The 72,089-nt window shown below is 38.0% G+C and overlaps 3 protein-coding genes across 3 annotated transcripts; 1 reads left to right on the forward strand and 2 right to left on the reverse strand.

Annotated features, from left to right (window-relative positions):
• Positions 1 to 11,746: 11,746 nt before the first annotated feature.
• LOC145130756 (secreted RxLR effector protein 161-like) lies at positions 11,747 to 12,199 on the reverse strand. Its single transcript, XM_079065526.1, has one exon. The coding sequence runs from the start codon at positions 12,197 to 12,199 to the stop codon at positions 11,747 to 11,749; it is 453 nt and encodes a 150-aa protein (XP_078921652.1).
• Positions 12,200 to 17,240: 5,041 nt separating this feature from the next.
• Positions 17,241 to 17,972, reverse strand: LOC145130757 (uncharacterized). Its single transcript, XM_079065527.1, has one exon. It carries the CDS (start codon positions 17,970 to 17,972, stop codon positions 17,241 to 17,243), a length of 732 nt encoding a protein of 243 aa, XP_078921653.1.
• A 9,051-nt stretch (positions 17,973 to 27,023) lies between these two features.
• LOC145133323 (UPF0481 protein At3g47200-like) lies at positions 27,024 to 31,328 on the forward strand. The gene is made up of 2 exons (XM_079068264.1): positions 27,024 to 27,058; positions 29,681 to 31,328. The coding sequence occupies exons 1-2, from the start codon at positions 27,036 to 27,038 to the stop codon at positions 31,182 to 31,184; spliced, it is 1,527 nt and encodes a 508-aa protein (XP_078924390.1). The 5' UTR covers positions 27,024 to 27,035; the 3' UTR covers positions 31,185 to 31,328.
• Positions 31,329 to 72,089: the final 40,761 nt, after the last annotated feature.

A 72,089-nucleotide genomic window follows, 5' to 3' on the forward strand; every position in this document is an offset into this window, starting at 1 on the left:
AGAGCTACGCAGACAGGAGGCGCAAGCCTTTGGAGTTTCAGGTTGGCGACCGAGTACTGTTAAAAGTATCGACATGGAAAGGGATGATATGTTTTGGCAAACGAGGTAAAATCAATCCACGATATGTAGGACCTTTCGAAATCCTTACAAGGATAGGTCCTGTAGCCTACAAGATCCGACTACCACACGAGCTCAACAATGTACACCCACCTTCCACATATCAAACCTCAAGAAATGTTTACCCGATGAAGACCTATCATTCCATTAGACGAGATTGAGGTTAATGAAAACTTATCTTTCATCGGAGAACCGGTCGAAATCATGGATAGGGAGGTCAAACAAACGAAACAAAGTCGCATTCCAATAGTGAATGTCTGCTAGAACGCTAAGCGGGGACCTAAGTACACTTGGGAGCGTGAGGATCAAATGAAGCAAAGTATCCCCAACTTTTCCCAAATCCCTAGGAACCCGATATCTAAGACTAATTTCGAGACGAAATTCCTTTCAACGGGGGGACGATATGACATCCGTCAAATTTGGTCAACAAAAGTCAACAAGGGTCAACAAAAGTCAATTGTACGTATATTAGGTCAAAAAGGCTAAATGTGATTTTCGTAACATCCTTAATGTATTATCGAATATTATAATGCTACGCACACTATTTTAAAATCCATTATCGAATAAACGCTTTTATTGCAATCAGTAAACTACGGTAATGTAGTAATTCGATAACACACACCAATATTACCGTGAATTGGGTAATGTTCATAACACGAGGTTTACTTGTTCACAAATCCATAAACACGTTTTAAACATCATATGACATAGTATTTAGTTGATAATCCAGTGGTTATTATGGAAAAAGGTCATACATAAAAAAAATGAAATGTTATCACGGTTAACGCTCACATTTTATACAATGAATTTAAGAAAACCAATTTAATTATAAGGTGTTAATATTATTGTTAATAATATTAAATAACAATATTTTTATTAGTTATTAAACCTTACCAATTTCTCAAACCCCACAATACTTTTATAAAAATGACAAACTTTTATAAAAAGGGCTAGGTTTTTATAAAAACTATATGAGACAAATTATGTCTCTTCTTTCCCAACATATCTCCTCATATCCAACATCATCATATCATTTATATAATAAAGAAATCAAGAAACCATACCATGAATATAATAATCCAAATGCCTAACTTGATTATTTTAATCAAAGGACCTTACATGAATAAAAAAAATGGAGAAACTTACCCTAGATTAAATATTCACAACACTTTACCTCTTCCCTTCCCCATGCAAACCATCACCACTCTTCTCTCTCCCCCTCCTTCTATAAATTCAGCCAGGAGACCTCCCTCCCCACCATTTCATCTTCAATCTCACTTCTATACTCTCTAAACTCTCCAAGAATTCTCTAGTTGATTCAAGGCTTTTGACAAGTGTTTTTGCAAGTCTTTTGGTAAGTGTTCCTCCTAATTTTCGAGATTCACCACCATCCATCATCATCTTTTGGTTATTTTTACTCATAATCTTGAATAAAAAATACTAGGCAAGATCTTGAAGTTCAAGGAGGTGTTGTCTTCCAAAGCTTGATTCCTACTTCATCTTTCTCATCATTTCTTGCTATCTTCTAGGGAAAGCACAAAAGGTGAGTTCATACCCTATTTTCTACAAGTTTTCACTCATTTTACACTTTCGGGGACATGCCATGCAAACAAAATACATTTTGGACAATAACTTTACACAAAGGTCATAGATCTAATATACTCTGGACAAAACATTTAACCTTTGGGTAATGCTATATCATGCATGTTTATGTTCTATTCATGAAAATATATGCATATACACTTATTTTCAAAGAAAGCACACAAGTCTGGTTCCCTTATATGCACAAGTTTCTAGTATTAGATCTATTGTATGATGGATAATACATTTATTTATTGGATAATATTATTACACATTGGATAAGCACAAACTAACATTTTTACCAAAAGTCTAGTTTTGAAAGATTAAAACTTTGTGTTTACACATTGGATAAAACCATTACCCTTTGGATAATACCATTATCCATTGGGTAATACTATTATACATTATATTAATACTATGGAAAAGTGATATTTACACATGCAAGGGTTTTCATTACACCAACACGTAAACTTGTTGAAACAATTATGTGAGACAAAGTCTTCACCGTACCTACCAGAGTACACACTGAAGTCCTGAATCATAACCAGATCCTCGGTAAGAGAGGTTGATACTTGTGTATAGATCTATACGGGATTGACAATCCCGAACCTAAGCTTCTAGCTACAGCTAGACAGCTAGGTCTGGGGTGACAAATGTCTAACATTACGACGCCTGAAGAACGTCGTGGCAGTCCAACTTTGGTTTTAGCATGGTTGTAATAACTCACATGAGAAATCAACGATACATTTAGTTTACGGGGTAACATGCGTTCAAATGGTTTTATATAAGAATAAAAATATGTAATACTACTTTAAGTATAGAAATACTTATACATTTTTGGTCTTAGGATTTTTAAGACTACAACTCATTTTAAAGGAAATATTGGATTTTTTGGGAACAAACACTATATTTTTACGTATGGTTATTTACTTATACACTACATTTATAAGTAACGTTATTTACTTATACACTACATTTATAAGTATGGTGAGTTACTTATACACTACATTTATGAGTATGGTTATTTACTTATACGCAACATTATAAGTATGGTTATTTACTTATACACAATATTCATGAGTATAGTTTTTTACTTATATACTACATTTATTAGTATGGTTATTTACTTATACACTCGATTTTTAGATAATAAAAATCACATGACAAGTCACACTTTTTATAAGTTTAGAAGTTAGGGGAACTTTTATTTTATAAATGCTTTTGGATACATACTACACACATACATTCTTCTTTTATGTTGAAGGCGTACAAATACAAAACATTTTACAAGACGGAGATATGATTTTCATCTAAGGAAAAATATCGGATTTTTCTACAACTGAACTCTTATGAACTCACCAACTTTATGTTGACTTTTAAAACGGCATGTAATCTCAGGAAACAATTAAGCTCGGATCAGTTGAGCTACTTTTGAAGACAAGACACCAAATATCGTTACGAGAACTACTTTATTTGATAACATGCAAATCATGTAATGTATTTTGATACTAAGTAACATTTGGGTCATGTAACTAATATAATCATATGATATGATGGTTGTTTATGTACTTGGGTTTCAATGTATACAATTATTGTGATACTGTGGTCATCGTTCCACCCATAGACGTTTCTGCCATCCGGTTTGAGGGTGTGGCATTGTTAAATTAAACTGTGAATGTGCAAAATAAGTTGTGAATACGAGCGTGTATCAAACTGTGAAAGAGTGTATAAATAGATATATTAGACTGTGAAAAATAATGATTTTTTCATTTCATAAAAAAAGGGATTTTAACCCGTTTAATTTGTATAAACGATTTAATAACTTTTAAATGGAGAGTTGCTAAAGTAACTAACCTTTTAGAGTTTATATATATATATATATATATATATATATATATATATATATATATATATATATATATATATATATATATACACATATATACATGGTTGTAGAACTCGCTACTCGGTACCTACTCGGCCGACTACCGAGTAGCGAGTACTCGGGAGTACTCGGGAATACTCGGGGAGTACTCAGATTCGGTAATTCATATAGAAATATTTTTAGGGAAATTATATATGTCAAAATAATAAGTTAAAACCATAAGTTGAATGAAATATATAACAAAATTAGATACATGTGAATACACAAAAACTAAAAAAACACACAATGGTCCCACTTCGTGAATAATTATTGAAAATTTAAGATATATATGTAGTAATAATCACATATGTGTGTGTTAAATAATAAATCATTAAGTATACTATACATATTAATCATCGAGTTGGCTGAGTTTTACAACAGTGTTCGCTTCAACAAGGGGCCGATCGGGGAGTACTCGGATTTTGTAACTCACCTCGGTAAGGGGCCGAGTAGCGAGTACTCGGATGAGTACTCGGCCAACTCGGCGAGTTTTACAACACTGTATATATATATATATATATATATATATATATATATATATATATATATATATATATATATAAGAGAGAGAGAGAGAGAGAGAGAGAGAGAGAGAGGTGAAGAATTGAAAAAATGGTTCCTATTGTTGTCAAAAATATGTGGTTTTGATCCAAAAACGTTTAGTGGTGCATTAGTGGTCCAATTTTAGATACCTTGTTATTGGAAATAGTATCCAAGGTCATCAACTGTTTTGATAATATTTCTAATAATAAGAGGGTTCTGTTGTGTTGGCCTTATGACCTAAATATCATAAGGAATTAGGGATAGATAAGATGTTACTTTATTAAGGAATTACAAAATTAATTAGAAATTATTTTGGTAATTAATTAAAAGGCTTCAATATTAATTAATCAAAAGGATTAATTGGAATATTCTAGAAGCCTTTGCATAGCTATAAGGCTGATTTGAATCAGATAAGGATAAACCCTAGTGTTTGATTCTTTTTAGTATTCTATCTGCAGCTTATAAATAGACTTCTAGGGATAAACCCTAGAGTTGTTTATTCCCTCATAAAATTATCCCTACTATGCCTCACTCACTCACTCACTCGCTCTCTCTCTCTCTCTCTCTGGACGAAAATCAAAACCTCTCTCCTAGGGTTGGTGATTTTTGAACAACCCCTATCTTTTGAGTTTCTTCGTTTTCTTTTGGTGTTGTGGGTTTGATTCCATTAGAGGGGTGCTACGTTGAATCCTTCATCCTTGCAATGAGCTGGCACATACAAGATCACAAATAAACAATCCCATGGTTAGTACGTCTTTATTTTGTTAGATTATTAAAGTATGTTGCTATAACTAGTAAAACCTAGATTCTAGGATGCATGTGAACTTATGTAACACCCGCTTCCCCAAGAAGGTTGGCCAAGACTTAAGGAATCAAATAAGGTTTTTGGAACAAACCCTCAGCCACGACGTGGGGCATGGATGTCGACGACGTTGTGTGAAATTTAGTGAAACAAATGTTTTAGAGGGCTGCCACAGCGTGGTAATGGATGGCCATGGTGTGGCAACTGTAGCAGCCGAAGCCCATGTATTTTTAGGGTTTCTCCCATAGTTAAGCACCTTAACTCCCATTCTAGGTCATATCTTTCAGCCTCCATCTCCCCATTTCGAAAACCTAGCCTTATTTTCTTAATTTTGAGCTTGGTGGCTCTATCTTGAGGTTGTTTGCTTCATTTGGTGAAGTTGGAGAAGAAGTTAGTTCATTTTGGTGCAAGGAAGCAAGGAGAAAGCTTAGATCCAAGATCCTCTTCACATTTCTAAGTTGTTGGAGGTATAAAGTTCATACCTCGACCATTGTTCTTCTTGCTTCAAGTATGAGCCCATTTTTGGATGTTTTGGTCCCATTCTTGGGTGCTCTTGGAGTTTGAGGAACTCCAGAGCTTGATGTGGTGCTCATTTGGTCATGAACTTTTGAGCTAGTGAGAAAACGATCTTAGCTTGAGTGTTCTTAGCCCCATGTTTGAGTTTTGGTCATATTAATGACTTAATGAACTTAGGGTTTAAGATATTGTCTTATGGTGAGGTCCTAATGGATAAAATTGGAGTGTGAAACTTTATCCATTAAGTCAGTGTGGAGAAGTAGATATGGAAGTATGAGCTTAGATCTAAAAGGATTAAGCTGTTAACGAGAAAAATGGTAATTTTCGAGTGGCCACAGTGTGGTGAAGACAAAAATCGCGATTGTCCTGTCCTGGCATGGTCACGACATGGCGTTGGCTTTGACCAAGTTTGACCGTTAACTTTCTGACCGAGTTTGACTTTGGGTCAAACTTGAGGTTCTTGGGCTATTGATTAAGATTATACCCGGTTTTCATATTAGTGGATTTGCGGGAGCAAGCAATACAGAAAAAGGAGTGCGTCGTAGTGTTTCTGGGTTCTTTGATTCAGGTGAGTTTTTCCTCACTGTACCCGTGGGTCGAAGGCACCAATTCCGGACCACTAGTTTTGGTTATCGTCTAGTGGAGTGCCATATGGACTGTATGTAGTCATGTAGGATATCCTAAGAACTTTTGATCTAGGATTTCTTGCCTGTTCTTTGTTTGGTTATGACTCTAGAGTAGGATCATCTGTTCGGGTGGCTATCTCACCTCTGATTACTTATGGTTATGCATTCATTGTATTGTTGGTTATGTATCCTTGTGTATAGGATGTTTTTGAGCCATAGTGATCTGCTTGATTTATGTATATATCATTGTATGATAGGATGCAACAATACTTGTATGCTGATTAGAGTACGAGTAGGTTGATTATCGTCTAGTGGAGTGTCATAGGGGTTATATGTAGTCATGTAGGATAGCTTGAGAACTTTTGATCTAGGATTTCTTTCCTATTCCTTGTTTGGTTGTGGCTCTAGATTAGGATCATCTGTTCGGGTGGCTATCACACCTCTGTTTACTTATGGTTACGCATTTCATAGAGGTTAGCTAATAGCAGAGCAGTGTGCTATGAGAGGAATAGTGTGAGGTAATGAGCTGTATGATTGATAATTACATCTATTTTATGCCTACTTGATCATTGATTATTTATATGTCAACATATGGTGGTGGGATAGGTTGAGGCGGTCATGTTGTGTGTTGTAGGCCAAGATACTTGGTGCAGGCCGGCTGTAAGCCTTAGGCATGGAGGCTCAAGAAGAGTGGTTGGGTTGAGGTGACATGCTAACAAACCTTGGGTATTCCAGTCTAATGACTGATTGGACTCGTTGTATGTTGGCATTCCAATCTGATGATTGTGGGCCCGTTATGCATGCTACTGCGTTTGTTGTATGGGGTATTTTGGGGGAAACTCACTAAGCTTTGTGCTTACCCAGTTGTTTATGTTTTCAAGTTCTAAGATGATCGTAGGAAGGAAAAGGCAGGACTGTACACACTCATCAACAGTATTGAGGATTCCGCATTTCTTATATTACTCTGATTTTCGATATATGTATTTTGGAATAAAAGGTTTTTCTTGGATTTATAAGTAGGAAGTTTTACCTTATTTAAAATGAAAATTTTTGGTTGTGAAAATGGGATGTTTTAAGTTGGTATCAGAGCCCTGTTTTGAGCGAATTGGAAGAGGAACACTTGTGTGAATCCAAACTCAAACTAGGATCCGAGAATTTTCACAAAGCGTTTTTGAAAAATAATATATAATAAAAGGGTTGGGTTAGGGATATGTGCTCGTTGTTTTGTCATGTTCTTGTTTGATTTTTGGCTTGGGATCGGGAACGTGGGCCTTGAAATAACTTTGGTTTTACAGGAGGATGCGGTGTCTACAGTCAACCAAAGCTCTAACAGGAGTGTGGTTCCCAAAATACTCGTACTTGTTATTTGTGCTGAATTTGAATTTTATCGATATGTGAATTGTTAGAAAAGCATGCTAGCGGATAAGCTAAGGTTATTTTAGGAACTGTTAGATAGTAATGCCTGATTTATGTGATGCCTTATGGTATAGGGAATTGCTTGTTATATGCTACTTGTTTGTGTAATTGCTACGTGTATTTTGTATAGTTGTATATGGTCAAGATTAAATAGCCTTAGAATGATTGACTTAGCCGTATTTCCTGTTCCTTGTTTGGTTGTGGACTTGGGGTAGAGTTAATTATCTAACATTCTATCTGACCCCGTATTGTGTACAACAAGCATGCACAAAATCAACTAGTGTTGTGGGAGCGAGGATAATCCTAGGAAGAGTGCCTAGGAAGTTAGTTGTAGCTCGTAAGAGAAGTAGGTGTTTTCACACCTAGGAGTGGTCTAGTATAGTGACTAAAGACCTTAGGATGCATTCTGAATCGACTACGGATAGGTGTGAAAGGTATTATGGGCCCGTACTACTTAAAGCACATGATCCGTATGAGATTTAGGAGGAACCTCGAGGCTACTAAGGAACTAATAAGAGGGTAGCCTGGTGTGTTGAGCACTGTGCTTTGATATCTGATCTTTGTTGGGTTTTAGTTCAAAAATAGTTTCAAAAACTCAAAAATATGGCAAACGGAAGACTTAAAATTTTGAACAGGATAAACATTTTACAACCCACCAAGGATCATCTTACAAGTTATTGAAAGATATAAGCACAACCATAGAAGAAAGAAGCAACAACAACCTTTGATGAACTTTGAATCCTCTAGGGAGGCAAGGAAGTTTATGGAGAGAGGTTGAACCCTTGAGAGACCAACAATGATCCAACTTGATTAGAATGCTAGTTCTTATGTTAACTCTTAAGTTTAGAAGAAAAGACCCAAGTACATGTTCCAAGAGAGAAAAACAAGTAACAACTTCTTCAAAGTTCAAGACTAGAGAATAGATGGATATGGGAGCAAAGAGCTCTCGGCTTTTTTTGGTTAGAAAGAATGATGTAACGTCCCAAAAATATGATCCAAAAATTTCATTTTTAATTTAATAAAGCAGTGTACCAAAACATATTCCATACAACTCAAAAGAGAATAATTGTATCAAACATCATATCAAATTAGAGAAATATCTCTAAGGCGGAAACCATGTGGTGTGTGCGATGCAGTCATCCCGAGTTCTTCCCCTTGGAACCGGAAGTACCTGAAACATAAACTGAAAACCGTAAGCACGAAGCTTAGTGAGGTCCCCAAGATACTGCATACCATACATAATCACATAACGGGCCCCGCCCTAACTCGCATAACGGTCCCCGCCCAATGAGTATAACGGGTCTCCCCTAACTCGCATAACGGGCCCCGCCCACATATAATGCATATCTCATAACAAATAATAGCATACATGATAATTATCGGGCCCCGCCCAGAAAGCATTCATACACATATACATACTAGTGTCAAACAGACAATGAGTATTCTAACATATTAAATCCTGGGTCGGCATTTGGTGCCTTCAACCCAATAACATGGCGAGGAAACTCATCTCCAAAACTGAACGATAGCTGAATAAGTCTCGGCTCCGAATATCAGCTCTCCCGACACCTAAACAGTAACAATTCCTTAGATAAAACTCAAAATACCTCCACACCCCCTGTTAGGTCAAACTTGGTCAAAGACGAAAGTCAAATGTCAAGGTAAACGGCCCATGTTGATCCAACATGCCGTGGTTCCCTTTGACCACGCCGTGTTTCCCCTTTATCCTCATAGGCGGGAAAATCCCAGCCAACACGTCGTGTTTCCTCGAGTTCCAACAGCTTACATTAAGCTGTTTCCTTCGACTCCAAGAGTTCCCCAAGCTCAGATCTAAGCCTAGTTGAGACTTAGAAGGGTAAAGTTTCCCACTTTACCCATAGGGACTACCAAAAAGGGTCCAAAACTCAAATCCTAAGGCTTAATAGCACAAGGCTTAACCAATAAGCAATTAACTCATGAGTCAAAGCCTCAAAACATAGATCTGACCTCCTTGAGCTAGAAAACCACGTAAAGTTGCCAACTTTACGTTTATGCATGCCTAAATGAAGCTCTTAAGCTTAAAAAGGAACTTAATGCATGCATGGGACTAATTCTTCTCAAAAAAACTTGCATCTTTAAGCTCAAGGGGTCCAAAAACACAACAAAACGACTTCTCACACTCTTCAACCCAAAAAAGGTCCAAAAACACAATAAAACATAAAATGAGGAGATCTAAACATCTACAAGTCAAGGTATGAACTTGATACCTCAAAGAGACTGCAACAAGTGAAAATAGTTTGGATCTATGACCTTCCTTCCAAACTAAGCACCTTCAATCTTCAAAGCTTCCTTTAGAAATGAGCAAAATAACCACAAGAATCCACTCAAGGCTCAAGAACGCCACCAAGAAAGCTTGAAGGACAAATTAGGGTTTTAGTGACAATGGAGGCTGGTAAGAAGACCAGCCTTTGGGGACATAAGGAGATTATATAGGGTGCAACACCCTAAAATTAGGATTTCCTTCCCAGCCGCCAACACACTGTGTTGAGACACCACAACACGCCGTGTTGGTCCATTAAACTCCGCGATCCAAAATCATATCGCCACGCCGTGTTGATGCTTTAACACATCGTGTTCAAGGATAAATCATGAAAAAAATGGAAATAATATCATACCTGAAATCGTGCGTTACAAATGATCCAAAATGCAAGAATGTAATCCATTTAAAGCTTACACTTAATTTAAAAGGTCTTTATCCAATAAGCACTTTAAATAAGCTTGTCCCATGCTTGATTTCTTTTGATTAAACTAAAGGGAAAGCCATGCCTCTCTTCTTTATCTCTAAAACCGGCCATGGCTTTAAAAAAGAGAAGAATGAGCTTATATTTTATAAACTCAAAGTTTATAAGATATAAACTTTGTCTTTTGCCAAAAGACAAAAAGCTTACCTATTCCAAAATGTTGTACATGACTTATTAATTCATTCCTTATGAAATAATGTGTTACCTGTATTGTAAAAATAATTATTTACTTGAAGTAAATATTTTCCCAATTTATTATAAGAGTTTATGATTATTTATTAATATCAATTCCTAATAAATAATCAATTGTATCAAGTTATTGTTAGTGTAACCCTTAGGATCGTATCTTATTTAGTAATATCATTTTAATATGACTCTTGAGCATACTAGATCTTTCAATCTCCCACTTGTGTAAGACTCATAATAGATTGAGATAGATAGTGGTGAATGTCTAGCAACATTTCACTGCCCTCAACAACATACGACTTTGTGCCATTCCATCAACGCCCAAGGCTACAATTGGTGTGTAAGGTAAGTTTATCAGTTAACCCTTTGCTACAGACATCATGTTGAACATGAGATATAGATCGCAGTCAATCTCACATAAGTGGTCAAATTTACATCAGGCCTTAGATTTCTAACTCTCAACAATTACAAGGAACAAATCCCATCTTGACTACATACGCCTCTTGCATTGTTCACATCATACCCGATAATAGCTTTCATAATTGTCTGTTTAAAGAACAACATTTGACTACATCAAAGCATACAATTCTCCACACTTAAGTCCCGTATATGTATCTCAGGTGTTAAGGATATACATATATTACCTTTATCAAGTATCATTCATGACAGCGATCCACGAAATGATCTTGAACAGGTCAATCCAATACATGCTCTCTAGTAAGTACCTATGAAATTGTTTACAACGCTTTGTCAACCATTCTAATTCATATTAGTCTTACTTTATTACTGTTCCCATAATAGTAACCGACTATGGATTTTAGAGTGAATAAATTTACTCATGGATTAAACATGTAAATAAATAACACAACAAATATTTATTGAAAAGATCATATGCCATATATATATATATATATATATATATATATATATATATATATATATATATATATATCATATTCATTATAATAGATGATGTTATAATGTTCTAATACTCAATACTAATTCATAGATCAAAGCTAATCACTAGAATAGCAAAGTCCTATTCCTCGAGCATTACCTTCAAAATTGGCTTGAGGAAGGAGCTTTGTGAAAGGGTTTGCCAAATTTGGATCAGTGTGAACTTTGCGAATACTAATTTCACCTTCTTCAACTTTATACTGGATGAAGTTGAATTTCGGCTAATATGCCAGGTCTTCTTGTGTGATCTGGGTTCTTTTTCCAAGTCAATAACACCCTCATTTTCACTAGAAAACGTCTAGGGGGTCCTGAATGGTAGGGACTCGCCTAGATCCCCAATGAATTTCTTCATCCAAGCAGCCTCTTGTGCAATTTCAGAAGCAACAATGTATTCTGACTCTATAGTGGATTGTGCAACAACACTTTGCTTGGAGTATTCCAAGATACTGCACCCCCATTGATAATGAACATATAATACTGATTGCGATTTGCAATCATCTCGATCAGTTGTGAAGGAAGCATCAGTGTAGCACTTTACACTTAAGCTTTCTTCCACACTTCTATAGACGAGAAACATATCCTTAGTTCTTCGTAAGTACTTGAGAATGTTCTTCACAACTATCCAATGACTTTCCCCTGAATTTTGTTGGAATTTTCTTACCATGCTCATCGCATAAGCAAGACCAGGTCTTGTACGGTTGATGGCGTACATGATGGATCTAATTGTAGAAGCATATGGAACATCCTTCATCTTGTCTAGCTCAGCCTTTGTGCTAGATCATTGAGATGAACTTAGTATAGTGTCATGCGTCATAGGTACAAATCCTCTCTTAGAGTTTTCCATATTGAACCGTTTCAACACTTTCTCAATATATATATATACCTTGGCTTAAACCTATTAATCATTTTGATCTATCTCTATAGATTTTGATTCCAAGAATGTATTGTGCCTCACCTAGGTCCTTCATTGAGAAGCACTTTCCAAGCCAAGTCTTTACACCTTGTAAAGTTTGAATGTGATTTCCCATGATTAATATGTCATCCACATATTGGACCAAGAATGTCACCGAGCTCCCACTAGTTTTCATGTAAACAAAAAGATTCCTGTTTATTTCTAATAAACCCACACTTTGTGATTTCATCATCGAAACGATGATTCCAGTTACGAGATGCTTTTTTTAATCCATAAATGCATCTCTTGAGCTTACACATTTTATTATGATGCTTTTGGTCGAAAAAACCTTCGGGCTGAACCATAGAAGTATCTTCTTCCAAGTGCCCATTTAGAAAAGCGGTTTTGACATCCATTTGAAATATCTCATAGTCATAATATGCAGCTATGGCAAGTAGTATTCTAATAGATTTAATCATAGCGACTGGTGAAAAGGTTTCATCATAATCAACCCCATGGTTTTGAATGAATCCTTAAGCAACAAGTCTTGCTTTAAATGTGTGTAGGTTGCCATCTATGTCAATCTTCTTCTTGAAGACCCACTTACTCCCTACAGTCTTACATTGGGGAGGAAGTTCAACCAAATCCTAGACTTGGTTTTCTCTCATGGATTGCATCTTTGGGTTCATGGCTTCAAGACATTTTTCAGATTCAGGATCCGCCATTGAATTTCGGTAGGTGACTGGCTCGTCAGCATTCATCAATGAGAAATCCTTTTCTCTCAGGCTCTTGCCGTATTTTACCAGATCTACGAACGCCTTGTGTTTCCACAGGTTGATGAGTAATGATCCCTTAATCTTCAACAACCTCTTTTTTAGTACTAGTGCAAACTTGAGTTGCATCAGGCTATGGTTCTTGATCTTCTTCAAGTTCTACACACCTCCCACTTGCTTCATCTATTATAAACTTGCTTTCCAAGAATTCATCCTTTCGTGAGATAAAGATCTTATTCTCACTAGGGATATAGAAGTAATATCCTAAACAATCATTGGGATATCCTACAAAGATGCATTTGGTAGACCTAGGCTCAATTTTGTTGGAAGCTTCTTGTCTAACATAGGCTTCACAACCCCAAACTTTCATATAAGATAGGGATGGAGTTTTTCCATAACATATCTCATAAGATGTCTTGTCTAACTTCTTATTTGGTGCTATATTCAAGATACAGGCTGCGGTGAGTAAGGCATAATTCCAAAATGATAAAGGGAGAGTACTTATGCTCATCATGGATCGAACCATATCAAGTAAGGTTCGATGGCTCCTTTCAGACACACCATTAAGTTGTGGTGTTCTGGGTGGAGTAAGTTGTGAAATAATCCCACAACTCCTAAGATGATCTTGAAACTCTTGGCTCAAGTACTCGCCATCTCTATCCAAATGAAGGATTTTGATTGTTGTATCGAGTTTATTTGTAACACCCCATTTTGAAAAGTACTTTGGTTGTCGTCTAGGAGACCCAGGGTATAGGTGATTCGGTCGTTTATGGGTCTCGGGTTCTATTCTAAAGGTTTTAAGGCTTGGGTATGTAGTTAGGAGTGTAGGGCTTCTCGCCACCTTTTCGTGGATATAAAGTTCGTCGGAAACGGACTTAGAATGAAGGAGTTATAGCACTTTGAAGTTATCGGCAATATTGGTCCTTAATGGAGAAAGATGGCAAGAAAGGACCATGCATGCAAGGTGGCCAGTGCAAGAGTACACCCAACATAGAAAGGATAAGTGGTCGCAGATGCTGAATACGTATGCCCAGCGTACGCTCAGAGACCTAAAACCCTAATTTTAGGGTCAAGCACTATATAAGGAACATTACGTCTCAAACCCTAACCCCTTATCAGCCTCCCCAACCTCAGAAAAACCCTAGAACGTCTCATCCCTTCATTCTTGTGTGATTTTGATCTTGAGAAGCCCATCTTGGTGGTTTTAAGCTTGGAAGAAGAAAGAAGAAGTTGGCAAAGAAGGACTTGGGTAGCTTGAGCTCATAGATCCGGGATAGCATCATCATTTGGGACTCTTTGGAGGTATAAAGTTCATAACTTTCCTCAAGTATGATTAGATCTAGTGTAGTGTGGTTTTGAAGTCATTTTGGTCCCAAGAATAGAACTTTATGGTTCAAATCCGATTTCTGGACTTAGAGTTGCCACTCTCAGTTCTAAATGAGTCCCTAAGGCATAAAGTTGCCATCTTGAATGTCTTATTAGGATCATACACGAGTTAAGATCATTTTTATGGGAATGGAATGCTATTTTGAGGTTTGGGCTTATTAGGGTCATGTAAAGTCACCAAGTCAGTGACTTTATGGATTAAGACGTTGAAAAGGACTTGGATCTGTGATTGTAGCTTCTGGAATAGAGTATTAAGCACTTAATGGGAAAGTGGCTTAACAGGGGAGTACACTGAGCGTACATGCAGGTAGGCCCAGCGTACACACCATTTAGCTTGTACGCTTAGCGTACATATGAGTACGCCCAACGTACTCATCAGTTATGGGCTTGATGTGTTTTGGGCCTCGGGTTGGGCCAAGCAATGGACTTTAGGTCTTTGGGCCTTAGTGGGCCATCAGAAGTCAAATTTTTTGGGCCAAGTATATGTTTGGGCTTAGGGTAAGGCCTATTAAAGGGATTGGGCCCAATTTAGCAAATTGGGCCATTAGTGGGACACTAGTGGGCTTGGGAAGCCTACCTAGTGTTGGGCCTTTTATATTATGGTTTTTGGCCTTAGATATAGACCAAGTTGGACTAGGGGTAAAATGGTCATTTTACCCTAGGAGGATTATTGGTTTTTGGGCTAAGCGTTATTTTGGTACTGATAGCTCGAGGAGCCAAAGGAGCAGCAGTTCGGGGAATTGCCAGTTAGCAGCCAGAGGTTTATCTGCGGGATTTCAGCAGTGCGAGGTGAGTCTCCTCATTGTGTGCATGGGTCTACGGCCACAATGTTGCCCCATTATGTTTGTGTATAGTAGGAAGACCCAGGGGTTAGCCCTAGGCATTTTTTTGATATATGTTCTGGATTATGATCTGATGTCGGGCGAGGCTCGAGGTATGTTAGTATGCTAGAGGTCTTTGTGATTCTTGCATGTGTCGGTAATATGTTTCCGGACTAGGGTCCGATGCTGGGGTAAGCCCAGTGTTATATGTTGCATAGTAGAATATACTTGTTATCTTTGTGATACATGTATGTGCCTGGTAGGGAGGTGAGTGTGGGCGAGGTCCCGTATCCCACCACTAGCTGAGTACGGACGGGGGGTTCCGTATCTCATTATTAGCAGAACAGGGGCGGGGCCCGGGATAGGATAGAGGTGAGTATGGGCGGGGGCCCGTATCTCACCATTAGCAGGAGCGTGGACGAGGTTCCATCACTCTTCAGTAGCAGGACAGGGGCAGGGCCCAAGATAGGCGGAGCCTTAGAATAGGAATTCAGTAGTGTATGTTGCTTTATGTGCTAGTATGTTTAAGTGATTGTATATATATATAGTGGGAGGGGTCCGGAGATAGGCGAGGCCTAAGAGAAACAGATCTGTATACCGAGCGGGGCTCGATGCCAGGCGGAGCCTGATGCCGGGCGGGGCCCGATGCCGGGCAAGTCCCGATGCAGCGGGCGGGGGCCCAGTCTGTGGTTATGTGTATGGTATGTGGTAAGTTGGGGAACTCACTAAGCTTCGTGCTTACGGTTTTCAATTTTGGTTTCAGGTACTTTCGGTAGCAGAGGGAAGAGCTCGAGATGACTGCATCGCACATACCATGATGTTTAGACTGGGATGTTTTACTCTGATTTTTGATATGGAACTCTGATGACAATGTTTTGATGAATTGTTTTGATAACTTATGGTTTTATTAATGAATTAAAATGAAATTTTCGGTCATAATTTTTGGGATGTTACATTATTCTCAACTTCACTTTCAAACAATTTGAACTTTTCATATGCTTCATGTTTATTTTTCATCAAATACACATAACTAAATTGACTAAAGTCGTCAGTGAAGGTGATATAATATCTTTCACCATATCATGACATTGTTTTGAAAGGACCAAATTACATCTATGTGAATGATGCCTAATAAAACACTTGCTGTCTCACTACTGCCAGAGAAAGGGGACTTTGTCATCTTGCCACATAAACAAGATTCACATATGTCAAATGAATCAGTGTCATTTGATCCCAAAAGTCTACTCTTTTGGAGTTGTGATATACACTTCTTGTTTATGTGCCCAAGACGACAATGCCATAGATATGTTTGGTTCAAACCTTGTTTGATCCTTTTGTTTATGTGCCCAAGACGACAATGCCATAAATATGTCATTTGATCCCAAAAATGGTAAAGGGACTTATTGTTTGAAGTGTCATCTAGATTCAATTCATAAATTCCATTTATTGGTCTAGCCTCAAAATAGAATATTCCATCCAAGAAGGAATGAATATTATCATCAACAAATTGAAAATTAAACCATATTTTCTTAAACGGGAAACAAATACAATATTTCTAGTAATAGAGGTGATCAAACACACATTGTTTAATGTTAAGTACAGACCAGATGGTAAATGTAAATCAAAATGTCCTATTGCTTGGACTGCAACCCGTGCTCCATTGCCCACATGCAATACCATCTCATCTGTCTTTAGTTCCATACTCTTTCTGAATCCCTGCAATGAATTACAAATATGAGTTCCACAACTAGTATCAAATACCCAAGCGTTAGATGAAAAAGTAAATAGTCCCATTTCAATCATGAAAATGGATATACCTGAAGGGCCTTCCCCGACCTTCTTTTTCTTCAACCCAACAAGGTATTTAGGACAGTTCCTTTTCCAATTCCCTACGACACCACACTCAAAACATGTGTCATTTTAAGCAACATTTTCCTTCTTTTTGGGTGGTGAGTTTTGGGGAGATTTCTTCCCTTTTCCCTTGCCAACTTGTGGCTCCCCTTTGGAGTCTTTGCCTTGATTCTTCTTCTTGACTTGTCCCTCTCGAATCATAAGCACTTGGGGGATTTTCCTTGGGATGTTTTTCTCTGCAGTTTTGAGTATCCCATGCAACTCATAGATTGATTCATCCGACCCATTCATGTTGTATTTCATGATGAAAGTATCATAACACTTAGGCAATGAATTCAGAATTATGTTTGTGGCCAAGTCCAATGGATATGGAGAGCCAAATCTTTCCAATTGATCCATATGGATTTTCATTTTGAGAACATGAGTGCTCACATTCCCGGTTTCTTCCATCTTGCAAGCATGAAGGGCTCGAACAGTTTCAAATCTTTCAGTCCTTGCTTGCTGACCAAACATCTGCTTGAGATGTTCAATCATGTCAAAGGCAGTGAAGAGTTCCAGATCCCGCTGAAGATCAGGAATCATGGTGGCAAGCATAAGGCATGAAACATCAAGTGAGTCATCCACAAGCTTAAGCCATGCCTCATGTGCAACCTTTGGGACAGAAGGTGGTTCTTCCGGGACTTGTGATTCAAGGGCATAATCTTTCTTTTCTTGTTTTAAAATGATTCTCAAATTTTTGTGCCAATCTAAAAAATTGGAGTGGCCAAGTTTTTCTTTTTCAAGCGTGGATCGAAGGTTCATGGGGGTGATGATGTGTTATAGTAGTTGGTGGATCCATCTACAAAATTTAACAAAGTTTTATTTAGTATTTAATTCTTTAAAAATAATACCCTTTTGTTTCCAAAAACATTATTTATTTAAAGTCTAGGATCCAAGCTACAAATCAAATAAATGGTTAGGTATCCTTTATCCCATTCACTCAATTTTAACAAGGTAAATAAATTGTATTAATTATACAACTTATAATTCCTAGATGTATGAGACCCTTAACAATCCATTTGTTAATTTGATATGTTTGGTCTCATCTATGCCTTGGAACACTCTTGTTTAGGTGACCTTTATCACAAGAGGTTTCCAATCAAGTAATCCAATTATAGAAACTTGTATAATTGGCCTATAACTTGGTTATAGAAATCGCAAAAACACTTTGGCCACCAAAAGATGATACTAATGGTTAGGTATCCTTTATCCAACTAGCATTATACAAGTGTTGTGCAAATGTTTCTAAAGTTGGATAACATAGACTTGCATTTTGGAAAAGGCATTTGTATGTTTTATTATTCTATTTAAAGCATGTGATATCATGACAATTGTATGCATCCAATATGTCATGGTATCATTTTTCTAAAAAATCACTTTTAAGGTTCATATAAAAAGCTCGGTTTTTATATTTCGACTTGGTTTAATTTTAAAATTAATACCTAGTATTAAGTTTCAGTTTGATCTATATAGAACCTTTTAATATTGCTTAATAAAACTTCCCTTCATTAAATAATACTTTGGAGTTTGAATAAGTTATAAAAACATGATTTTTACACTAATAATTCAATATTTCAAAAGTTGCCTTAATTAACAATTTTATAAAACCGGTTTTTATTTTATGGCTAGAATATGTTACATCTAATGTCCATATTTTATATTTTGAAATACAAACTCCATGTGATGTTTATTTTGTCCAAAAAATAGTTTGAGTTTGTGAAAAACGAAATTATCAACCACACAAAATATTTACTTTAAAAATAAACAACACAAACATGCATTTGACATAAACAAGCCTTAAACTATATAACACTTTTGTGAGGCAACAAAAAAGTGTTAAGTCCTTCCTAAGGGACAAAGGGACCAAATATTACAACTTGTTCTTCATGTGATCTTTAAGCTTCCACTTGTAATGACAACCAACTTTGTTGTAACTTTTTAAAAACTTTATAAAAGTTATGAACTTTTATAAAATTTTTATAAAACTGTGAGTATCCATGGTTCTTCAAGAAATGGCCTCCATCTTCATCTTGTTACATTTTTCATAAAATAAATCTAGTCTAAAACTAATCTATTACATAAAAATAACAAGAATAAAAACTAGCTACTTTTATTACATACTTTATGAATAAAAGAATATTACAAACCATTATTAACCAAATCACACAAACAACAACACAAATGGTCAAAGGCTTGTTTATGCACTCTAAAATACATATAAACATAAAACAACATTTGTTTTTCTAAGATAACTTTAAGTGACAAAAAATGAATGTAAGTTTTTGTCACAAAAAAAAATTATAAAGTTGTCAAAGAAAATATGTATGAACTTGCTTTTATACAAAAACAAGTTATCCATATTCTACAAAAATTAAGATTTCCATAAATCAAAAAATCTAACCAAACTTGCAAGGTGGATCAAGATACCAATTGTTGGGTTTTAGTTCAAAAATAGTTTCAAAAACTCAAAAATATGGCAAACGGAAGACTTAAAAATTTGAACATAATAAACATTTTACAACCCACCAAGGATCATCTTACAAGTTATAGAACGATATAAGCACAGCAATAGAAGTAAGAAGCAACAACAACCTTTGATGAACTTTGCATCCTCTAGGGGAGGCAAGGAAGTTGATGGAGAGAGGTTGAACCCTTGAGACACCAACAACGATCCAACTTGATTAGAATGCTAGTTCTTATGTTAACTCTAAGCTTAGAACAAAATACCCAAGTATATGTTCCAAGAGAGTAAAACAAGTAACAACTTCTTCAAAGTTCAATACTAGAGAAGAGATGGAGAAGGGAGCAAAGAGCTTTCGGATTTTTTTTTGGCTAGAAAAAATGATCCAAAATGCAAGAGTGTAATCCATTTCAATCTTACACTTAATCTAAAGGTCTTTATCCAATAAGCACTTTAGACAAGCTTGTACCCTGCATGCACCATGCTTGATTTCTTTTGATTAAACTAAAGAGAAAGCCATGCCTCTCTTCTTTATCTCTAAAACCGGCCATAGCTTTAAAAAAGAGAAGACCGAGCTTATATTTTATAAACTCAAAGTTTATAAGATATAAACTTTGTCTTTTGCTAAAAGACAAAAAGCTTACCTAGTCCAAAATGTTGTACATAACTTATTAATTCATTCCTTATGAAAAAATGTGTTACTTGTATTGTAAAAATAATTATTTCCTTGAAATAAATATTTCCCCAATTTATTATAAGATTTTATGAATATTTATTAAAATCAATTTCTAATAAATAATCAATTGTATGAAGTTGTTGTTAGTGTGACCCTTAGGATTATATGTTATTTAGTAATATCATTTTAATTGGTGGGAGTTTGTCACTCAGGGCTTTTCACAGGCAGAGCGAGCCGCAGTGACTTGGGAGAAGTTTTTGGATATGTTCTGCACTGCATATGTTCCTCTTATGTAGCGAGAGCGACTGGTACAGGAGTACTTGTTGCTCAAATAGATGACGGAGTCGGTGACGGAGATCGCTAGGATGTTTATGGAGAGAGCTCTTTTCTGCCCAGAGTATGCCGCTTCAAAGCAGGTGCAAATGTCGCGATACTTGAGTATGCTTAAGACCTAGATTCGAGAGTTTATATCGACCCAGCCGTGTCAGACCTTAGCCGACTTGCAGTCATGTTCCAGGAGGAGAGAGATTGAGTTAGAGGTCCAGTGCAAGGAGGAGAGGCCAATTTTAGGATAGTACCAGCCAGCGGACAAGCGGTTCAAGTCCGTCGGACCGTGATCAGGATCAGCTGAGGGGAGGAGTTTCGAGTGTGCCAAGTATAGGAAGTTTAATGATGGGAGGTGCCGATCTTTTGTATGTTGCAGTTGTGGCGAGGAAGTTCATTTTGGCAGAGATTGCAGGCAGAGTACGCGAGTTTGTTTCCATTGTGGCCAGGAGGGCCACATCAGAGCTCGTTGTCCCTTTCTCATTTTTGGTGAGGTCCTGGACCATACACCCCTAGCTTGGCAGTTTCCCAACGGTCATTGTGGGACGGCCGGATCCCCAGAGAGCGAGGTTTGAGTTATCAATTCTTTTATTTAGTCTATTGTTCCAATCTTGGTATTCATCTGCAATTTTTGTTTATGTTTTGAACCTCAGTTGTAATCTTGGATGATCAGTTGAAAGGAATTATCTTATTTAGCTCTGTTTTTAATTGATTTCTTATTATGAATGGATTAATTATCATTGTCCTCGGCTGCATGTGTGCTAGAATTTATGAATGTTGTGTGGGTTCAGATTCTCATGTGAATGTGGATATTGGTGGTTGGGATCAAGCAGTAGAGTTCAAGTTGGTCTGGGTATCGAAGGATTGTGAAGTTGTCAGATTCTAGCATATTTCAAGTAGGAGAGAGTGGGACCTCACATCAGGAAGACCTTATGCCAAGGTTCAGTTCTCAGTCGGATTTCTCCAAGTTCAAGACTTCCACGTAACTGCTGAATCTTCTGATTTCGCATCAAGATCATCGTCAGCTATTGGATTTCCCTTCGAGTCGTATTAGTTTTAATTGTGATATAAATCTATAGGGTGTGCTTGTGCTTTAAAATCTAGGGTGTTAGGAGCCCATGTTGAGGGATGTGATGAAGGCTTCCTTTTCTGTTCTTGTTTGATTTGGGATTAGAAGTCTGATTCGCAGCCTAAAAGCCTGGTAGGGTCAGTTAAGTCTTGTTGGGATCGATGTGCGTCATGTTAGGATGCAAGTGCTATTGTTGGTTACTGGATCGGGGGTAAGCTTGAGTGGTGTTGCTGGTGAGTGGATCGGGGGTAAGCCTAAGTGTTGTTGTTGGTTAGTGGATCGGGGTAAGCCCGAGAACTGTTGTTGGTTGGTGGATCGAGATAAGCCTGAGTGCTATTGTTGGTTAGTGGATCGGGGGTAAGCCAGATTGTTGTCAGTGGATAGTTGAGCAAAGATGCCATAACGAGTAGGAGTATGGCTTAGATTAGTATTTGACCGCTTGGTTTTCGTCGCGTTGCAACATTTATATGCGGGATTAGTATAACGACGTTTGTATGATAAGATCTAGGACTGATCAAATCTACAGATTTCGGTCATCACAATCGATAGAAAGGATGTTTTTGCCTTGTCTGCTAGGTTTTGTAAGGATTTCTCATCGATGCGTCGATGTGTGAGGAAGACATCTACAGTGAAGAATGTAATTCCTATTTCAGATTTTTGATAAGCAGCGCAAGGCCAGGAGACCTTGTCCGGGTCATGCCCTTGAGTTTTGGTCAGCATGAGTGACAAATGGGGTGGATCAGTTGCTTGGACGTTGTTGATTTGCATAAATATACGTACCAAATTAAATTTAAGTCCTAACGAAACTTATCTACGAATGCACTAATAGCCATTGTACCTAGTCAGTTTATAGGATAAAAAGTAAGTTGGGTATCGAACACATGGAAAAAAATTCAATTAATTAAAAGAATTACTAAAAATTAATCTAAAAACAAATAACGAAAGTAGGGTTTTTTTTATCTGATTTTGCAAGTTCAGATTAACTTAATTAACATACAATTAACTAAGATGATTGTTATAGAAGTACCTGAAACACATTTAATCAACAACTGTAAGCACGAAGCTTAGTGAGTTCCTCAAAATACCACGTACAACACAACACAAAATAAACAGCTATGGGTTATCAGCAACTCTGGAGACTACCCGAAGTCTCAGTGGGTAAACAGCACGCCCTGTAGGTTATCAGCAACCCTGGAGACTACCCGAAGTCTCAGCACACAAAGTAACACATATCACAGTAATAGCGCATAGACCCATCTGGTTATCCCATATATAAATATATTCTACCACACATGTAAGAATAATGAGGAGACTCACTTCGTACATATGACTGATAGAACTCACACATGAACCGTTGGAACTAGACTCTGCCTAATAATTACACTAATTAACCCTAATTAATAATTAATGTGATTTTCTATACTCCAATAATCCCAAGACAAGTCTATTCCACATTTAGGGCAGAAGACCGTTTTGCCTCTTCAAAATCCCTCACAAATCCACCTAAGGCACAAATGGTCAAAACGTCAATGAAAGTCAAAGGTCAGCACTCTGACCATTACGTGCGGCGTACTCAACTCTATGTTGGACGTAGAGCACAAGGCAGGAAGGGATCGGGCTCGTAACTAGCTACACTGGGCGTAGCAAAGATTACGCTCGGCGTACTCAGCTTTGTCTCAAAACTCAACTTTTAATGTCTTAATCATTAAGACATTTACCCAAACCACATATTTGGCCCTTGAGGGACGTCTTAATCCATAAAGTCTCTGACTTTATGCCTTTGCATGGCTAAATAGAGCTTAATCCCAAAACCCTAACTTCTAACATCACCCAAAACTCCATAATACATGCATGGAAGAAAGGAAATGACCAAGCTAACATTTTTATGACTATAAACACCAAAAAACATCTGAAAGGACAACTCATATGCTCTGTAGTATTCCATAATAAAAAAGATCAAGGTTTTGGGACAAAAAGAACATAAATTCAAGCCTAAACAAGATCTAGCAAAACAAGCTCCAAGGTGTGAACTTTATACCTTTAAAAGATGAGCAAATAGATGTAGAATCTGGATCCAAAGGATTGAATGCTCCATCACTTCTTGAATGATCTTCCTTCACTACCAAGAACACTTAAGGATCACTCTCAAGCTTCAAATCTCACTCAAAAGGGCTAGGGTTTCAATTTTTGGGTTTAGGGGAATGGAGGCTGGTAAAAAGGAGGTCCAATGGGGATTAAGATGTTTAAATAGGGGACATAACCCTAAAAATTTAGGGTTAACGAACTTCACGAGTACGCCTGACGTACCCACATCTACGCTCAACGTACTCCTCCTCCACCACGACTCTCATGCTGAATTACGCCCAATTTAAGTGGCTAAATTGCAATAATTTAAAATACTAACGGTTGAAATGAAAAACATGGCAATGGGTGTTATAGATGTCATCTGTGCACCCCTCTAAGGGCGCTGCCGCTAGACCCCGCCAAGGGGCTGCAACCCCTTGGAACCCTGCACCTAGGGGCGCTGCCCCCGGACCCCCGTATTCCGATTTCACATTTATCACACCGAGAATGCATCCCGCACCCCCAAACTCGGTTAGTAAATAGAGCTCGGCCTATCTCATTATTAATAATAATTACACCAAAATATGTTGATAACACTAAAATCACCAACAATCGAGAAAAAATAGGAGACAAAGAATATGATATTGGGGCTATGGATTTTTAGATAGAACGAGGAACGAAGTAAACAGAGAGGAGCAGATAAAGGTTCCACGGAGAGAAAAAAAATATGAATCGAAGAGAATGAGAGATATGAAGCTATCGACTTGAGTCCAACTACATAACAATGGGTGACACAAAGATCGAGATAGAGAGATAATAAGTGTGGGTATCGAATATTAATGGACATGTGGCAAGGCTATAAAGAAATGGTGGCAATGCTACAAGCATGACTCACCATCGAGAAGTTTAGTGGAAAATGACGGTGGAGCGGAGCAAGAAGATCGTGGAGACACCCACCTCTTCTTTCACGCGCCCGAAACAGGTCATGCGTGAAACACACGCAGTAACCTAAAGCTTAGAGTTTTTGCATTATATATATATATATATATATATATATATATATATATATATATATATATATATATAATAAATAATTTGCTTGTAACTTTGGCTAACTTAGGATCTACATTCTAATAACTTGAGATGAAGGAATCATATAAAAATCCTTAACATGCAAAATATATAATAGCCTATAGTGAAAGTTACATTCACCTATTCACAGAATAAATAATTTCCTTGTAAGTTTAGCCAACTTGGCATCTACCTTTTAAAATCAATCTTACTCATTTTGATATATATATATATATATATATATATATATATATATATATATATATATATATATATATATATATATATATATATATATGGGGAAAAGTTCAATAGAGAACCATTATTAATCAAGGAATCAAGGAACCAATCCAAAGCGTCGAAATTTAAAGCGATTAACGACAAAAGGAAGGGTTGTAAAATTTTATAATTGACGCACATGTACCGGATTATAACAAAACTCACTTCATTTTTTATCATTTAAAATTTTTTTTAGGCCAAGTTTTTTATCGAAAAAAAAAACCGAATATTGTTCACGATTTTTCGTCTTCTTTCCATAGAGATTAATGATGATATATAAAAAACGAACTTTTTTTTTTCGAAAAAAAAACCCACTTAATTTTCTTAGTTTTTTAAATATTTAAGTTTATTTTTATCAAAAAAAAACTAATTATACCAAAAATATTAAGTTTTTGTACTCTATTAATAAACATCAACACCAATTAAAAAAAAAAAAAACTCGAACAGTGTAGATTCACACTGTGAATCTAAACTGTAAATATTTCAATTTTTAACATTCACAATATGAAAAATCTCGAACAGTTCAGATTCACATTGTGAATCTGAATTACTATTATGCACACTGTGAATCTGAGAAGGTTCACAAAAAAAAAAAACCTTGATCAGTGTAGATTCACACTGTGAATCTAAACTGTAAATATTTCAAATTTTAACATTCACAATGTGAAAAAGCTCCGATCAGTTCAGATTCACACTGTGAATCTGACTCAGTGTTTTAAAAACCGGTTCGAACCGGCCGGTTGAACCGGTCGAACCGGGAACCGGAGGTGATGACGGTTCGATTTGGACCGGTTTTATAACGATTTCCTGACCGGATTGAACCGGCCGGTTTTGGTAAAAAACCGGTTCAACCGACTGAATTGAACCGGAATGAACCGGAAAGTCTTGAATTTTTGTGTTTGTTTTGGGATTCTTTGTTTGATTTTGGCTTCTATAATGATTGTTTTTATATGTTGCATTCTATTTATGTTTGTAATACTAAAAAGATAACAAGTTTTGTAATCAATGTATGCAGGATAATTAAAAACATATAAAAATATAGAACCGGTTTGACCATCCGGTTAAACCGGTTGAACCGGAAAACGTCATCCGACCGGTTTAATTAAAAAACCGGTTTTTAAAACATTGATCTGACTTATTATTATGCACACTGTGAATCTGAGAAGGTTCACAATATGAATCTGAACAAGTTTACAATATGAATCTGAACTGAAATATCATTTTTTTTAACATGAATATGAATCTATGTTTAAAAAGTACAAAAAATATGAATTTTGGTATATTTATTAATTTTTTTCTATAAAAAATAGACCTTAACTTTTTTCATCAAAGAAAATGAACAGGGTTTTTTTCGAAAAAAAAATTCGTTTTTTATATATAATCATGGATCTCTATGGACAGATGACGAAAAATCGTGAACAACAGTATATTCGGTTTTTTTTTTGATAAAAAACATGGCCTAAAAAAATTTTAAACCAAAAAAAGCGGTGGGTTTTGTAAAGGGTGGATTTTTTAGTATAATCCGGTGTGTGTGCGTCCAATATAAAAGTGTACATCTATTTCCTTGGCCGTCGATCGTTATGATTTCCGACGCTTACGATTGGTTCCTTGGTTCGTTGGTTAATTATAGTTCTCTATTGAACCTCATCCTATATATATATATATATATATATATATATATATATATATATATATATATATATATATATATATATATATATAAAGATGAATTTTAGAAGGTAGATCCTAAAGTTAGCCAAAGTTACAAGCAAATTATTTATTCTATGAACACGTGGATGCAGCCTTCACTTTTGGCTATTATATATTAAGTATCTTAAGGATTTTTATGACTCCCTTCATTTCAAGCAAGCATATCAAGTCATGTGTTCAAGAGAAAAACCAAGGTATATGACCCCTTTTCTTTTTATATCTTTCTCACTCTTACTCTGATATTATATATATTAATTGAGAAAAAAATAATGATTGAGAATGAGAGAATCATTTTTAATTAATCATTTATTTTTATTGCAAAAGGCCCCGTCGTATACCGACACGACTGAAGATGGGTAACATTCATATTTGAATATAAATTTAAGTATATTCATATATTAATCAACAACCTCCCTTTCGCCAACAACCACCGCCACAAACCACCTCCTCCACATCCGCTACCAACTCCACATCCGTCGCCAACTATCGCCACCTCTGCCACCAACCATCACAGCCATATTCATATATGAATAATCACTTTTTCATATATATATATATATATATATATATATATATATATATATATATATATATTATGAATATACATGTTTATATATGAATATGATCTGTTTCATCGTACCGATACGCTAAAACGATTAAGCGGAAAATTTGAAATAAGTGATCCAGATTCATTTCCTCATACTTTTTTTTTTCTCAACTGAACCCTCATATATATATATATATATATATATATATATATATATATATATATATATATATATATATATATATATATATATATATATATATATTTTATTAAGTTTTTTTGAACGGCGGAAATATGATTAAGGGGAGAAAATGTATGTTCATATTTATAAAAGTTTGTGATGGACTCGATTATCTCCTAAGGCTGCAAGGTGTGATACATTTTTTATCGGCGGTATGCATACGTGGAGCATATTACCGTCGGTGAACACCGTCCCTCCATGAATATATTACCAGCAGTATATTACTGATGGTGAGGTTTCGGCGATGAAATGGAAAAGTTTTTCCGTTGAAAACATTCTTCACTTTGGCTTGGTCTGCATTAGAACTTGTACTTTGATGCAATAAGAAAATACTCAAGAGTTGTAGTAATGGTTATGGTTTGGAAATAGTTTTATATGCAAATATATCACCACACCCTTTTCATAGGCAAAGATTTGTAAGAAAGGCAAATGCTTATGTGACGCCTATGTGCCATATTTTTTTTCATAGGTAAAAACTTTACAACACCCTTTAACCTACAAGGTCCAAGTTAACCGTCCAGTCATTGCATTGTTGTATTTTTAGTGTTGTGTGTAGAATGTAATCGTATATATGCCTGGGGGATAGGACTAGGCATATAAATAAATTCATGTAAGTATTATTATTAGTTATTAATGATGCAAGAAAAAAGATAGACAAACAATCTAGGGAAATGGATGACTGTGACAAGCCATAAAAAATTAAGATAAAATTGCAAAAATGGTCCATGTAGTTTGACGATTTCTATAAGTAAGGTCAAAAAATTGCTAACAAAAAAAGTCTTTATTTGGTGTTTGAGTTGTGGATTTGGTACCCGCTTCTAACGGTTGTTGGAGGCATTCCGTTTTCTTCCCCACAAGCCATGAAAAGACAAAAATACCCTCGTGTGCAGGGCACGTGGGGAAGAAAACGAAATGCTTCTAATGACAATTAGAGGCAGAGACCAAATCCACAGTTCAAACATTAAATAAGAACGTTTTTTGATAACATTTTTTTTTTTTGGATTTTACCCATAAAAATCGGCAAACCATAGGGACCACTTTTGCAATTATCTTAAAAAAAACGTGCCTGTTTGATCCTTTACGTTATTTTGGTATGGACATTGGATATAAACCATTAAACGACACATCTCACATTGTAGACAAAAAATATTGTATATATAATTCAATTCTAACAATACGGAATACAACCATAATAATTATCATATATATAATTAAAATTTCATCTAAGCCTGAGCGTAATAAAGAAATAAAGAAAAAAAAACTATTTGCATCTCTCTCTATCTCCCTCTCTCTCAAAATATATATATATATATATATATATATATATATATATTTGCATCTCTCAAATGGTTATCTTTTATAATACTAGATGTAAGATCCATATATTGTATGAGTTTACTTAAAAAAAATTAAGTATAAAATTCTAAACATTTAAAAAGTTTGAATTTATAAGAAAAGTGAAAAAAAAATATTAAATTATTAAAATTAAAGTGTTTTTTTTTAAATTAAAAAAGTAGATAAAAAAACAAAAAAAAAACTAATAAAGCTTTAATTTATTAATTTTTAAATTAGAAGAAAATTCATTAATGAAATTTATATGCATTTGTTATTATATTTAAATATTATGTGGAATTTAAAAAAAAACATAAAATTATATTTGGATTAAAACTTAATTTAAAATAACCATAAAATGTAATGTGACAAAATAAATAAGAATGTGAAATATGATAAAAAAAATCTTTATTTATTAGAATAGATTTCATTTGGAATTTATAAATTTAGTCTAAGTTTTTTAGAAAGTCTACTTTCAAAATCAAAGTTTAAACGTTATATTATAATTTTATAATCAAATAATGAATTATGTTTGCTGAAATCAGAATATCTTTTTTAGTATGGCTGATCGATATTAGATTTTTACTTATTTGTTGAAAATAAAATATTCTTTGTGAAGCAAAAACCATAATGTTGAAAAAGAAATTATAGTTTATATTATTTACCATAAATATGTTTCAATTCCACATATATCAGAAAGACAATTCCAAAACCAATGGAGACGGTGATGTCGGAAAGTGAAGATATAAGAATTGAAATGCACGGTAATCTATCGGAACCGGCCGACAACGTTAACCACGGCTATGCCAAGGAGTGGGAATTCTGCTTTCAACAATATGAAACCGTCCAACGTTCAGAACGCAAACGAAAAATAGAGAAAGTACCTCCATTGCTCTTAAAGGGAGAAAAGGGTGGAAGAAACCGCCAATGCTACGAGCCAGCGGTGGTTTCACTTGGCCCTTACCACCATAAACGAGACGATCTCGCCGCAGCCGAGAAATACAAGCTCATAACCCTCGAGGAGTATTGTTTGAGCTGCAAAAAAACCATGGATTTGTTATACAATAAGGTGTTTGAAGTAGTACAAGATGCTAGAAAATGCTATGTCGATGGTTCTACAGATGAATACAACGACGAGCGGTTTACTCGAATGATGTTGCGTGATGGTTGCTTCGTTTTGTTCTTTATATATTGCATTGCTAGCGAGCCGAACACTATGTTGATGCTAAATATTGAGTATTTAGGCGCATTGGGCTTCTTGCACATAGCTCGTGACATTTTGTTGCTTGAGAACCAAATCCCGTTTATAGTACTCCAGGTTTTGTTGGACTTGCAATTCCCAAAAGATAGAAGCGAAAGGATCTTAAATGAGTTCTTTAACTACTTGAACTATGGAGAAATCACCACGAAGAAAAAAAAGGTGTTTGAAAAGAAGCAACCTCTTCATCTCCTCGAGCTTTACAGGTCCCATTTCATATCGCTTTCCTCCTCTTTTGGTCAGGTTCCGCAAAAAAAGATTGGCGTTCATCAGAAAAATACTAATGGAAAATCGAATTATGTAAAGCGAAATCGATCTTTTGCATCAGTTACAGAACTCAAAGCTAAAGGGATTTTCTTGAAACGTACTAACGTCGACGACGAGTCTTCTAATGAAGACATCAAGTTTCACTCTCATTGTTGCTACGGTGAGCTTGAGCTTGTTCGTCGGGCGGTGTACTCGAATTCAAAAGCTATTTACTTGAACATGATCGCTTACGAGTTGTGCCCCCATAATCCAAATGACCTTCGAGTTTCGACTTATATTCGAGTAATGAAATCGCTGGTTGTTCATCATGATGACGTGAAGGAGTTACGAGACAACAAGATATTGCTTCATAGTTTTGGACGAGATGAAGAAGTGGTGAAGATGTACGATGAGATTGATGTACCGGCGGTTAATGTCCACTTGTTTAGTCAACTCCGACGAGGAATTGAAAAGCACTGTAATAATAAGTATAAGACGTGGGCAGCCGAGCTGATTAACGTCTACTTTAGCAGTCCATGGAAGACGGTGGCTTTGTTGGTGGCTACTGCTATTTTTTTCACTAGTTTTCTGCAAACTTACTTCTCCATCAGGCCACTTCCGAATGACTCCAATGAGGATATTGTCAAGCTTCTGAGACGATGTGTACACTCTAAGCCTCCTTCTGCACCTACTTGATATGAAGGAGGTGTTAGTTTGGCCCCCTTGGCCACCGTACCATGTCAGAGACTTGGGAGTACTTCATCAAAACTGCACTTTGAAATCGGAAACCCACAAAGACATATCAACCAATTTTAAAAGAAATGAAAGGATATTTAATGTTACGAGTGTTTAGTTAAAGTTATTATGAGATTTAACTTTAATTATTTTTTTTTATTTATTATTTTTTTTATACGATATCAATAGTAATGTAAAAAAGAATGCATTTAATTTTTTAGCCATAATCATAATCAACTTATATTCTTCTTTAGATTATGTATAACTTAAAAAAATGTTCCTAGAATAAGAATAAAGTACTTCATTGATCGTCACAACATCACATTCTAAACAATATATATATATATATATATATATATATATATATATATATATATATATATATATATATATATATATATATATATATATATATATACTAGTTTATAATCTGTGGAAACCACGAGTATAAAATTAATTAAACTTTTATAATAAAAATTTATAATTATTAATCAATTATTTTAAATAAGTCATTTAAAATAAATTATTAATTAAGAGATATATCAAAATTTTAATGTTATTATAACTTCAAATTTAACATATAATTAGAAAATGTAAATTTGAATTTTGACATAAATTGTCTAATATATCTACATGACACATGACATAATATTAACGAGGAGTTGTAATAGAATGACACTTGGCAAAAGGAGATTAAAACTATTCATTTATTAGAATAGGGATATATATATATATATATATATATATATATATATATATATATATATATATATATATATATATATATATATATATATTAGGAAACTTATTCTGACAGTTATAATCACGGTCCTAGTGAATTGATCATTACGATATTTTTAAATGATTTTAGGTAAAATACAATTGTTTGACAGAAAGTGCAACATACTTGCTCTTGTTGAAAATATGGGCAATATAACATTGCACTTTAAAAATACATTGTTTTAATGTGAAAAAAGATATAACTTAAGTACATTGTTATTTGTTTCATATAGGAATACAAAATCACAAAGCCTGTTTTTATAGACCTACGGTGAAATTAATCTTTACAACTATGGTATACCCGTATACAGTTCATGTAGAAGACTCGAAACCCATCCTTGATAATAGACCATTTTATTTTCTTTCGATATTAAAAATCCATTTGATATTTCCTGTTTACAGCTTGTATAGGTGTTGTATGTTTATTTCTTAAAACTTGTGATCTTGATTTATTTACATTTTGATAACCCTTGAAGGCCGTCAACACAAGTTAGGTATTGTCAACTGTTGATTCACCTATTGACTGATGCAATGTGATGGCATCTCCTCTGTATTCTGTAATCACTAATGTAAGTCCTACACAATGTTGAACCAACATAAGTTAAATGTGAAAATGATAACATACTTACATTTATTTGTTTATTACAAAATCCTATTTTTCTTTCCTTATATTGGAACATTGTACTTTCAATTTGTTTCTTACTAAAACATTGTATTTAAAAAAACAAAAAAACAAGGATGGAAAGTATATTATTGAAATTTAAAACATGGCAAGCATTGAAAGTATATTATTTAAATAAGAATAAGAATAAATGAAAGTAGAATGGTAGCTTGTATGTGTTTTTATGAATTTTTTTTGACCTTGATAAGAGGGACAGTTTTGAAATTTTACGTTTTCTCCCTTCGGTTTTCATTTGAATCTTTATAAATGACAATTCTTACTCTCTGCATCTTATTTTATTTTTGTTACTTCCATATTTCCTACATATTGATTCCTGCACTGTTACATTAATTTGTTGTTTAGCATAAAGATATTCTTCCATATTTGTAATTGTTATTTTAATACATTCTATATTTTTTATTTTCTGTTGGTAAGATGATCAATTGTTTAGCAAGTTGTTAGTGTTTGATTTATGTTTCCTATTGGTTTGAGTTTGACTTTGACCAAATAATAAACAGTTTTTGTTTCTACAACTTTTGTTTCTCCAAAAAAATATAAATTATATATGTAATAATAGAATTACCAGACATACATATACAACAGAATTTGTTTTTTCTGTTACAAACTACAAGTAAAAACAATTTTATTAAAAAAAATTATTATCTAATTCTTATAAGAATAGTTGGTTATATTCTTTTATGTACATGTTGATTCTCTTTAAGACTATGAGTAAGTTGGTTTATACGATTAGTAAATTCTCATATACAAAGACAAATTAATAAGAAAGTAAACATGTATATATGATAATAAAGTAATAATTTAAGTATGAAAACCTCATAATAAAAGTAGATTGTAGGTCGATTCTTCATAAAAAAAACTTAGAGAAGCTGGCAAGATCAAGCTCTTGATGTCCCTATACAACACAATCAAACATAAAGATTCAGAAAGTGGTTTTCTAGAACTTCAATGATTGTTAGTTACACTCAATAACCATCAAATGAGTGGCATGACCGGAATTTGATCATTGATATTTTGAGGTGGGAGCTAGATGAAGTACAATAGCATCCAAACATCAAGAAAGAAAAACTTTCAACTAATTAAAAACAATTAACCAACCTTGAGCCTTTGTTTCTCTTCTTTTTTATCGAATAAATGAAAATAACATGTTATAAAAAATAATAGCAATTAACATGCATTGATATTTCTTCTATTTAACCACAATATAATTGATATTTCTTCTATTTAACCTCAATATAAGATTACTTTTGTTTCAAGATACAGTAAAACGACCATGAGGTGTTCTGTTTACCCTCTTTTTTTTTACACAAAATAATTTTCTGTTTATTTATAGACTAACATTGATTTAATAGACTATAAATAAAAATATATGTCTCCTAAAATCTCTAAATCATATTCCATAAGTTTCCACAGCCATATTTAGAACACATACATAAGAAAAGTGAGGGCGTAAAAGAAAAAAAAAAGTAAAAATTAAGAAGAAAAACTCACCATTCATCCAAGTTTTGGGGAGGCTGGAATTACGTCTTTCATTGAACCTTCCATTCCTTGTCTATTAATCTCAAACCTACATAGAGAACTTCTAGAAATCAACATCCAAAGGGCTAATTCATGCATAGCTTTTTAGTATCTTTTGATTTTTATTTTTCTTGAGAATTGATTATTTTATGAACTTCAAATCAGGAGTTACATAAAGGTTTTTATATATGAAACTCATGAATATTAACCTATTGAGACTTTTGGAAAAAATAAGTTATCACTTCTACGGGTAACATAATAGTCTGAATTCAAAACCGACATTGTTTGGGCAATTCACCAGTTGCGGATCAACCCCTATGATCATCAATTGTATAATTCAAAATTTTAAGAAGTTCAAAATTATTGTCTTTATAATCCATAGGACTTAAATGATTTAAAATAAATTTGATAAACCAACACAAGATGTCCAATGTCAATCAATAACAAGGAATTCATAACATATAGTGCAAAAGTGAAATGAAGGCATACTTCTAGTAGCATTTTTTTCTCTATTAAAACATACAAGCTGCCATGCTTATATGAACCTAGTGCAAAGTTGTTTGCTTCTCTCCCGTTGTATTTTATAGAAGCCTTGTCATAAATGTAATAGATTATCAACTAATCAGGTTGAAAGAAAAAAAGAGTCTTAAAAGTCAAAGCTTGCAGCTTTGATTTCAATGTCAACAACCGAAGGTATATTTACTTTCTTTCTAGAAATAGGCATATCAGAGCTTCCTTCTAACAAAATCACAAATTACAGTAAGGATTATCATCTAAGACGAACAACAATGTTGGCGAGAGCAAGACTTGGAAGAGATAAGTGTGACATATGTAACTTAGTTTGTTGTATTTAGATAGCTATTGAATAGTCCTTAGATTAAGGTTGTATACTAGCTTAGGTTGTTTCAACTTTCCTGTATAAATATGTAAATCCATTAGCTATGTGATATATTGAAAAACAACGGAAGAATCCTTCCGCATATCAATCTCTTATTTTGACATGGTATCAGAGCAGGTTCAAACCTGATCCATTGATTTTTTCTGAAGTAGTGAAGCAATAATGGGTTCTAGAGGCGAAGAATCTGGTCTATCGAATTCAGCAGTCATTGTCCAAAACATACAGGAAGCACCGTTTCCTACTGGAGTCATTCTCGATGACAACAATTACCCTTTGCGGTCTCAATTGATGGAGATGCGCATTGGGGCTCGAAATAAAACTGGTTTTCTCACCAGAACATCAGTGAAACCATCGGCAAATGAAAAGGCAATTGAAACATGGGTCACAGATAACAACAAAGTTAAAATTTGGCTCATCGATTCTATGATTCCAAACATAATGCGTCGATTTATTCGACTGAAAACGGCGGCTGAGATCTGGAGCGCTGTCTCAAAAACTTTCTATAATGGATATGATGAAACTCAATTATTTGAGTTGAACCGGCGATCCTTCCATACTCGCCAGAACGGACGTACGCTTCCAGCATACAACAATGAGCTGGTAAGCTTGTTTTAAGAAATTGATACACGCTTAACAACTCAAGAAGAAACGGTAGATGATACCGTCACAGGTAACAAGACCATGACCCGTTTCCGGGTTCACATTTTCTTAGCAGGCCTGGATCCAGAATTTAATCAGGCCCGAAGTGAAGTCCTTAGGAAATACCCACCATTAGGTCTTGAAGCCTGCTACGCATACATTCGAAAAGATCAGAGTCAGAGACAAGCTATGGAGGAGAAGAAACCAGAATCAAATAGTGTGGTTCATTTAGCCACTAGAAATCGTCCCTCTCCAAAAGGTAAAAATCCTAATGGAAAAAGCAACACCTTCTCGTCCACACACTGTGGTGAAGAAGGAATTGCAAAAGCCTGGTGTTACGAAATCATTGGATATCCCGAATGGTGGGATTTCTCGAAGAATCCACAAAAGAAAGTAAGTTAAGCGTCAATAACTATGTAACACCCCGACTCCCAAGTATAAATTTGAAAGCTTTATATTCATAATTATAGACCTACTCGACGAGTTGGCTGACCCAACTCGTCGCGTAGAGACTGATATGGCCGCGTGGTTTATGAAACCTACTCGACGAGTTGGAGGACCCCAACTCGACGAGTAGAGGTTGTGCACGAAAACCCTAATTGTAGCACCTAGTTCCTGGTCTGTATTTTATTTGAGTACTTTTGCATTTTTGGCCTTGGACTCGGCGAGTTGAAGGGCCAACTCGCCGAGTAGAAGCGGGATGAGACGCGGGATTTAAGTGATGGACTCGTCGAGTCGGGTCCCGGACTCGACGAGTAGACCCTGTCTGGACAAAAACCCTAATCCGAGGGTTTGCACCCTATTTAAACAATGTTATGTCGGCCGCAACGTCCCTTATGCTCCCAGAACACCTCTCATTGAAACCCTAGCCATTATTGAAGCAATATAAGCCTTGTTGGTGGATTTTGGTGCTTGTGGTCTTAAGAAGGAAGGAGAAAGGCTTGAGGAAGCAAGTAAAGACCAAGGGAACCCAAGTTTGTGCACCTTCTACAGTTCATTGAAGGTAAAAAGCTGTAACCTTGCTCTTTCATTTGATAGATCCCTTTTTGGGGAGATTTAGGGATTTTATAAGCCACTTTTGATGGCCAACCATGATTGCAAACATGGTTGGGGGTTAGAGCTTCTGAATCACGTCATTAAAGGAGTTACAAGGCAGTTGGGGACTGCTTTTGCACCCATGAAAGGTCTCATGCATCATAAGAGCTTGTTTTATGTCTTTTTGAGCTCAAAGTCCCATGCAAGCACGTAAAGTTTGTAACTTTACGTGCTAGATCGAGTTTAGGCGCTTGGATCCATCATTTAGACAAGTGTTGTACATCAGAAATCGAGGATTTAGAGTATGGACGTTACCGACTCGGCGAGTCCGTTCTTGGGACTCGGCGAGTCCGTAGCTTTGAGTCCCATATCTGTTGAGGGTCAAAAGGACTCAGTTGGGTGTTAGAAGGGTTGTAACAAGACAGAAGGGGTGACCCAAAGCATTGGACTTAATTTTAGACCTGGAGTTCATGGGACTCGACGAGTGCTAGAACAGACTCGGCGAGTCCAAGGCAATCTTCGTAAGGTTGAAGATGAACTCGACGAGTTGTTCATACAACTCGGCGAGTCGAAGTCAGGACTTGTTCATCTGTTGAAGATGAACTCGACGAGTGTTCATCAGACTCGGAGAGTCGGATGAAGGCTCAATCGATGTTCATATCGGAGAGGAACTCATCGAGTCGTCGCTAAACTCGACGAGTAGAGTCGTGGACAAGGACGAGTAAAGGGAAGGGACTCGACGAGTTGACGGCCCAACTCGGCGAGTCCGGTCAACTAGGAGTTGACTTTTGACTTGGATTTGGTTTGGGGTAAAATGGTTATTTTACCCTAAGAGTAGATATCAGTTCTAACTGAGTGTTTGTGGGGATTGTAGCCGGAGGATTTCCGGAGCAGCTGCGGACGGAGGTTTCCCGCACAGATTATCAGCAGCTTCTTGTACGAGGTGAGTTACCTTCCAGTAGGGGTGGGTCTAAGGCCACAATGCCGGCCCACCAAAGAGGAGTATTTAGAAGATGATTGTCTTTGTGATAATTATCTTGTTTTGGTTATGAGTTATATCCGTATGATATGTTACGTGTATGATAGGGATAGTTTCCCCGATAGTGGTCCTTAGGACCGAAGGGTAGGTCAGTACCCGGATATGCCTAACTGTATGCTTATATCTTGTTGTTGTATGCTAGTGGTAGGGGGTGGAATAGTCCCCAGTTACCGGTTGAAAGATACCGATGATGATTACCGGTTGAAAGATACCGATGATGGTTACCGGTTGAAAGATACCGATGATGATTACCGGTTGAAAGATACCGATGATGATTACCGGTTGAAAGATACCGATGATATTGTATGGTATGTGGTATGATGGGGGAACTCACTAAGCTTTGTGCTTACGGTTTCAGTTTTGGTTTCAGGTACCTTCGCGTCTAAGGGGAAGGAGCCGGCGGCGTAGCATCGCATCACACAGACACACACATGATTTCCGCATAGAGTTTTCTGGGATTGTACTCTGACATGTTGCTATTTATGACTTGGGCTTTCAGACATGATACGTTGTTTTATGAGATGACGTGTTTACACCGTATTTTCAAATGAATGTTTTTATGAGTAATTTAATTAAAATGAAATTTTTGGGCGTGAATTTTGGGATGTTACACTAATTTTCAGGGTTTGCACCCTATTTAAACGACCTTAAGTCCTCCTTCTAGCCTCCTTACCATCTTTTCACGTCCAGAAGCAAACCCTAATCGATCTAACCCTACTTTGAGTGTGTGTGAGGCTAAAAGTGTGTGTGTTTGGTGCATTTCTTGAAGGAAACTTGAAAATTGAGAAGCTTGGATCAAGAAGAAGGATGTAGATTCGTTATCTACTTTGTATTGGCAACCAATCTGAGGTATAAAGCTAATACATTGACTTCTCATTTCTTAGATCTTCCCTTGTGAAGGAAAATGGTCATTTCTAGTGCAAAATGGAGTCACTTTCGGGTTTGAGCTTGTCACAAGGGCATGGTTTCAGATCTGGACTCTTCTAGGCTTTTATGGAGATAAAGCCTCAAGCTTTATGAAGCTTTGGCCCTCCTCTATGTCCAAAACCTCTTCCTAAGGATAGTTTTAGTGTTTTATTCCCTTTAAGGCCTTGCATGCACGTAAAGTTAGCAACTTTACGTGGTATCTCAGTTCCATGAAGCTAGATCTATAGTTTGGGGCCTTGAAATCGATTGGAAAGGGCTGAACACGTTAAGAAAGGAAGAACTCGACGAGTTGGATAGCCAACTCGACGAGTTGGTTAGGGTTTATCCATTTTCTGGGTTCTGAGTGAACTCGACGAGTTAGTGAGATAACTCGACGAATTGGTTAGGGTTTTCCCGATATTCTGGACACCGTATGGACTCGACGAGTTGTCTGGTAACTCGGTGAGTCGACTGGCGCTTTCACGATTCTTTGAGTTTTGAAGGAACTGACGAGTCTGTAAGCTACACTCGACGAGTTGGGTCAACATGGTGTAACACCGAAAATTTTCAAACAAAATTTTCATTTAGAATCACATAATTCTCATAACACATTTCACAAAAATCTCATTTATTAAATTTACAACTCGCAACTCCATAATTGTTTGATTAAAATCCAGGATCCTCAAAACATAACTCTTTCACTGGTGTGTACAATCAAGTCGGTGCCTTCCCGTGATCCTGAGAAAAACCTGAAACACATAACACATAACACGGTAAGCACGAAGCTTAGTGAGTTCCCCAAAATACAACACACAGCTCATTAGCCACTCGAGGCTATAACACCATAAGACCCTCCGGTCGATGTGTCTTAGTGGGACCCTCCAGTCCCATAACTCGGGTGGACCCTCCGGTCCTAACTCAGTAAGCACATAATAATACACAACATAAATCACATAGACATAATGCAGGATATCTCAGTACTCAATATAAACACATAAGACATCTCAGTCACACAAAGATACCACTCATGGTAAGTATAGTGAGAAGACTTAACTCGCAAGCACGCGAGCAAATAACCTCGTACTCGAATCTCGAACTAACCTCCGCCTAACACAAAGGATGAATATCTCTAATTAATACTCTTTTCATGACTCTAATACCCGAAGGCTATTCTTTCTCTCTCTAACTCTTGAAGTGGATAAAAGACCATTTTACCCCTCCATGATCTCTATCACTCATGTTTGACCCAACCCTAGAGTCAACAGTAGTCAAACTTGAGTCAACATCCCATGTTTGACCCGACTCGCCGAGTGCACCCATGTGACTCGTCGAGTCCACTCGTTTTCCTTAGAAGTCTCGTGATGGTCCAGCTCAGCTCGTCGAGTTGACCCCCAACTCGCCGAGTTATCGCATGATCAAGCTTATTGGGACAAACCCTCACCGACTCGTCGAGTCGGCTCATCGACTCGGCGAGTCCATTCAAACTCATTCCTTATTCAGACGATTCAAAGCAGATCTACCACTCCAAACACTAGATTTAGCATCTCAAGACTCAGTTGTCGCGTAAAGCTTCGATCTTTACGTTCATGTATGGTAATTTTTGCTCCAATATACCAAAACATGCTCTCACAAGGTGTTAAGCACAATAACCCTCATGTGGATGAATAAAGTTGGGACCTTTGGACTCTAGGGACCTCACAAGGTCCAGATCTGAGGTTTAAACCCCATGATAACTCTATATGCTCGAAGTCCCAACAAAAGGTGGAAGAAACCCTAATCTTCCAATATAATGAGATTTAGGCAAATAAATGAGAAAGGTGCAAGCTTTTACCTCCCACTGAAGCCCTAGCATGAAGATACTCTAGATCCAACCGATTCTCTTGCTTCCTTATTGGATAATCTCCTCTTCTCCTCAAAAGATGCACTAGGTTACTCCAAGTTTAGCTTCTAAGACTCTCTTAGCTCACTACACACGTTTAGGGTTTTACACAGGAAGGTTAGGTAGCTGGTGAGGCAGAAATGGGGGCATAAGTTCCCTTATATAGGCACCAACCCCGGGAAATTAGGGTTTCACAACACAGCACCAACTCGGCGAATCGGCTCTCTAACTCGTCGAGTCCATTCATTAATCCCACTCGGTCAACTCGACTCTACTCGACGAGTTGGACCACAACTCGTCGAGTCACTCAATAAATCTCAAAAATTAAACACACAATAATATACCTGGGAGTCCGGATGTTACAATTCTCCCCCACTTGAATTAGATTTCACCCTCGAAATCGCTCCTCAACAACACATAGATCGAACCCAATAACCCGAAAAGCACCACCGAAAGGATCTCATACCACACAACTATCTTCCTTCATGGACACCTGAATCCAAACAGCAACCCCCAAACCCGGAAAATGACAGACCCCTCTGCCGCTACGATACCCGGTCTGACTCTCCAGAACCTGGAGACTCCAGCGGCTTGTATCACTGCCAGACCGCCCTCTCAAGATATCACCATGTTATTCATCCCTCGAATAACAGACCCCGATAACTTACTGCCCCTCTGATTCTCTTGTTGTGTCTGATAGAAACAAGTCAGATGTGACAACCGTCAATTTCTAGTCAAGTCAAAGTCAAATAAAGTCAACAAGTCAAACTGGTCAACTCATTTAACCCTTGTATATTAGGGTTTCCATTATGTTTCCTATTGTAGTACTCGCAATCTTAATACAAAGTATCACTTAGAGTTTTCACGTGTTTGGAAATTTTAAACCCTAATCAGGGCAAGTGATGAAACTACTCGATAAAACATTATTCCATACCCCTTGGGGGCGTATAACATTCATAAAGAGGCTTAACAGAGTGTAAGAACCTTGCGTTACGAAGCCAAACACTCAAAAAGGTCACAAACGTAGTCTCTCTCAACCTCTTTCACTCTATCTCTCTCTATCTAAAATCTCTCCCAAATCTCTCCTAAAATCTCTTTTAACTTTTTAGAATCATTCGGGTCATCCCGACACTTGACTTGGTGAAAAACTGCTTGAAACGGGAAGTTCTTATGAAAAACAGCCTTATAGGACCGAAGTCCCTCCTAGAACCAAAGCCTTCCCTATTAGAACCGAAACATGCTGGACCGAACTGCTGAAGGAATGAAGCTGTATTGGACCGAACCCGAACCTCCCCCTGCGGACCGAACCTCCTTTCGGCCCATTTCGCTTTCGGGTCATTTCGCCTTTGGCCTATTTCGCCTTCGGGCCATTTCGCTTCTATTGCCTTCGGTCCATGACTGCTGGGGACCGAACTTCGGCCCAATCCGAGGAACTTCGCAGATTTCCATTTTTCACCCGGTTTTCGACCACGACTTCGTTTTAAGCCCGTTTTTCATGAATTTGACGTGGGATTTTCACCCAAACTCATATTTTGACATATAAAACACTATATAATCATAATTTAAACACATTTTAAGAAAAATTATTGCCTAAGAATAAAATCTAGTAGGTAAGATTTATGGGTGGAGTGTTGACTTTATCTTTAGGTTATGACACAAGCAATCCCACACACACACTCCATGGCTATCCCCAGTCACTATTCATCACTACTTAATTGTTGACAGTCTTTCAAAACTACTTAATTGTTGACACTCTTTCAAAACTACTTGTATTCTCAGGAAATTAGTGAAACAGGAAATCAACAGCTTTTGAGGATGGGGCGTTAAATCGTCAAACATTTCATTTTGGCATCATAGTGTAATTGATTTGAAACATGTAAACACATGCTATGGTGTAACGTTTTCCATTATATTTATGATGGTTGTATTTACTTTGAGCACTATTATACTCGTTGTTGTGATACTATACATGAAGTCCTCCACCCCCGTACGTTTCCGCCATCCTTGGTTTGGGGGTGTGACAGATTGGTATCAGAGCATTGTTTATAGTGAACTAAGTATATCGAACCACATAAGATATACAAACCATAAATGCATTGGGACTAAAGTCTCTGATTTAAACATTTTCAAATAACTATACTTTTAGAAATAAATAGTTTCTTGTTAAAAGTATAAGTACATACATGCATACCGGTATAGTGTCACGTCTAAGGAAAACACAAAAGTAAATTGAGGAGTTGGACACTACGAGTAGACCCTGGGATGTGTAATCAGACTTGGGATGAATATAGCCTGATCAACTATATTTGTCCAAGGTGTGACTAATGTATGCCGGGGAATGGTCGTAGTGAGCAACAAGCCTAAAAACTTCCCATACAAGAAAATCGTTAAGAACCAAACATAACATTTAAAATACTATAGGAGTGTTTTGTGGTGCTATAACTTATGTGAAAACTAAACAGATTCTTGCTAGTAGATCTACAATCACTAAGTGGATACGCTAAAGTTATATATAACTTAGGTATCATAGACTTAGAATCTGTGATCATTGCTTTACTTCCTGTTACTTGTTTGGTTGTGGTTGTGGAGTATGATCACTTATTCGAAGGTCTATCATATCTTTTGTTATATGTAAATGGTATGCACCATGTCATTATAGAAGTAACTAAGGAGGATCAAACCCCTATAAGTATTTCTAGGAATATGATTATTATATGCCTCTTACCTCACCCCTATTCTCGCACAGACATTATGGAAAGATTTTACTTACCAGGAGACCCCTACTTTCCGAACCCGGAGAGTTAGTGGGTGATTAGGAAAAGAGTCGGAAGTGGAGCCAGAGGTCGACAACTCTCCTTACATAGCCAGGGCTCTCGTGAACCGTTTCGACTACATCGAACATGTGCCCCGTTGGGCAGCATTGATCGAGGGGTGGAGTCGCCATCAACAACAGCGATCGCCATTGGGAGACCAACGAGGTTGCAGAAACCTCAACCATCAGGGACCAAAACAGGGAGACTGCGAATCGAGTTCGGGAACTGCGTGCTACTACAGACGCTAACATCTCACAAACTCGAGACTTAGAAAGAGACTGCTATTTCAGAGACCAACTCACTAAGGACCTTATCGCCGCTCAGGCGAAGGCAAAGGAGTATCAGGATAGACACTCGACACTCGAAGAGAGAGTGGTCGCAGCCGAGCATAGGTTAGCAAAACTACATGACACATCGGCTTCATTTCAAGCACCACTGGGGACGTATTGTCGTGAGCAGATTTCATTTTACTCACAAGACCTTGTAGATTAGGTCTATGAGTATGCGTTGGTGCTAATCCCCTCTATGTGTAGACCCGACCCTACGAGTTAGTAATTACACTAGTTGAGAGATTTATTTGCGGTCCAAACTTTTCCTTGCAATGATGTGGTGTAGACCTGCATCAGGCTCAAAACCTTTCTCTAAAAACTAAATATACTAGAATCATAAAAATGAAATGGGCATGCGTATTATTTCATTGGGAGCAATATTACTAAAAATTCATAAGTTTATTATATATAGACTCTCGTTATGAATTGTTTTCAGAACACCATAAAAATTGGAACACGATACACTCAGAACTAAGATAAACTTATTGAGATAACTCACGACGTATAAACCCTTATTCAAGACTCATTATCATCTCACCTTTTTAAACCTCATAGTTGAAAGGTGTCTTTTTCGTGTGTGTTCATACCAGCACTAATGCCCCGGATTCCATCAGAACTCCTCAGCTAAGTGTGTTTGGACAAACATAATCCTAGGATGGGTAAAAATTAACGCCCGTACAAAACCTACTTCTACCCACTACCATAACTCCGTCTCAGGAACGTTAGCAGAAACATCGAGAATAGTTCAGTAAAGTGTGAAATTTATGTATGTGTATATAAATGGTAAGGATATAACTAGAGATAATCATCCCCACTCACGATATCGTTTCTCCCCAAGCAACAGGGTTATGTCTTCACAAGAAAGTAACCAGCCAACAAGCAAGGTAGCAATCCTACAGATAGACCCTGTTACTTTTCAAGTTGCGGTCACGGCAGCCGTGACAGCCGTCATGGCACAACTAAATGCTAACAACGCCAGCAGAGGTGAAGGCGGTGTTGGCAATTCTAACCGCAGTAACAATCAAGAACACCATCGGGTGTCTACCAACGTAAACGCCTCAGGCCACAAGCCCAAGAGCAAGAAACGAAAGTTTTGGGAAAAAAAGAAGCACAATCTATCTCAAAAACTCGCTAAAAGACAACAATCTGTGGCTGCCCCTGCAATTACAACTGCAGCTACTACACATGCCTCGACATTAGCCACAACGTCTGTCACTCAAGCACCGATCAGATGATATATGGGAACACTTCCAAAGTGTAACAAGTGTGACTACCATCACAAAGGGGTTTGCCGGGTGTCGCACTGTAAAAACTGCAATAGGAACGGGCATACTGTCCGCTTCTGCAGGACTCTGGCCCAACACATCGCTTCAATCACCAATACTAGTGTAAGTCCAGTATGCTACCTATGCGGTGAAACGGGACACTTCAAGATGGACTGTCCAACTGAGAGGAATGACGGGGGAACAGGAAGAGCGTGACAAACAAACCAGCAGGAGCAACAAGGAACCTTATTAGGACTTTTGTAATGTTTCCAATAACAAAAACGTTTAAGTACCATCTGGTTGTATGAATTTGGTATGTTGCTAAAATTACCGTCTTTTGAAAAGTAGTTAAAATACTCTCTCGTTCAAATCAAATCAAAGACACTCATATATGACCTTAGGATCATTACCGGTGAGTTATGATGACTTGGTGTATATATCAGGGTTAATTATAATCAAAATACTACAGACTTAAAGCGAATAATTTCGTCCTAATTCCTGTTCCATGTCTAGTAGTGGGATTAGGGTAGAGCCACTCACTCGACGGTTTCATCAATACCAGTTTACATACGACTTGCATATACCGATCGATCATAGAGTGACCTGTCGGGGATCATGATATAAGGTATCATTACTAGCTATCGGAACACACTTACTACCAGTACTAGCTGTTGTGGTATAAATCATTTGCAGTAACAATAACATCGATTAAAACGGAACACATTGAAAAGAAACACAGGATGCACTATCACTCTAACGAATATCTCTTACGAATTCAACTGAGCACATGTATCACTAAAAAGATCTGTTGTCGTCATTCGATTTCGATTGGTATAGTCCTCACCTCCCCGATTAAACGGATACGAAAAGACCCTTCACCTAACCCACTAAATATCGAAACCCTCATCTCTCATAAACGCAAACCCGACACGGACCTCCGGGTCATCTCTCGCTGCGAAACCCCAAAACACTCACCAGAGGAGTATTATACCTTCCGAAACCTTTCCACAAGTATTTCCAGAAGACCCTTCAGGAATGTCACGCATACAACAGATAAGGTTCAAGCACAGAAGCTTGGGACGAATACGGTTAGTCTATCACTACTAAGTGTATACGCCAGGATAATATATAATTAAGATTCTACGGACATTGGATGTTTGTTTCCGCCCTATTTCCTGTTCCTTGTCTGGTTGTGGACTTGGGGCAGAGTCACCCATCCAACTGTCTTATCAACCCTAATTACATACGACCTATATGCGCAAGTTAATGATAGATGGACCAGGTACGAGTCCTACCATGAACTTCGGGACAAGGCTATCCAGGAGTGCGAATGAACGTTCTACCATCCGAATAAGTCTAGTCGCGTAAACCGAACCCATATGCTCCCTACCGATCTAATCAAACGAGAAACACTAAAGCAGGCCCTATGCAGCGTTCCGAGGAGAAGTTATTACTTATGACTTGGTACAAGTTCGAGAAAGGCTGAAAGCATCTCGAAACCGAAAGAAGAGCTACACAGATAAGCGACGCAAACCCTCGGAATTGCGGGTTGGTGACCGAGTTCTGCCAAAGGCCTCACCGTTGAAAAGAATGATATGTTTCGGTAAACATGGGAAACTAAATCCAAGGTACAGTGGGCCATTCAAAATCCTCGCTAGGATTGGCCCGGTAGCATACAAACTCCGACTGCCATAAGAACCTAATAATGTACATCCAACCATCCACACGTCAAATTTAAAGAAATGTATGTCTGACGAGACTCTTGTGATACCTACCGACGAAATCAAAATCAACGAGAGTCTCCACTTCGTGGAAAAACCGATAGAAACTATGGATCGAAAGATCAAAAGAACGAAATCAAAGTCGCATCCCTGTTGTGAAGGTCCGTTGGAACGTAAAACGAGGACCCGCGTTCACCTGGGAACGCGAAGACCAGATGAAACAAAAATACCCACATCTTTCCCCAACTCTCGAAGTCCCGGTCAAAGTGCTAATTTCGGGACGAAATTCCTTCTACCGGGGGGATGATGTGACAACCGTCAATTTCTAGTCAAGTCAAAGTCAAATAAAGTCAACAAGTCAAACTGGTCAACTCATTTAACCGTTGTATATTAGGGTTTCCATTATGTTTCCTATTGTACTACTCGCAATCTTAATACAAAGTATCACTTAGAGTTTTCACGTGTTCGGAAATTTTAAACCCTAATCAGGGCAAGTGATGAAACTGTTGGGTTTTGAGCAACCTAACACTCCTAAGGTGTTCATGCAACCCTAGAAACCTTGGATCTATGTTTGTCTAAAATACATGCAAAATAATTTCCAAGGTTCATAACCTATCTAGCATACATGGGGTACTTTTAAACATAAAAGATACTAGAAGAATTACATACCTTTGTTAGTGAGTTGATTCCTTGGGAGTTTGAGAGCCAAGCACCAATAATGTGAATGCCTCAAATGGAAATCACAAATCACCACAAACTTGGAAAACTTATGAGAGAGCACTCTAATACTCTAGAAATCGGCCACACCTTATGCACACACACATAGTATCTTTTGAAGCACCATAAGCCTCTTTATATAGTGTAGATGATTAGGGTTATGAACCATGCAAACCCTAATAACCCATGTCTTTTCCTATTCCAAGGATCCATGGGTTAAAAGCTCCATGGATCATCCATGGACTCCCATTTAAGCTTAGCCCATTTCCTAATGAGTGTTAGCCCACACTATATAAGTACAATAGCCCATTATTTAATTAGTCACCTTATGATCACTAAATTAATTCATAATTAATTTAAGATCAATACTAATTAAATAACACAATTTCATATTAATATATTATAACTTATAATATATTAGTAGGCCACAAATATACTCTTCTCATAATGTTATCCATATAAATAGTTCGGGTGAAGTGCAACCCAAATGAACCATGCCGGGTCGGGTCAAGTATATACAAAATAAGTTATGGACTTAGACACCTTATCCAACAGTCTCCCACTTGGATAAGTCTGATAACTGTATTTGCCTATATAGCTCCAGGAACCAACCGGCAATCGTAGCTCTCGAAAACTCTGTTGAACTATGAAGTGCCATTTTAGATAAGTGATCATATAATCCTCTGCTCTCATGATATCAGCCGGACAAATACATGGAACAATGTCTTACTTATTGTCCAGCAGTTTGTGTCCCGATTTCCGATTTGTTTGACAAAGAACTTAATCGAACACATCAATTTAGTTCTGACCGGGCCCGATACATAGGTCAAAACAAAATCATCGAGGGGCCCAGATATCGCTTCTATTTATAGAAGGAACAGATAAACTTCGACTCATATGCTTGTTCTACTACTTATTGAATTGTACACAAAGGCACGTTTTATAACATCAAGTTACTGATGCGTTTACGTGCAATCAATGCACAACCAATTCATAGGTAACAACTCATATCTCTAGGTTTGAAGACTTATATGATATTACCGTCTCACGATCACTCGAGATAAATTCCATGAAGTGATACAAGCGAGCGTGGGTTTATTCCAATACTTATAACTTATGAGTACTCATGAATGTTGTAGCAACCATTGCTATGGCTAAACACCTTTAGTCATCTACAATCCCAATTCATGACAGCCTTGATCATACCTACTTCCGACATATGACCAACTGTGGAGAATTTGAATAAATTTATTATTCTGGAAGTCAAAACATGCAAAGCTGAAACAATAGTAAATAATTGACAATGATAGCAACACCTTACTCATAAATAAATCACAACTTTTATTCATCATCAAACGTCGATTACATTTTACAAGTTTCAGTAATAACTATCTAATCTATAAAACTAATATCGTCCCTCAGCCCGATGCGCCTCGCATGCTGCAAATGCTTAACCCTCGTCAGTCCCTTCGTAAGGGGATCCGCAGGATTCTCATATGACGATACCCTCTTTGCCACGAGGAGTCCTTCTTCTATCTTGTGTCTTATGAAGTGATATTTTCTGTCAATGTGTCGGGATCTACCATGATCTCTTGGTTCCTTGGCTAAGGCAACCGCACTATTGCTGTCACGGAAAATCTCCATGGGCTCCTTAATAGTTGGTACAACTCCAAGGTCTTCGATGAAGTTCCTCAGCCATATCGCCTCCTTTGTCGCTTCACTCGCTGCTATGTACTCTGATTCACAAGTCGAATCAGCTACAGTCTCCTGTTTGGAACTCTTCCAAGTGATTGCCCCTCCATTTAGGGTAAAGACCCAGCCCGACTGAGAGCGGAAGTTATCCCTATCAGTCTGAAAGCTAGCATCACTATACCCTACTACTCTCAAGTCATCACTCCCACCAAGGGTAAGGATCCAATCCTTAGTCCTCCGCAGGTACTTGAGAATATTCTTTACCGCAGTCCAATGAGCCTTGCCAGGGTTCCCCTGGTATTTGCTGACCATGCTCAAAGCGAAGGCCACATCAGGACGGGTACAAGTCACAACATACATGATCGAGCCAACAGCGGAAGCATAAGGTAATCGACTCATCTCAGCTATCTCATCTTCTGTACTCGGGCTCTGAGCCTTGCTCAGTTTGGCATTGCTTTGGATCGGTAATTCTCCTTTCTTGGAATTCTGCATGTTGAACCTTTTCAACACCTTATCCAAGTAGATACTCTGACTAAGTCCAATTAGTCTTTTACTCCTTTCTCTTAATATCCTTATCCCTAGGATATAGGCAGCTTCTCCAAGGTCCTTCATAGCAAAGCACTTCCCAAGCCAGGACTTAACCTCCTGCAAGGTTGGGATGTCATGTCCTATGAGTAGTATGTCATCCACATACAGTACCAAAAAGCTAACTATACTCCCACTAGCTCTGACATACACGCAGGACTCATCTTCACTTCTTGAGAAACCAAACTCTTTGACCTTCTCATCGAAACAAAGATTCCAACTTCGAGATGCTTGTTTCTATCCATAAATTGATTTTTCAAGCTTGCACACTCTATTGGGGTACTCTGCACTGACAAAACCCTCTGGCTCATTCATGTAAACATCCTCAGCCAACTTTCCGTTAAGGAAAGCGGTTTTGACATCCATTTGCCATATTTCATAATCATGAAATGCATCAATGGCTAGCATAACCCTAATAGACTTAATCTTTGCTACTGGTGAAAAGGTTTCATCATAATCAATACCCTGAGTCTGAGTAAAACCCTTCGCAACCAGTCGAGCCTTATAAGTGTGCACCTTCCCATCTATGTCGGTCTTCTTCTTGAAGATCCATTTGCACCCGACTGTCTTACGGCCTGGTACATTGTCAACCAAGTTCCAAACTTGATTGTCATACATGGACTGTATCTCGCTGTCCATAGCCTCCTTCCATTTAGCATACTCCGGGCCTGCCATGGCTTCCTTAACACTGTTAGGTTCATCCAGATTTACCAGTGTACTGTCACTGATAAATGTATCACCTTCCGTAGTAATATTAAATCCATAATAAAACTCAGGTGTGCTCCTAACCCTTGTGGAACGCCTCGGAAGTATAGACTCGTCAGCTGGATCAACAGGAATTTCCTCCTCAGGTTGATTGCTAGTGTCTGAGGTTCCTTCACCAATTGAGTCTTGAATTTCATCAAGGTCAATTTGCCTCCCACTGTCTCTTTGGTTTATAAATTCTCTCTCTCGAAAGACCCCTCTCCTAGCCACAAAGACCACATTCTCACTGGGTCTGTAGAAGAGGTAACCAAAGGATTTTTGTGGGTAGCCGATGAAAATACACCTTTCACTTCGAGGTTCGAGCTTGTCATGAGTCTCGCGCCTCACGAAAGCCTCGCAACCCCGAATCTTGATATGGTCTAAATTGGGAACTTTCCTAGTCCACATTTCATGAGGTGTTTTGGCAACCTTCTTTGTAGGGACTAGATTAAGGATGTGGGCGGCAGTCTCTAAGGCATACCCCCAAAAAGAGATTGGTAGCGAAGCTCGACTCATCATAGAGCGAACCATGTCCAACAAAGTTCGATTACGCCTCTCAGCTACACCATTCAGCTTTGGTGTCCTGGGAGGTGTCAATTGTGAGACAATCCCACACTCCTTAAGATAGTCGAGGAACTCAGTACTAAGATACTCACCACCTCTATCGGATCGAATCATCTTAATGTTCCTGCCCAATTGATTTTCTACTTCCTGTTTAAACTCTTTAAACTTTTCAAAAGTTTCTGACTTATGTTTGATTAAGTAGACATAACCATATCTACTAAAATCATCAATAAAAGTCACATAATAGCGATTAGCATCCCTTGTGGCGGTTTTGAATGGTCCACATACATCAGTATGTATAAGGTCCAACAAACCCTCACCCCTTGCACAAGTACCAGTGAAGGGTGATTTTGTCATTTTTCCAAGTAGACAAGACTCACAACTATCATCCGACTTGAGGTCGAATGACTGCAAGACTCCATCCTTTTGGAGCTGGCCTATGCGTTTCTTGCTTACATGTCCAAGACGACAATGCCACAAAGATGCTATATCCAAGCTAGTAGAAGAATCAATACATAATACATTATTTCCTAAATTATCTACAACCGATATAGCTTCATACACACCATCACAAGGTAATGCTTTAAAAAACGAACATTATTAAAGAAAGCATTAATACTACCAACTTCATTATCAAAAGAAAAGGTAAAACCTTGTTTGTACAAAGCATGAAAAGAAATAATATTCCTCGCCATTTCAGACGAGTACACACATTTATTCAAATCTAACTTTAACCCACTATCTAGCAACAAAGTATAAACTCCAATCTTGGTAACAGGTGTAACCTTCTTGTTCCCCATGATTAAGTTTATCTTTCCGTGCTCCACATCCTCACTTCTTCTTAGGCCCTGCAAGTCACAACAGATGTGAATACCACAACCTGTATCAAGAACCCAAGAATTAGAATATGGTGAGTTATTAGACAATATAGTGTAAATACCTGCATGGGATGGTTTCACTTTCCCATCCTTGACATCCTGCAAGTACTTTGGGCAGTTTCGCTTCCAGTGCCCCTTATTTTGACAGTAGAAGCATTCAACATCCTTAGGGATGGCAGAAGGAGTGATAGAACCACCTTTGGTTCCAGATGAGGAGCCTTCAAGGGACTTTCCCTTGGTACCCTTCGAAGGGTGCTTCCTCTTCTTCCCTTTGCCCTGCCCGATAGCCAAAACAGGGGTAGTAGTAGGAGTAGGAGTAGCAACCAACTTATTTTTAAGACCACTTTCGGCAGTCTTCAGAAGTCCTTGAAGCTTACTGAGTGTGACTTCCTCCTTGTTCATGTGGTATGTCATACGAAATTGATCATAACACGAGGGCAAGGAGTGCAAAATGATATCAATTGCCAACTCCTCAGGGAAGTTCACATTCAGTTTCATTAGACGGTCCACATACCTTTGCATTTTCTGCATGTGGCTCGTGATTGGTTCGCTATCCTTCATACGGGTAGTGATCATGGAGGAGATTATTTCATACCGCTCTTGACGAGCACTCTGATGGTACCTTTCCATCAGATCCTGATGCATCTCAAAAGGGTAATAGTCCTCATAGGACTTTTGGAGTTCAGCTGTCATGGTGGCCATCATGATGCATGCCACCTTGGTGGCATCTCTTTCATGTGCCTGATACTCAGCGACCTCCTGAGGAGTAGCAGTGGACTCATCAAGCTCCTTTAGATCCTTATCGAGGACATATTCCTTGTCCTCGTAACAAGTAACCATCCTGATGTTCCGGATCCAATCCATGAAGTTGGAACCATCAAAGATGACCCTCCCACAAAGGTTCATGAGGGAAAAAGAGCCAGTAGGGTTAGAGCCCGAAGCATTGTTGTTGGAAGACATCTGAAAAGAAGAAAAAAATTTAGATTAGATATATCGAATCCTTAATAATACACTCAAATGTAATATTAAGGCTAGGATCCAACACAATATATTATAACTTAGAAGAGGGATGCCGTAATCTAAGCTATAACATATTTGAAGGTAGGTGAATGACGATTCACCAATTTCCACCATGAAAACGAAATGAATTATTAGGTTTAATTGGTTTTGAAATTCCTAGATTCTTTTAAGATTCATTGAACTTTTCAATGACATGTTTCAATCTCGAATGTGCCCTTCAAGTTTTGTGACTGGGATGCCGAGGATCACAAAACAAGGTGTGAATAACCATGCAAATTCACTTGGTACCCTTAATATTATCACCTAATCAATGTGCCGGTTAACCACACACGCTCCACCGATCTATGATAAACATTAAGTCACCCTTCGTGATCCTTACTAGTCCAAGTTAGTGTGCCAGTTAACCACACACGCTCCACCAACGACTTGGTAAGGTACAAAGTGTGAATTTCATGGGTTAGCACCATATTCACATTTTCCTAAAGTAACTAAGATTGGGAATTTATAAAAGGTTTAGTTACTTTATAATATTCATTATACTTTTAATGATAATTTTAAAGTCATTGTCCTACCCGTTCGGCTAACGACCCTCCACCGATCAAGGAAGCGGTGGGTGAGAGTGGACACCCATTAAGCTGCCATTTTATAGGCAACAACCTTATACCCCCTTATAGACCGACTTCGTGAATGAGGACTACTAACGGTAAAACGACTTAATCTTATACATATATATAATAATTAACCATTAATGTTATAAATAGTATAAGGGTTGAATTTTAACTTTTAAAACTCTAAGGGTTTGGAATTAAAGTATATTAAAGTGTGTGTAAATTTACAAATTCCAAAACTTAAGGACAAGTTTTGAAACTATTCAAAACTTTTCATTTCATAACTTATGAATTAAAGGTTCATAAAAATGAAGACTCTTCATTTTCATGTAACTTATGTGTTTTAAGTGTGCATAAATGAAAGTGACATTTGGAAATCCATAACTTGAGGGCAAATTATGGACTCCATTAAAACACATAAATGATCAAGAATTATCAATAAACAATTTAGCAAATAATTCTTATGATCTAACAATAATTCATAAGAACATGAACATCATATCAAAAATTCCAAGAACATATGAACACATATAATCATGCAATTTTGATATAAGCCATTGTAAATGGATTAACATAAACATTACACCAACTAAAACAGGTTTTAAAACACCAAAACAGTTTAGGGTAATGTTTCTAGTCCATTTCCAGCAGCAAAACTCGAAACTCTGCATTCTGAGGCTCCTACTCGTCGAGTTCACGAACCTACTCGACGAGTAGGATGAATTTACTCATGGACTCGGCGAGTCCCCCCATGGACTCGGCGAGTTCATGCTGCAGAATGCAGAAAACTTGAGTTTTTCAACAAGTTTGCATCAAGTATCAAACAAACAAGCCTAGTCTCGGATACCACTGTTGGGTTTTGAGCAACCTAACACTCCTAAGGTGTTCATGCAACCCTAGAAACCTTGGATCTATGTTTGTCTAAAATACATGCAAAATAATTTCCAAGGTTCATAACCTATCTAGCATACATGGGGTACTTTTAAACATAAAAGATACTAGAAGAATTACATACCTTTGTTAGTGAGTTGATTCCTTGGGAGTTTAAGAGCCAAGCACAAATAATGTGAATGCCTCAAATGGAAATCACAAATCACCACAAACTTGGAAAACTTATGAGAGAGCACTCTAATACTCTAGAAATCGGCCACACCTTATGCACACACACATAGTATCTTTTCAAGCACCATAAGCCTCTTTATATAGTGTAGATGATTAGGGTTATGAACCATGCAAACCCTAATAACCCATGTCTTTTCTTATTGCAAGGATCCATGGGTTAAAAGCTCCATGGATCATCCATGGACTCCCATTTAAGCTTAGCCCATTTCCTAATGAGTGTTAGCCCACACTATATAAGTACAATAGCCCATTATTTAATTAGTCACCTTATGATCACTAAATTAATTCATAATTAATTTAAGATAAATACTATTTAAATAATACAATTTCATATTAATATATTATAACTTATAATATATTAGTAGGCCGCAAATATACTCTTCTCATAATGTTATCCATATAAATAGTTCGGGTGAAGTGCAACCCAAATGGACCATGCCGAGTCGGGTCAAGTATATACCAAATAAGTTATGGACTTAGACACCTTATCCAACAGAAACTACTCGATAAAACATTATTCGATACCCCTCGGGGCGTATAACATTCATAACGAGGCTTAACAGAGTGTAAGAACCTTGCGTTACGAAGCCAAACACTCAAAAAGGTCACAAACGTAGTCTCTCTCAACCTCTTTCACTCTATCTCTCTCTGTCTAAAATCTCTCCCAAATCTCTCCCGAAATCTCTCTTAACTTTTTAGAATCATTCGGGTCATCCCGACACTTGACTTGGTGAAAAACCGCTCGAAACGGGAAGTTCTTATGAAAAACAGCCTTATAGGACCGAAGTCCCTCCTAGAACCGAAGCCTTCCCTATTAGAACCGAAACCTGCTGGACCGAACTGCTGAAGGACTGAAGCTGTATTGGACCGAACCCGAACCTCCCCCTTCGGACCGAACCTCCTTTCGGCCCATTTCGCTTTCGGGTCATTTCGCCTTTGGCCTATTTCGCCCTCGGGCCATTTCGCTTCTATTGCCTTCGGTCCATGACTGCTGGGGACCGAACTTCGGCCCAATCCGAGGAACTTCGCAGATTTCCATTTTTCACCCGGTTTTCGACCACGATTTTGTTTTAAGCCCGTTTTTCATGATTTTGACGTGGGATTTTCACCCAAACTCATATTTTGACATATAAAACACTATATAATCATAATTTAAACACATTTTAAGGAAAATCATTGCCTAAGAATAAAATCTAGTAGGTAAGATTTATGGGTGGAGTGTTGACTTTATCTTTAGGTTATGACACAAGCAATCCCACACACACACTCCATGGCCATCCCCAATCACTATTCATCACTATTCAATCAATCATTAGTCCTTCCACCCTCTTTCTCCAGCATATGAGGGTGATCAAGGCTAAAAATCTTTACTCCACCTCCCACATTCTACACACTTTCACCAAGGATCAAACTCATTTATCTCCCTCACTTTTTCTCTCTAAAAACTCGAATTTGAAGGTTGTTCTTGAGCATTTCCCTCCAAGTTTGGTAAGTAACTTCATCCTTCACTTGATTATCTTGCATCCTTTCACTCAAATCATGGGTTTCTTACACAAACATCATCATAATTGTTGCTAGATCTTCAAATCTTCACATCTCCCAAGTGTTCTTGACTTGGAAAATTCTTCTTTTCATCATCCATATTAAGAGATCACTCAAGGTGAGTTCATACCCCCACATTTGCATGTTTTCTTCAAGTTTTAGGGGGAGAATACAAGTTAAAACACCAACAACTTAACTAAACTCAAACATCAGCTTTCAACAGAAAAGTTAATGTTCATTCCCGGACTGTTTTGAACATCTTAAACTTTTTAGTTTTCAAAACTGTATTAGATGCAAATAGTTCAGGTTTATACCTTTAAAATGACTACTTGCACATATTTACAAGTGTGACAACCCGAAATTTCTATTCTGTACAACCATTCAATTCATTAGAAGTCGGAAAAGTTTCTGCTAATTTTCAAGCTTTTAGAATAAGTTTGAGTAATTAGAAGTTAGTACTTCAGGAGATAACAGGAGAGAGGATGCCCTAGGGTTTATTGTGCAACAATATTATTACAATACTCCAAGAGTTTGGAGTTTTCGGCCCAAGATAGTGTTAGGGCCGAAAACCCTAAGGGTATATAAATGACACTTAGTCATTTATAGTCTTTTTTCCCATTTTCAAGATCCAAAAGCCAATTCTCTCTCAAGTATCATCGACTTTTCTTCTTGATCTTCAACATTGTAAGTGTTTCTAGCCCTAAAAAGTTGATATCTTACTTAATCTAGTGATCTTACACACTTCCATCCGTGAAATCATTCCAAAAGTGTAGATCTTCAAGTTTCACCAAGAACACCAAGAACACACACTAGTGTTCTTGGACTTTTAGCACCTTTTCAAGCTTCTATCTAGTAAGTATCTATCTCTTATACTTGTTATCTAGTAAGGATACTTAATTTAGAGCCTTGAAAACAGCCATTTATCTAAAAACCCTTATAAAAGGTGCAAAATGACTTTAAACTTTCCTAATGCTTAGTATTGAGTCTAGAACACTTCTTTACTTGTTGGAAACCCTTGGAAAATCACCTTATGCATCAAAGAACAAGAGTTTTCGGCCAACATTTGGACCGAAAACCTCTATGACCGAAAGGTCATTTGGACCGAAAACCTCTATGACCGAAAGGTCATTTGGACCGAAAACCTCCATGACCGAAAGGTCATTAGGACCGAAAACCACTTGGACCGAAAGCTCCATTTGGTAGCTATACAACCCTTAGATGCAACCCTAATGTACTCCTAGCACTTGAATCAAAGTGTTATACATGTTTTAGGGTGTCTTTACTTAATTAATTAATTGTTAAGTGACTAATTGGATACATATATGTGTTACTATATGTTAACTAGGATCATTGTGTGTGTATAAGTCTTCACTTGACACCTAGCAATCCTATTCCATCCGTTCATCCAAACCACTCACTACAGGTGAGTTCATACCCCTTAATTAACCTTTTAAATGTTTTTAAATGCTTTTATGGGGGGATACAAGTTGAACTAATATAGTTATTATATCAATCACATGTGATTAATAACTACCAAACAAGTGGATTCTTACTTTTCAAACTGTGTTATCAAACTGTTTTACTTCAAACTGTTTTACGAACTCATTTACTGGTCTAATACTTTTATTAAACTCTTTTAACTTATATTCTGTGTATCTATGTAGATATAGTTATATAAGTAGGATTGAAAGGACTTAGGACTGCTAGCCTACCTTACTTCCTGTTCCTTGTTTGGTTGTGGACTTAGGGTATCAAGGTTATTTGTCCGAAGGTCGTTTGAACCCTAGTTATATATTATGTATATGCATATAGATATAAAAGGTTACTTCTTTCATTCAGTTCAATACCTTTGGGTAGCAAAGGTATACTCACATGTTCATATACACAAACAATATTACTAGTAAACTATAATAGGTATAGTTTAGGGAGATACTAATACTATTACTAGAATAAAGAAACATACAAAGAGTTAGTTCATACATGAGTCAATACCATACATAGATAGATAACAAACAATACCATACAGAGATAGATAACAAACAATACCATACAGAGAGAGAACAAACAATACCATACAGAGATAGAGAACAAACAATACCATACAGAGAGAACATACATACAGGCTAGACAGAGGGAGAACATACAATACAGCTAGCACATTCATTACATATACATTATTACAGTTATGTGAGCCACTTAACGGGGCATGGCACTACCTGCCATGACCGTTTTGTATCCAGAATCTCCTTAAATGGGGAGCGTATGAGTTTGTGTATAGATCTATATTGGATTGACTATCCTACACCTTGCTGCTACAGGTGCCAAACGTCATTTCTTACGACGTCTTACATCGTCGTTTTTCTATAGAGTCGGTAGCAGGATACAGGCCGATCACATGGTACTTTAAATAACAATAGGTTTAAAGTAATTAGTACAGCAGTAGTTACGTAATACAACACTACAGTACTATTTCATTTTCCCTTTACATTTACTTTGTGATCTTCACATAATAAGCAATAATGTAGAAACTATATTTTTGGTTAATGATAGTCAGATTTTGGAAAATACATACTCTTACAAGAAACACACACACACAGACACTAGATGCCTTGGTAGAAGGCTACTTTTAGTAGAAAACATAGGGTTTTCTAGGAGAGTTCAAACAATTACAAACTTTTACAAAACTTATACATTACAAGACTTACAAACACTTTCATAACAACTACAGACACTAATATACTTATGAACTCACCAGCTTTAAAGCTGATAAACTCTTTCAAAATAACTTGTATTCTCAGGTCGCCAGTAGACAGGTACCGGAGCCAGGTTTTTGAGAAGATGGAGCTCGTTCAAGACTCATCTTTTATTTTGATTCATATTTTTGGTGTCTATATAACTTGACAGAACACACTTGTATTAAATTATATTATTAATGCAATGGATGATGTTGTTGCTTGTTTACTACTTTGCATTGTTGTGATACTGTACATGACGTCCTCCACCCCCGAACGTTTCCGCCGTTCCGGTTTTGGGGTGTGAGAACAAGATTTTTCTACAATTTATGGTGATTTTTACAAAACTGTCTATCACTGTAGCTACGAATTCGGACCAGTCTGTGAATATGAACCTTTTCACACCAGTTAGAGACTTCTAAAAATCATAATAAAATTTATGAACAAACTAGACACATTTTCTAAACTCTCAGAGTTTACGGATTTAGTTTTCGACTTCGTATGATTTTTCTATGATTTTTTCTAAAACAGTGCAGAAAGGTTAAAAACTAGTTAACAGCTTACAACTTTCATAACACTTTGTAACATGTTGAGCAAAGGGCATAACAATAAGTTTCTGAATATTGAATGTATTTCTTGTTAGTTTATCATCATAAACAGAAATTAGTCATTCATGATAAGGTTTTTCATTCATTTCGAACACATATAATAAACTACGATAAGTATAGTTTATGGATTCTACGATAAAAGCACACTAAATGAAAAAGGTCTTACTCTAAAAACAAATGGGTTTTTCATATACTACATGATAAACTATAATAGTAATAGTTTATGGATTTCATATCACTAATTTATTTCATAAAAGGTGATTTCACTTCCACCACGGAAGAGGTTTTATACTCAAACTATATGTAAACTAGTTAACGTAAGTTGTGAGACAATTCTTCCATCGTACTCTTAGAGTACGGGTTCAAATTCCTGTATGTTATAACCAGAGTCTCTTGTAGGGAGAGCGTGATAATTATGTATAGATCTATATTGGGATTGACACCCCACACCTCGCTGCTAGCTACAGCCGGACCTGCAGGTCTGCGGGTGACAAGAGTCATATGATCTTGACGTCTAGAAAACGTTGTTGCAGGTTAAATTCTCGTTGTAGTATGGTTATAACGACTCACATAGGGAGTTAACAATCTTTCAAGTTTATAGGGAAAATTCTACTTTGAAAATGGGTTTTATCTATTTAAAACTACAAACATTATAAGTACAAAACACACACATATTCTCGGTCTTGGGATTTAAGGCTACATAACTTTGTAAGGAAAATATTGGATTTTCTTTGGAAACACATTACCATTATGAACATTATAAGTACAAAACACACACATATTCTCGGTCCTGGGATTTAGGACTACATGACTTTTATAAGGAAAATATTGGATTTTCTTTGGAAACACATTTCTATTAAAACTACGTTTCATCTAGAATTGTTAGACTTCATGTAAAATCCGGATTCCCATGTATCTTATTTTAAGTATTTAGCTTGAGTTTTAGGGAGGGACTCGGCGAGTAGGCGCTCAGACTCGCCGAGTAGGATCGCGAATTCTTGCCCTATTTAATGAAGGACTCGACAAGTCGATACGTGGACTCGGCGAGTCCGCGCTGTAAAATGAAACCCTAAATCCCAGGGCCTGAGCCCTATTTAAAGGCCTTTATGGCCTCCATTTGCGGCTACCAGTCCAGAGAGAGATACCCTAGCGATTGTGAGCGAGTTGTGAGAGAGTTTGAGCCTTTTGATCATTTTTGGTGTGATTTTGCAAAGGAGAAAGTGTTTCCAGCAAGGGGAGGTCAAGAGGATTGCATTTCAGTGGGTTTTCAGCTTGGATCTTCAAGTTTGAGGTAGCTATTCGATCCTATCCTCCTGTTTTGCTTAAGGGCATTGAATTTAGGGTTTTCTATACCCTTTTATGGCTTGTTTAGTTGTGTTAGACTCTAGATCTGGACCTTTTGAGGTCCAGAGAGCCTGAACCATGTTGCTTTTTGTGGTTCTATGGAGGAAATGGACATAGGAGGCCATGTTAGAAGGGATTTCACCAAAATAAGCCTTGGGAGCATTGCATGTGTAGCAAGATTCGACCTTTACGTGTTTATTGGTCATGGGGAAGTCAGATCTATAGATTAGAGAAGCAGATCTGACCTCAGGAGGTCAGATGAATGATGTCATGGGAGGAACTCGCCGAGTCCATAAGTGGACTCGACGAGTCGAGTCGGGTTGCCCCGCGATTCGCGACCTGTGATAACCCGTTGAGTGTGGGGTTGACTCAGCGAGTCGAGTGAGGACCAGGGACGAAGAGGACATTCATGTACTCGCCGAGTCATACGAGTGCACTCGACGAGTCTAGGTCAAAGTGACTGTTGACTTTTGTTGACTTTTAGGGTTTGGTCAATATGAGGGTCTTGAGCCATGAGAAGGGTAAAATGGTCTTTTTCCCTTCTGAGAGTACTAAGAGAGGGTTTAGCCTAGACTTTGAAATTCGTATTGATTAGAGTAACTATTTATTGTGATTAGGCGGAGGCTAGATCAGTATTTCCGAATCCGAGGGTTACCGAGTTATCCGAGGTGAGTCTTCTCACTATACTTTACCTTGAGTGGTAATTAGAGTTATGTGACAGAGTATCTTGTATGCTATGTATGTGATGTGTTGCACTGCATTATTTCTATGTGATTTATGCTGTGTGTATTCCAGAGTTCATAGAGTTAGGACCAGAGGGTCCACAGAGTTCGGGCCAGAGGGCCCACAGAGTTATAGCCTCGAGTGGCTAATATGTGTTATATGTGGTATTTTGGGGAACTCACTAAGCATTTATGCTTACAGTGTTTTGTGATATGTGTTTCAGGTACCAGTGAGGATCGTGGGAAGGCGCCAGCATGATCAGTACACACTATTGGAGTTTTATACATTTTGATCTTGGGATGTGTTTTTATGGAATTGATATGTGATACATTGGGATTTGAGAATATTTATGAATGAAATTATATCTTTAAAAGTGAAAAATTGTTTTGAAATTCACGGTGTTACTAGTTGGTATCAGAGCCTTGGTTTGAGGGATTCGGATGCACCTTCGAGCGCATTTGAACTCAAATTGAGGATTTGAGGAATTTTTCGAAATAAAACAAAATTTTTCTAAAAGAGTAAAAAGATTTTGAAAAGCGCAGAGCAGAGCAGTGTGTACGATCAGCCAGCGCCCGAACGGTGATTTCCCAAAATACCTTTACATTATGTGTTATGAGATATTATGTGATATGTTATGCATGCTAGAGTAGGCTAGGTATTCATGGTTAGGACTAGAGTGGGCCTGATTGGTGATGCCTTAGCCTAGGAGTTATTGCTACTATGAGATACTTCGAGAGTAAGTAGGTAGCAGCGAGGAGCTTATGAGTGGTCTACCGGAGAGTAACCTGAGTTTAGTGAGATATAGAGTACTTGTGACCTGGGGTACTAGGAGGAGGACTTGGGGTGAATGTCGATGCGCTGTGGAAGGTAGTATAAGGGCCCGTACTACTGGAAACACCGGATCGGTGAGCAGTCCAAGTAAGAATCCTTAGGGTACTAAAGAGCAAGTAGGGTTGGGTATCGAGTGCGAGCATACTCGGGTACATTATTGCATAACATAGGAGCGTTAATTTCACACTTAATAAAGAAAATATTGAATTTTCTGGAATCATAATCTATCGCTTTTACAAGGAAAACGACTTCTTTCTCAAATAAAACTCTTATGAACTCACCAACTTAATTGTTGACACTCTTTCAAAACTACTTGTATTCTCAGGAAATTAGTGAAACAGGAAATCAACAGCTTTTGAGGATGGGGCGTTAAATCGTCAAACATTTCATTTTGTCATCATAGTGTAATTGATTTGAAACATGTAAACACTTGCTATGGTGTAACGTTTTCAATTATATTTATGATGGTTGTATTTACTTTGAGCACTATTATACTCGTTGTTTTGATACTATACATGAAGTCCTCCACCCCGGACGTTTCCGCCATCCTTGGTTTGGGGGTGTGACATCAATGCCCAAAAATTGGCTACCAATCACTCATACCAGACATACTAAACGATCCCGGTCATACTCCAAGGAACGAAAGGGTCACATCACACCAGGGACCCATCCACTGTACTGCAATCAAAACCCATCTGAACAATGAACTCTCAACACCCTTTCCTCAGACACATGAAAATGATCATGCTTGATCAGAATTATTCTATGACATCTAACAATCATAAGCCCCAACTCCCTTATCAAATATCTCTTTTAACACTGAGCACCAGGTCAACTCCCGACCCAACAGTTGAACCTCCAAAGGTTACCCGTTGCATACCCCAAAACGTCTCACGGACTTCCTTCTCACACTAACTATCTCGGCCCAGTGTGACACACAAGTCACGAAGTTCGCTTTACCCCAAGGGAATACTACAACCCCAACTGAAATCATATCACCCTCGACCTATGTCGTCTACTACTCATTAGTTCCATACGTCTCGCGGTCCTTCCCATACAGACGAACTGACCCACTCAGGTCTAAGACATCAGATGACACACAATACCCCTCAAAATGGAACCCATCTGCGAATCTGGAACCTCATCTCGCCTACTCAATACACGAATTGTCCCAAATTCAACTCGAGAGTCTGATTTCACAGCAGAATTGGAACCACTCATTTCCAATCTGATACTCAACCCGTACCCACGATTCGCGAATTTATGCACACACCATCTCTCCAATTCCTTCCGATTACGATAATCCCTCCTCAACCCGGGATACAACAATCCTCGTCCGACACGGAGACCCTAGTCTCGCCCCTGGTCCGGCAACCAGGATCCAGAAGACTCAAGTGGTAAGGCTACCCAAGCCTAAGAACTCCTTTGCGCCATACTCTGACTAGTGAATACTACAGCTTCCCACAGAACAATATTCACTCTTATCGACTACTGAGTGCTATGGTTCCCCCGGTAGGCTTAAGACACCCCTACACTAACCAGTGAGTACTACGGCTCCCCACAGTATCACAACACTCTCCCACTAACCAGTGAATACTACGGCTCCCCGCAGTATCACGACACTCTCTCGCTGACTAGTGAGTACTACGGCTCCCCGCAGTAGTACGACACCCTCTCGATGACTAGCGAATACTACGGCTCCCCGTAGTACCACGATACCCTTTCCCACTTACTCATGAATGTTGTGGCTCCCCGTAGTCTTACAACGCTCTCTCGTTCACTGAGTCACCATGGGCTTACTCCATGGTTTCTCCTGATAATCCCAAGCGATTACTCCCACCTGGATCCACTTGCTCTCTTATCACCCCATCATAGCATCGTCAAGACATCACTACACTGAGTTCACCAACTCATGCTCCGCAGCACAACCTATATAAGTGCTTACACCCACCCAGCTTATGCACCACCACTCCATGATGTAAATTCTCGGAGGCAAGGCACTTTTCTCAGCACAGATACACCCTTAGACAATCCTACTCTGGCGACACTTAACTGATGGGTTCCCACTGGAACAAAATCTCTCGGTACTCCACTCGCCATCTCACACTCGAGTCTCAACATGACCAAAAATTAGGACATCATACTCGGGTACCTCGGTACACCATCACAACATCTCACGATGTCTTGCCTCAACCACTGATCTTCCACTTATGCAACTCGAAACCTCGAAATACTCCCATCTCCCAAATGGAAATACGGAGGAATCATCAATGACTGAATACACGTTGACGAAAATCCGAAGCTCCATCCTCTACTGATCACCACCCATAGGAAACTACTCATACTGACTTTGAAATTGGTTGACAAATCAACTGCTGCCTCTTCTGGAGTATAGATCACAATCTATACCTATACCCACAAATCTCAGCTATTGCACCCTAGACTCAGCGACCCAACCACCTCGAACTCAACATTTGCAAACCCGAAAAATTCCCTAGCCCCAATAAATTCTCTGACCAATGGCCACCCGCCGTGGATTCACTCATCCTTTCTTAAGCACATACTCATACGTCATCCCGCCTTGCACCTCACCTCATCCACCAATAACCCAGGTCTCATGTGTCCGCACCATAGATCTCCATAACTAGTTCTCTACCCGCACTTGAACGAATCTCTGATCCTCCCAATAGAATACCCAATTCTCCCCAACTCTGGGTTCGAACCATCACCAATTGGCATACCAACAATCTACTCTAGACAGTTTTACTAGGTACATCACACTTGACTCTTGGAACGTACCACGTAATCACTCAATGATCTTCCCAATGAAAACCAACCAACTCCAAATATCCCGCAACTCAGACAAAAATCTCGGAATCTTCCCAATGTGACTGCCTCTAGTCATCTCGAAGCCTCAGACCGACACACTGCTGGATACCCCTACTGTTTCGAATAGACCTGACTCTCAATCTCAAAATGATACACTATCACGCACCTCGTCACTGATTCCTCAACCAGCCTCCCACCGCGGGAATCATCATAAAATTAAGAGACCTCACTCTCACAGTCGATACACAACGTAGACAATGAGGGCCACCACCCCGATATACTCCTCTTGATCACCTGGAACTGCTGTTAAAAGTATGCCTCCCTCAATAAGGCACCTCCTTGTTCTCTTCCATCTTAGTCCTACTAATGATTCTCTCATGGTATGAAAATACCTCGCAGCAAACATACTACCCAAATACTCTGGTGAAAAGGTTGCAACCCTATGCTACCCCACGAGGTTTACCTCCAAACTCTGAAACCGGAAACTCGTTATCTCATTCGCTTCTCCCAGAAACGGGGACAGCGCAACTCTTGTCACAAAAGGTGACGTCTCATGTACCGGTCGATTGCTCAACTCAGACCGCGATCCCCCAATAAGCATCATCTCTACTCATCCCTAAGTCTTGCGACTCCAACTGGCATCTCACCAAAAATCTCTCAGAAACTAACTCGATTTCCTTCTCAAGGTATGCTCCATTGAAACTCGTTCGACAGGGCCCTCAGGCCCCACACTCTATCACATCTTATCTCAGTCTAATCAAACACAACGGGATAACTGGTAAAACCAGAAGCACTAACTGCCATGGATCATGGTACTCGAACCATGTGATCACCTCTCGATCTGCTACGAATCATGGTACTCGAACCATGTTATCTCCTCTCAATCTGCTACGAATCATGGTACCCAAACCATGTTATGTCCTCTTAATCTGCTACTTAGAACCTCTGGAATTCTCCCTGTTTCGAGTACGGGTCCTCTGCTTTCAGTAGTACGGTCCTATACTACCTGCCACATCTACCCATACTTTCCACACGGATCGTCCCAGATTTCCTAAGTAGCTGCTCAACCTTCTCGATCACCAATCCCGTTAAACCTGGTCACTCCCCAGCGAATACTCTCCTCTATCAGCATACTCATCTGACTAAGGCCACTCCCTAGGCTCTTCCTAGGTTCTCACACTTCTCTGCCATCAGCTGCTGAAGAACTCCTTATGATGCCAGCCATCTACCTCCTGAATATCGTCATATTCACTTAGTAGCTGACTCCCATCATCGAGAGATCCACAAAGCACGAAGCAAGTAGCATTCGGGCATCGAATAATCTCGACCAGCACGTAAAACCACTCTAGGTTACAACTCTATTTGCTCTACTCACACTCAAAAGGTGTCACTGAACTCAAGCAACTCTACCCCACGCGGGTATCTAACTACTCTATCAGTAGGCTCCTCCAATTCTCATCTAGGTATCTCTCCTAGATTACTCCTCTACTCAAAGCTCTATCTCTGAAATATTCCTGCTGGATACTCTTACTCCACACATACTCAAATCACATCACAGATAGCAAAATTCCTAGGCTAAGGGATCACAAATCAGGCAACTCTAGCCCTAAAATATGAAATACCTAGCCTATCTCCTAGCATGCATCACTAATATCTCAATAATAACTCATAACACAAATAAGTAAGGGTATTTTGGGAAATCACCGTTCGGGCTCTGGCTGATTGTACATATTGCTCCTTCTCGTTTTCTCTTAGAAACTCCTGCTCGTTTTAGAAAAATCATTTCTTTTGAAATTTTTTCTCAAATCCCCAGTTTGAGTCCAGACATACCCGAAGGTGTATCCGAATCCCTCAAACCAAGGCTCTGATACCAACTTGTAACACCGAAAATTTTCAAACAAAATTTTCATTTAAAATCACATAATTCTCATAACACATTTCACAAAAATCTCATTTATTAAATTTACAACTGGCAACTCCATAATTGTTTGATTAAAATCCAGGATTCTCAAAACATAACTCTTTCACTGGTGTGTACAATCAAGTCGGTGCCTTCCCGCGATCCTGAGAAAAACCTGAAACACATAACACATAACACGGTAAGCACGAAGCTTAGTTAGTTCCCCAAAATACCACACACAGCTCATTAGCCACTCGAGGCTATAACACCGTAAGACCCTCCGGTCGATGTGTCTTAGTGGGACCCTACGGTCCCATAACTCGGGTGGACCCTCCGGTCCTAACTCAGTAAGCACAGAATAATACACATCATAAATCACATAGACATAATGCAGGATATCTCAGTACCAAATATAAACACATAAGACATCTCAGTCACACAAAGATACCACTCATGGTAAGTATAGTGAGAAGACTCACCTCGCAAGCACGCAAGCAAATAACCTCGCACTCGAATCTCGAACTAACCTCTGCCTAACACAAAGGATGAATATCTCTAATTAATACTCTTTTCACGACTATAATACCCGAAGGCTATTCTTTCTCTCTTTAACTCTTGAAGTGGATAAAAGACCATTTTACCCCTCCATGATCTCCATTACTCATGTTTGACCCAACCCTAAAGTCAACAGAAGTCAAACTCGAGTCAACAGCCCATGTTTGACCCGACTCACCGCATGCACCCATGTGACTCGTCGATTCCACTCGTTTTCCTCAGAAGTATCGTGATGGTCCATCTCAGCTCGTCGAGTTGACCCCCAACTCGCCAAGTTATCGCATGATCGATCAAGCTTATTGGGACAAACCCTCACCGACTCATCGAGTCGGCTCATCGACTCGGCGAGTCCATTCAAACTCATTCCTTATTCAGACGATTCAAAGCAGATCTACCACTCCAAACACTAGATCTAGCATCTTAAGACTCATTTGTCACATAAATCTTGGATCTTTACGTTCATGTATGGTAATTTGTGCTCCAATATACCAAAACATGCTCTCACAAGGTGTTAAGCATAATAACCCTCATATGGATGAATAAAGTTGGGACCTTTGGACTCTAGGGACCTCACAAGGTCCAGATCTGAGGTTTAAACCCCATGATAACTCTATGTGCTCGAAGTCCCAACAAAAGGTGGAAGAAACCCTAATCTTCCAATATAATGAGATCTAGGCAAATAAATGAGCAAGGTGCAAGCTTTTACCTCCCACTGAAGCCCTAGCATGAAGATACTCTAGATCCAACCGATTCTCTTGCTTCCTTCTTGGATAATCTCCTCTTCTCCTCAAAAGATGCACTAGGTTACTCCAAGTTTAGCTTCTAAGACTCTCTTAGCTCACTACACACGTTTAGGGTTTTACACAGGAAGGTTAGGTAGCTGGTGAGGCAGAAATGGGGGCATAAGTTCCCTTATATAGGCACCAACCCCGGGAAATTAGGGTTTCACAACACAGCACCAACTCGGCGAATCGGCTCTCTAACTCGTCGAGTCCATTCATTAATCCCACTCGGTCAACTCGACTCTACTCGACGAGTTGGACCACAACTCGTCGAGTCACTCAATAAATCTCAAAAATTAAACACACAATAATATACTTGGGAGTCCGGATGTTACAATTCTCCCCCACTTGAATTAGATTTCACCCTCGAAATCGCTCCTCAACAACACATAGATCGAACCCAATAACCCGAAAAGCACCACCGAAAGGATCTCATACCACACAACTATCTTCCTTCATGGACACCTGAATCCAAACAGCAGCCCCCAAACCCGGAAAATGACAGACCCCTCTGCCGCTACGATACCCGGTCTGACTCTCCAGAACCTGGAGACTCCAGCGGCTTGTATCACTGCCAGACCGCCCTCTCAAGATATCACCATGTTATTCATCCCTCGAATAACAGACCCCGATAACTTACTGCCCCTCTGATTCTCTTGTTGTGTCTGATAGAAACAAGTCAGATGTGACAACCGTCAATTTCTAGTCAAGTCAAAGTCAAATAAAGTCAACAAGTCAAACTGGTCAACTCATTTAACCCTTGTATATTAGGGTTTCCATTATGTTTCCTATTGTACTACTCGCAATCTTAATACAAAGTATCACTTAGAGTTTTCACGTGTTTGGAAATTTTAAACCCTAATCAGGGCAAGTGATGAAACTACTCGATAAAACATTATTCCATACCCCTCGGGGGCGTATAACATTCATAAAGAGGCTTAACAGAGTGTAAGAACCTTGCGTTACGAAGCCAAACACTCAAAAAGGTCACAAACGTAGTCTCTCTCAACCTCTTTCACTCTATCTCTCTCTCTATCTAAAATCTCTCCCAAATCTCTCCTAAAATCTCTTTTAACTTTTTAGAATCATTCGGGTCATCCCGACACTTGACTTGATGAAAAACCGCTTGAAACGGGAAGTTCTTATGAAAAACAGCCTTATAGGACCGAAGTCCCTCCTAGAACCAAAGCCTTCCCTATTAGAACTGAAACATGCTGGACCGAACTGCTGAAGGACCGAAGCTGTATTGGGCCGAACCCGAACCTCCCCCTGCGGACCGAATCTCCTTTCGGCCCATTTCGCTTTCGGGTCATTTCGCCTTTGGCCTATTTCGCCTTCGGTCATTTCGCTTCTATTGCCTTCGGTCCATGACTGCTGGGGACCGAACTTCGGCCCAATCCGAGGAACTTCGCAGATTTCCATTTTTCACCCGGTTTTCGACCACGACTTCGTTTTAAGCCCGTTTTTCATGAATTTGACGTGAGATTTTCACCCAAACTCATATTTTGACATATAAAACACTATATAATCATAATTTAAACACATTTTATGAAAAATTATTGCCTAAGAATAAAATCTAGTAGGTAAGATTTATGGGTGGAGTGTTGACTTTATCTTTAGGTTATGACACAAGCAATCCCACACACACACTCCATGGCCATCCCCAGTCACTATTCATCACTACTCAATCAATCATTAGTCCTTCCACCCTCTTTCTCTAGCATATGAGGGTGATCAAGGCTGAAAATCTTTACTCCACCTCCCACATTCTACACACTTTCACCAAGGATCAAACCCATTTCTCTCCCTCACTTTCTCTCTCTAAAAACTCGAATTTGAAGGTTGTTCTTGAGCATTTCCCTCCAAGTTTGGTAAGTAACTTCATCCTTCACTTGATTATCTTGCATCCTTTCACTCAAATCATGGGTTTCTTACACAAACATCATCATAATTGTTGCTAGATCTTCAAATCTTCAAGCATCTCCCAAGTGTTCTTTACTTGGAAACTTCTTCTTTTCATCATCCATCTTAAGAGATCACTCAAGGTGAGTTCATACCCCCACATTTTCATGTTTTCTTCAAGTTTTAGGGGGAGAATACAAGTTAAAACACCAACAACTTAACTAAACTCAAACATCAGCTTTCAACAGAAAAGTTAATGTTCATTTCAGGACTATTTTGAACATCTTAAACTTTTTAGTTTTCAAAACTGTATTAGATGCAAATAGTTCAGGTTTATACTTTTAAAATGACTACTTGCACATATTTACACGATTTTTCTACAATTTATGGTGATTTTTACAAAACTGCCTATCACTGTAGCTACGAATTCGGACCAGTCTGTGAATTTATGAACAAACTAGACACATTTTCTAAACTCTCAGAGTTTACGGATTTAGTTTTCGACTTCGTATGATTTTTTCTAAAACAGTGCAGAAAGGTTAAAAACTAGTTAACAGCTTACAACTTTAATAACACTTTGTAACATGTTGAGCAAAGTGCATAACAATAAGTTTCTGAATATTGAATGTATTTCTTGTTAGTTTATCATCATAAACAGAAATTAGTCATTCATAATAAGGTTTTTCATTCATTTCGAACACATATAATAAACTACGATAAGTATAGTTTATGGATTCTACGATAAAAGCACACTACATGAAAAATGTCTTACTCTAAAAACAAATGGGTTTTTCATATACTACATGATAAACTATAATAGTAATAGTTTATGGATTTCATATCACTAATTTATTTCATAAAAGCTGATTTCACTTTCACCACGGAAGAGGTTTTATACTCAAACTATATGTAAACTAGTTAACGTAAGTTGTGAGACAATTCTTCCATCGTACTCTTAGAGTACAGGTTCAAATTCCTGTATGTTATAACCAGAGTCTCTTGTAGGGAGAGCGTGATAATTGTGTATAGATCTATATTGGGATTGGCACCCCACACCTCGCTGCTAGCTACAGCCGGACCTGCAGGTCTGCGGGTGACAAGAGTCATAGGATCTTGACGTCTGGAAAACGTTGTTGCAGGTTAAATTCTCGTTGTAGTATGGTTATAACGACTCACATAAGGAGTTAACAATATTTCAAGTTTACAGGGAAAATTCTACTTTGAAAAGGGGTTTTATCTATTTAAAACTACAAACATTATAAGTACAAAACACACACATATTCTCGGTCTTGGGATTTAAGGCTACATAACTTTTTGTAAGGAAAATATTGGATTTTCTTTGGAAACACATTACCATTATGAACATTATAAATACAAAACACACACATATTCTCGGTCCTGGGATTTAGGACTACATGACTTTTATAAGGAAAATATTAGATTTTCTTTGGAAACACATTTCTATTAAAACTACGTTTCATCTAGAATTGTTAGACTTCAGCTATAAGTGCTAAGTGTACATGTTAGGGTTATATATGAATTCAGTCGCAATCGACTTAAAATTGGTGGGCCCGCCTTACTTCCTGTTCCTTGTTTGGTTGTGGACTTAGGACAGACCCATTATATTCGACAGTTTATTTAACTTAAATTTTATATAACTTATATACACTGGGTGATTATAGAAGGA

The sequence above is a fragment of the Lactuca virosa genome, chromosome 8, assembly GCF_052849685.1.
Source record: "Lactuca virosa cultivar CGN04683 chromosome 8, Lactuca_virosa_CGN04683_v6, whole genome shotgun sequence".
NCBI lineage: Eukaryota > Viridiplantae > Streptophyta > Magnoliopsida > Asterales > Asteraceae > Lactuca > Lactuca virosa.

Excerpts from the sequence above, each read along its gene's own strand:
- LOC145130756 (XM_079065526.1), bottom strand. The coding sequence starts at position 12,199 with ATGAAGGATGTTCCATATGCTTCTACAATTAGATCCATCATGTACGCC.
- LOC145133323 (XM_079068264.1), top strand. The coding sequence starts at position 27,036 with ATGTGTTCAAGAGAAAAACCAAG. Across the intron at positions 27,059-29,680 it reads TGTTCAAGAGAAAAACCAAG|AAAGACAATTCCAAAACCAA; the intron begins GTATATGACCCC and ends CACATATATCAG.
- LOC145130757 (XM_079065527.1), bottom strand. The coding sequence starts at position 17,972 with ATGAACCTTCGATCCACGCTTGAAAAAGAAAAACTTGGCCACTCCAAT.